Source organism: Aegilops tauschii, chromosome 2 (genome assembly GCF_002575655.3).
Source record: "Aegilops tauschii subsp. strangulata cultivar AL8/78 chromosome 2, Aet v6.0, whole genome shotgun sequence".
Lineage (NCBI taxonomy): Eukaryota > Viridiplantae > Streptophyta > Magnoliopsida > Poales > Poaceae > Aegilops > Aegilops tauschii.
In genome coordinates this window covers 68,320,530-68,392,228 of record NC_053036.3, presented here as the reverse complement: position 1 = coordinate 68,392,228, position 71,699 = coordinate 68,320,530, and the positions used below count along the sequence as shown (strand labels likewise).

The following is a 71,699-nucleotide window of genomic DNA, read 5'->3' as shown; positions in this document are numbered from 1 at the left end:
TCTACATGGTAGGGTTTATAGAGTATTCTTAATTTTTTGTCATTGTGCTTTCTTGTGTAATTATGTAAAAAAGTTGTAAATTTTTCTAAAACTTTTTTTTGTCAAAGATATCCACGAAGTCAGCCTGATGACTTATGACGAAACACTTTCTTACGTCAATGACCGCGTTCAAGCCAGGAAGAATGGACGCTAGAGTAACTTGTGTATCAACATGGTGCATGCAACATGTCGTTGCCAAATGTCGTTATATCTCTTTTTGGTTTAATGGTGCATTATAATCAATAAAATAGTATGATCAAGTGTCAGCATATTTGCTTGTCAAGTTATAGTGAAGCCCTTTTGGCATTATGCTTCAATGTATGATACACGTAGTCCTACTCAAATATTTGGTTTTGTACAATGGTGAATTGCTTCTTTTCGCTGGGAATGATAAAAAAAATCCAATCGGAAGATATTATTCACTTAAAAAAATCTGATAATGATCCGATGCGTCCCTAAGATCTGGTACATCCACATTTTTCCCTAATTAGAAACGTTTGGCATAAATTAAATGGATTTCGATTTTTGGAAGGCAATATTAAGTCTCCATAAATATGGCACATATATATATATATATATATATATGTATATATATACACGTCCTGGACCTCCTAATTCCCTACCCACCCCAGTTTGCATTTATTCCATCAGGAATAACCAAACACTCACGAGTTTTCGGTCACCGATGGAGGAAATCATTGGAAACACTGCGGCCCTAGAGGTTGTTGTGCCCACGTCCCTGGAGGGTGCGGTCCCCGAGACCCAAGAGGTTGTGCCTGAGCCTCATGATGTTGTGCCCGCTCCCATGCATCTTCTGCCCCCACAGATGCATGTCGTGGAAGATGCACTCGAATACATCTTTTGCTTTATGAATGGCGTTCATGAGGAGCATATGTTGGAGTAAGTCATCTTATTGTACGTTTATTTTCTGTATAGAAAACTTTTTAGAACCGTCTCATACACTACTTATAATAAGATTAGTATATTGCTATATCTCCTTTTGTTTGTAGAGACCATAAGACGTTGCAGCCATGACGAAGGATTTAATTATTTATAATGGATTATCAATATTTCCAGCGCACAGCAACTCTAATATTTGAATATTTTTTTCTCATAGTCTCTGCTCTAGAAATATAGTACTGTAAATTTATTCCCCCACTATGTTGTACATATGGCCATATTCGTGTACACAGCTAACAGATTATTAGAACGAAACAACTTATTATTTCAATCCTAATAGAAGCGAGTTACCACATGTTAAAGGTAGGTACCAACTTTTTGCTGCTCTTAATTTGCTGTAAATATTATTTTCTGGCAACAGCAATCAAACTATATGAAATAAGTCACCATTTTTAACATACTCTTGTTCCAATGCTGCACACTTTTTTGCTAAAGGTTGTTTTGCATTTTTTGTGTTGCAGCACAATCTGGATAAGAAGCGATACACCATACCGAATAAAAGTCAGCCTCCGGATGCTACATGACACCCTATTTTTAACTAACATAAGTCTTCATCCCGCATGCTTCAATCTTGTTGTTCGTAAGCTTGCGAACGCGGAAGTAGAGAGGCATGCAGGCACCAACATGGTTGGAAGCAAACATTATTTTGACTTGCAGTTTCATGCTCAGTCACAGGCTTTTAGGTATTCCTGGATGCCTCAAGGAGAGCGCACCACGATGCTAATTAACAATGCTGTTGTCCAGCCCTTCCCTAAATACGATGTTTTCAGCTCTATAGTTGTAAGAGACCAACTTACTTAATTTTTATTTTAATATCATAATAGCAATTAACATGTGTCGACCTGCTGCAGTATCTACTGCCGTTGACTATCCCGGATTCATCATACGGGCTACTTGTAGTAAACCGTATGAGAAGGAGGGTTATCGTACTGGATCCATCACGAGATGTCGGGCAAGTTGGAGAGAGCACTCATAACAAAGAGATGATGAAGGATATCACATTTTTAAAGCAAGAGTTCAACGATGTGTTGCAGGCTAGGATCCCGGGTTGGGATACCCCACTCATGGATTGGCGACAAGATAGCATGTCTTCTAATGCTCGCCGGTAATGTGCTAAACTGTTCTTATCCAGAAGATGCACACCGTTATAATGCTCGCCGATGATGTATTAAATTTAGCATGTCTTGTAATATTTAACACTTTTTTTGTGTCAAAGCAAAGACTCTGGTTTCTTTGTCCTACAGGAGATGGCACACCAGCTTGGTTGTTTGCGTAGCATGACATGGATGAACACTACCGTAAGTGCATATACGATGAGTTTCTGTGTGAAGTTTATTTAAAAAACACTTAATATAATGGTTGATGTGTTGCATATTTTCTAGGATCCAGTACTGCTTAGGAGCCAACTCACTGTCCAGATATTGATGGTGAAAGACAATAAAGCATATGGAAACATCCCAGAAGAAATCAGGGCGGCCTTGAGGGTTATAAGCAACTGAAGTTGGATCGGTGCATGCAGAAAGGGCAATAAAAAATTCCTACGCAACAGCTATTTAGGGTTGGAAACAATAATTGTCTATGATTTTATTCAAATAATTATATAATATTTTATCTTCTATGTATGTTCATTTGATAACTTTATTGTGTTTTTGATTTATTAAGGTTTCGTGCACTACCATATTGTTGTATTATGGATTGATTTTGGTTACGGCTCACGATGCAATATGATATAAATTTTCCACGGTACCGTCCTTATAATATTCAAAAAATGTGGAAAGCTTGATTTATTTAATGGAAAGCTTGGTTAATGGAAAGCTTGATTCCCCTAAAAAAACGTGGGGGAAGGATTTATTAGAGGAAAGGCACCGCCCCCACAGTTGAAATCAGGGGGTGGCAGATTTGGTAGGGAAATAAATCAGGGCCCCACCATTTAAATCAGGGGGGCGCAGATTTATTTAGAGGGGGACAGATGTATTAAGGTAAAACACTGGGCCCCACAACACACGCAACCAACAACGCTTTCCGGGTGGGCATTGAGCGTTGCACCCCCTCACGACAGAGTAAACCCGGTTTCTTTCTTTTTTTCGTTTGGGAAAGTTATGGGGAAAGGGAGACATATATTAGGAAACATTTAATCTTTCACTGATTTATTTGCATAGTGTAATCAAAACAAATCAAAACAAATATCGTGCCTTAATTGTTGATAGTATATTTATATGGAAACATGCAAATAAGGAACGATAGGGTGCACCTTCCTAACTGTTGTCGCACAATTCCCTACGGCCTCATCTCTACTCAATATAAAATCCTACGGGCTCCTTCCTCTCTCGCTTTACCAGTTGTACGACTGACTTTTTGCCCCGTTAATGGAAGCAATGGCGAATTTTGGGGGAGTGCGACACGCAGTCGACTACGTGTACGATTTCATAGCACTTTCCTCAGACGAAGAACTACTAGAGTAAGTTCTCACGGCCCGATAGATCTAATATTTTTTTGCACTTCATCGTCTAAGTCCACTGCCATGTACATGTATACTTAGCGTTTAGAAGATATACCCCCGTAAAAACTCTTTCTGCCCTGTACATATATACTTTACGTTTAGAAGATATACACTGGTCAGGATCGCGTCGTCTTTGTCTAAGTTCAGACGTCTGTTACAAAGGCTGATTGTGTAGTTATTTTTCTTAAACCAGTATATAAATACATATTCAATGGTTGTTACCAGATATTATATTGTACTGGTAAATTGTGTCTAAAACCAGTGTTTTGCGGCGTCTAACATAAATAGCTGATAAGGACTTGTTTTTCATAAAACATGGGTTACTTTCCTGTCTATTCAAACGAAATACGTAAGAAACTGTGGTCCAAAACTATGGGGTCTAACACCTTCTACAACAATGTTGAACAAGCTATAAACTACTATGCTGCCCCATCCATCCAAAATCTACAACATTTTTAATGCAGGTCCATGTACTACTACGAAAACACTGCAATCTGTTAATTTATTGCCCGTACATAATATATAAATACTTAACTTGGTAGATATTACAATCTCTTTTAGGTCATTTGATGTGAGATATACTATTGTTTAATTATTCATATCTTATAGACAGCAACACAGTTTTATCGTTTGAGTTTACGATTACTTGAAGTCATATAATTGTTATGAACCTTGATCTTCCTTTTTTACAGCACAATCTGGATTAGGAGCTCGCGCCCATTCCCTATCGAGATTAGCCTACGGATCATCCGAGACACCATCCTAGGAGATGGACTTGTCCATCCGTTATGCTTCAATCTAGCTGTGCGTAAGATTACTACCGACACAGCAGAGAGGAGCGCAGGCACCAGCTCTGTTGGAAAGACACATTTTTTCAATTTGGGATTCCATGTGCAAGCACGGGCGCTAAGGCAGACTTGGTTAAGCCAAGAACATCGCACCAGTGCACTGATTAACAATGTCGTGCTTGAGCCTTTTCCAAGATACGACGTGTTTCACACCCCTACAATTGTAAGTAATCTCATTATTATAAATTAGTTGGTTACTTTGTTTGCCATTTACCTTTGTCTACCAAATGCAGTATCTTCTACCACTGTCACTCGTGGATTCGTCCTACGGTCTTTTAGCAGTGAACATGGAAATGGAGAGGACTATCGTTATTGATTATTCGAACCAGACTATATTTCATTTTGAGGGGGACCCCCATGGCACTGAACTTCAGAGGGAAGCCCTTTTAGTGAAGTAAGAATTGAGCTTTGTCTTGCAACAGGAGGCCCCTGATAGGAACAGCCAACTTGTGGAATGGCCTGAACAACAGAACATTCATGTTTCACCTCGGCGGTACTATTCTAAATTTGGCTTGCATATTAGTGCGTGCTCCAATATAGCTATTACAATATGTTTGCTTTTGTGACAGCATGGACTCCGGATTCAAAGTTTTACAGGAGATGGCCCATTTGTATGAAACCATCGGGGATGACATGGTTCATAACATGCCTAGGACTGACGTAAGTGATTTTGTAATGAGGTTACAGCTTGCATATATTTGCTAAATATATCTTCTGACTTTGTTTATGCATAATTTGAAGGATCCACAAAGTCTCAGGAAGTGACTAATGGTCCAGATGCTGATGGTCAGGGAGAATGAAGCAAAGGATAACATTCCAGAGCAAGTTAGAGCAGCGTTGAGATTTATTGGTGGCTAAGGAGGACTGCTGCATCGATAAATACCTAAAAATAAAGTGATGTTTAGTTGCTTGCTAGGAATTAATCTGTTTGAATGCCCGTGCTGATCAGATGATCAGATGACATTTTCTCTTATATTTTTAAAGTTTAAAGAGTGATTGCTGTTGATATCCACTAGCTATGTTGGTTCTATATATTTTGGCTTCTATGTATATTTTGTACTATAATACCCGTGCGGTCAGGAGCAGGTTTGTTGCTCCAGGTGAACCGGAGGCATTTTGTAATGGACCATGGCAGGTTCAGCCGGCAAGTGAGGTTTTCAGTCATGCCTCACATCATATACTAACTCGTATCATGTAACTCCATCCATACACGCACTGCTATACGATACGAGGTTTACTTTGACGGCAATCGTCACATGCCAGCTATGGAATAGCCAAATTAAAAACATGTGGATATAAGGCACGTACCTTCAATTGCCTTTGATCTTCAAGTTCGCACATGATCCACATTTCTCTGTCATGCTCATGATGTTTCTGATAACCAGCTGATTATATTGTATGTGTTCCTGAAAAGAGTAACCAAAATAAGTCCCCGCCAAAGTGTTTTCTTATTGACTACATAAAGTACTAGAAGGTGCCAGCATTTTCCGACAAACAGTATACGTTACCAACATTTTCTAATTTGAGGGGGGGGTTAGGAAGAAAAATACTATAAAGCTACTCTAATGGAGTCACATCTTGTTAAAATATAATATAATTGAAAAAAATGTGTTGTATGTATGAACTTTCTCTAAACAGAATAGCCATATATACCTACCTATGACGTTAAATAACAATAAAATAAAGGAGGCACTAATGACTGATTCAGAGGACCAAAAAATAGGCATATGCATCTCAATAGGTATTACACATGAAAAGCAAGAAAGAGTTGTAAGCTGATCTCAATAGGTTTCTTTTTATTTTATTTCCCTAATTCATGTTTATTTTTTGAATTTCTCTTTCCTGTTTGAACAAGGAAATGTAAGAAAATATTACAGCTGGCACAAACTTACAGGAAGTGTTAATGCATTTGAAGAAAATACTATTCAACATAGTTTGTTTTGGATATATTAAACATTTGTTTTGCGACGCACCCTATAATTCCTCGTTTCGTATAACTGTATCCAAGATATGTTAACTAGAACTCGAAATATCACGTCAATGAGAACAAGTCATGAAGTACATATTTGGTAATACGAACTATATATAACTAACACGTCACTGCCTACTTATCAACATCAGCGCTAAAAGAAAAGCAGTTGTCGTAAATCATAGGCTGATGGAAAGTATGTACCTCATATTCAAAGCTTATTGAAAGCCAACAATCATTTCCTGCATGCTTTGCCTGCAAATTAAAGTGGAGCTTGACCCTATTGTCATGATGTAATGGACTCAAGTTATCAAAATTTTGTGGATATTACTCTTACATGAGAAGGCATCAAGGCTCCCCCTGATTGTACATTCACCAAGGTTTGGTTGATCAAAGAACACATTTACACTGAAAACAGACATATGCAATATGATACATTAGTAGCAAGGAAATCCCATGTTACCAGGAGCACGATGAGTTCGAGACAGAAGAAAATATGTCATACCAGTCGAACGGGGTGTATTCTAATAGCTTCATACCGAATGTCTTGTCAACTCATACAAATAACTACCAGATCAGATGTGTGTCTAGAAGCTTAGCTTCATAATAAAAACTGCCAAACCAACACATCAAAAGATAAATACAATGAGTTAATATACAGTGAACCAAACAAGTGACATAAAAGGCCAAAGCATTATTTTTCAGTGAGAAAATAAGTGAACAAAAAATTTATTATAATTTCACCGTTACCACTTTAATATTTTAATAGACAAACCGCATATTGTAACTATTGTATTTTTATATGCGAAAATTTTATACCTCATAAAAACTATCCAGTAACTTAAAGAAATAGTAAAGAAACAAAATTGTTTTAAGCAAGTTTGGATCTTTTACATCTTCTCTGATTTATTAGCAGACGTACTCCATTGCAATCCTTCGGTGTATACATTAATATGAGTTAGTAAATTAAATATTTCATTTGTCTGGGATAGAGAAATAAGATTGTATTAAATCTAGAGATACAATTTTCCTAATAAAGAGACAATGCTTGTACATACAGACGACCACGGGGAGTAGGAAAAGGAAGTTTCTTTTATTTCCTTTTCTGTTGTATTCACAAAATAAGTGGGCTGAAATAATGGAATTGGAATATATTATCTGATACTGGGATAAAGAACAGATACAATAATTTAATTCTTTAGTAAGTTCTAATTTTTTACCTCTTTTCTAATTTATTAACAGGTGTGCATTTGATGGGAAAAGGAAATATATCTGCACCATCAACAATGGTATATATGGTAGAAAACAATGGTATATATGGTACAACTATATTCAGCCATGATCTGCTACCCAGTTATTCTCCGCATGGCCTACCTATAGATGTTAACCTCCTCTGCCATCCCTCCTCCCCCTCCTTGCTCTTCCTTCGGCCATCACAACAGCATACCTGGAGGAAAATCACAACAGCATCAAGAAGGCGAGTTCCTCTAGGTACGAACAATTCTGGATCTTTATCTTCTCTAAAAGTGTAATAGTTGTTATATTAGGATCATGTTTGGTTGAGGTATACAATCAAAAGTATGTTTTATCTTGCATTTTCTGTATGTTCACCTACAAAATTATGCATGCAATTATGAACACATGATTTTCTAAAGCACATTTTATAGCAATAAAAGCATGCATGCAATTGTGAACATGTCAGAAAACAAACAAATAAACAAACACTTCTGAAAAACTTAATATCATGACAGTCATAATATTAAGTCCTTCTATGTAATAAAAACTGCATAAGGTGAAAATGCTTCGATGGAATACTCTAAAATTATTCAGAATGGGCCCCTCATCCAACTTCCACCACTAGATATAATTAATACATTAAATTTGTCCTTAATAGTAGTTTAAAAAAAAAGCATACCATCAAATTTCTGGATCTTTCTCTTTTGTAAAATAATTAGATTAGGATCATGTTTGGTCAGGCATACCATCAAATTCCAAATGAAGAACACCAGTGGAGATAGTGCCAGCTTATAAAAAGCTCAGAGCCAATACAATTGATTGTAGATCTAATCAAGCAGTCCTATTAGGTGGGCTGCAACTGAATACAAACAGTTCTTTCAAACAAACTAATAACTTTTTAAGTGTTTCAACATGCCAGAAAACAAACAAATATAATCATCTTCTGAAGAAATGTCTGTGAACGGATGATTTCTTTATATGAAATCAGAGAGGCAAGCTCTATTTTATCAAAAAAAATCTGAAGATATATATCGTCTAAGTCATAATATTATGTCATTTCATGTAATTAAAATTGCATGAGGAAAGAATGCTTCGATGGAATAGTCTAAAACTATTCACAATGGATATGTAATACTCCAATACCAACTATGAGCAAATATATGAACGTGCTTATTTTGTGCAAGATAGAGCAAGTAATACGATGCACGTGCTTATTTTGAGCTGGCACTATTTGCAGATGCTACAAGCACTCCTAGGAAAGTGAAAACCGTGCACTGAGCTCACCGTTTGTGCATGGCAATGGCTGTCAGTGGTGTAGGCCCCTTCTTTCCCTCAATCGGAGGAATTTTTTCTTGAAATGCTTTGCTTCTGCATCAGTCTGCACATTATGAATCCAGTGAATTAGCGATTACGGAAGACGGGATAAATAACAATTAATCACTTGCTCTCTGCATAAGTTGTAAAATTAGGAAATAATTTTAGTAAGATTTTGAACTTATTCCCAAATTACAAATATATATAAAAAATGTACAGTGTCCCTAGCTTATTTATCTGTTCCATACAACATGTCAGAAAGTACAAAAGTATGCATGCAACTCTGAACACATGATTTACAGCAGCACATTTTATGGCAATAAAAGCAAGCATGCAATTCTGAACATGCCAGAAAATAAACAAATAAACAAACACTTCTGAAAAAATATATCATGACAGTCATAATATTAAGTCCTTTCATGTAATAAAAACTGCATAATGAGAAAATGCTTCGATGGAATGGTCTCAAATTATTCACAATGGGCCCCTCATCCAACTTCCACCACAAGAAATAATTAACCCATTAAATTTGTCCTTAATAGTAGTTTACAAGTATGCTTGTTCTGCCTTATGTATGTGTGCAACACGTCAGATGCAAATAATTCCATCAAGTAATTATTTAGTCTAACCAGCATTGTGCTAAGCAATCGATCAATCAATTTATGCACTGGATCATATGCCAACATATATACAAATATCCCTGGTAAACACTGGATCAACCCAATTTACTCTGTGTGAACTAATTATCCATAACTACCTTAATTAAAGTAGTAGTCACTTAGGTCAGAAACTAAAAACATGATCCAGTTCCCACAATAGTTCCATCTACAGATAAACAACCAAACATCCAGTGCCAACCACTGTGCTAAGAATATCAAACTGAGCACACCTCATAGCAGTTCATAACTGCAACAGTTTAAACCGCATACAAAATTCAATAAACTTTACCATATCTACTGTAAACAATACAACAGTGCATCAACTCCATGTACTCCTAAAGTACCATTTCTTTGAAATTCAGTCCATGTACTAATTCAGAAAATTCCTAACTACTACTCCTGCTGCACGAATAATTGAGTGAGTAAAGAAAGCAGATAGACCTGCCACTGCTTGTTTCACATTTATATTTTTCAGTTGATCGATGGATTTAGAGTTCTGTTGCCAGCACTCCCTGTTTGTTGGCTTGCCGGAACAAATAAAACAAATTATGTATTTAAATATTAGGAGGGGAAATCAATCAAGCAAGCAGGGTAATAAAACAAATGATATATAGTGCTCGCTGCATGCCGTCACCTACTAACATGCACGGATGCATTAGAAACTGAACTTTGTGCACTGTCGGCAGGAATCACACTATCTATGCAATTGAGCAATCTGCCTCTTCAAGTTGAAACTGGTTGTGAGGAGGCCATTTGTATGTTGACAAGTGAAAAGCAAGATAGATCAAGTTTTGTTTTCTTGGTCCAAGAGATTAAACAGAAGCTTTTAGAGAGGAAGTCATCTTACTCATGTATGACCGCAAAAAAAACGTCGTTGGTGGGTTCATCTTACTCATGGTCCAAAATTGGTTTCAATCCAAACAAGTGCCAAAACTCATGGGCGTGACCAATATATTGGTAAGGCTGGCTTTGGTAGTCAACAAAACAGACCTTTATTCACGCAACAAAAAAAAGGTTTGGAGTGGCTTACCATCACCTGAAGAGGTAGCAGATGCTGAGACGGTCGATGTTGCTAGCTACTGCAGCGGGAGGCGGGCCACGACGGCGGTCAGATGTTATAAACTTTAGGGTAAAATAAATCACATAAAAATTAAGAGATGGCATTAAAAAGATAGCTTAAACTAAGAATAGAACGCATCAACTATAAAATTTTATAACATTTGCTATCTAAAGTTGCCAATTTGACAGAAATAATGTAACTTTGACATTAATACTTGCTGCTAGGAAACAGCTAAATTGCACACATAAAAGAATGGCAGCATTCACTTAACTAGAATTTATGCGAGACTGATTCATCGGGATAACAAAACATGACTAGCTAATTTACAAACATTCCAAACCTAGGCACGGGTATCATCAAACGATCATCGAGGTTTAGGTCTATCCTATTATCATCGAGGTTTACAAACTATCGGTTTTTAGATAGAACTACCCCTACTGCAAACAAAATTCAGAAATTAGCCATGCATCTACTGTAAAGAAGATCCAAAAGTTTGATATTCAGTGCAACATCTGGAAACAAAATTGCTCAAAGTTCTAGCAACTACTCCTACTGCAAAAACCCTAAAAAAGAGAGCTAAGGATGCAAAGATGCTGCCACAGCTTAAGGATTCAGTTGCTTACCATCAGATAAGCGGGATCCGTGCAAGCTAGCGGTTGCTGAGAGGGAGTTGATGCCGAGGTCACCGGCGCGGGGCGTTCCTGTATCTTGGCCTGGTGCAGCATCATGAGGCGGGCACGGAGCGATGTCCTGTGGCCGTCTGGCTGGAGCGGTGGGGATGTGGACGGGTGGTCAGACGCGTCGTTGGTTTAGGTGGTTGTGTCCCCGCGTCGCGTCGGTCGGCGCACGCAGTACCGAGTGCTTGTACATGTCATTCCTCCTTGCCGAGGGCGGCGGCGTCGGGAAGAAGTCGTCGTCCTCGTCGTGGATGTGAGGTTTGGTCACGGCGCCGCGGCACAGAAAGAACAGAGAAGGAGTTCAGTGACGCAAAGATTCGAAGAAGACGAGGAGGGGGCGGATCTGAGCAGCCCGCGTTGAATGGATTTGTGAGGCATGGGGAGTGACGTACCGGAGCTGTGGCGTTGCAGATCGGGGCGCGTCACTGCGGATCCACCTTCGACATTGCCGGAGAGGAGCGCCGCCACGGATCCGACCGGAACGGGACCGGATCGATCACCCGCATGTGCTCCAGGAAGCGCGCCCCGTCCGTCCCGCTCGGTCGCGCAGCACACAGCAGGCAGCCCCAAGGTCAGTGGATGCAGGAGACCGATGCGGTGGCAGGCGGGCATAAGAGTGAGGCTGCCTGCTCGTCGACGCGGGCGGCGATGCGGCGGGGGGAGGGGAAAGGGCGAGAGGGTTTGAGTGAGTGAGATGAGAGGAGAGGAGAGAGTGAGTGAGATGAGAGGATAAGGTAGGTAGAATGCGGCGGGGGGAGGGGAAAGGGCGACGCCGCGTCGCTTCAGTGCTCCTGCCGCCCGAGAGGCCTGCGTGCCAGGTGGGCCGTCGTGGCGGGCCGCGCAACAGCCCCGTTTGGGCCGGCCCAGACATGTTTCGCTGCTGCCTCGCTGTTTCTTTAGTTTTCTGTTTCTTTTCCTTTTTCTCTTTCTTTTCTTTTTTTTTGTTTTTGTTTACATTTCTTTTCCTATAATTTTTTATTCTTTATTTATATTATTTCGTTTTTATTATACTATTCAAAGTTCAATGCATGTTACAAAAGTGTTCAACGGTATATTAAGGAAATGTTCATGGCTTTTTACAAAAGTTCATCATCCATTACAAAACTGTGTTTTTTAAATTTGTTAAGTGTATATTACACAAATTTGAAATCTGTATTAAAAAATTGCTCAAGTTATATTACATAACTTATATCACTATGTATTTTTTGAGTTTTTTCAAAATAAGTTCGATTCTTAATAGGTCGCTCCGCAAGACTATCACTAGGTTTCTTTAAGACATGTTGTTAGTTTTTGGCCATTTTTCTACACTGCTGGAGTTCGTTACATCCAAATGGGCCGGCCCAGTCGCCCCCTGCCTTCAGCGAAGGCTCCTGTGTTTTGCTTAGCGCATGTTAACCTGGCCAGGCTGCGGTTATGCTTATTACATATACTAAGGGTATCACAAAAAATAAAAATAAAAACACATATACTTGGTTAATGTTGGTTAGTTAGCATGTTTATTTTTGTTTGTCAAATTTCAATAGCATATATAATTAATTTAAAATCATTTAAGCAATTTCAGATGACTACTTACTTATATATGAACATTATAGTTTGTTGTTTCCCCGAATTGTTGTATTAGTAAAATGATTTAAGCTGCATATTTTTCTAATATAATCGAAAGCATTTTTTATCACAGATAAAATAGTTGTGTTAGTTTCACATTATATGATGCACCAAAAAATACTATTTATATTTCAGCATATATATAAAGTGATGGGTTCCGACATACGCACTGATGTAACGATGACAGACCGCACTGAAACACCACGAGAAGAGGTGCATATAGCTAACCTTACTCTGTATGTATATTATATATGATAATATGAAAGGTCTATTTATATTTTTGTTTTTTCAGAATATACGAGACATGGATATGGACTTTGGAGATGCACAGAAAGAATCCATTGAGGGTTCAGATGCAATGTCGCTGGAAGGGGCCGGAAATTCACAACATAATAACGTCGAAGAGGTTATATCTCATAACAAACCAAAAAAGGATGATAATTTACATGTTATCCCACAAGGTAATTTTTAATATTATTATCAATATTATTTTTGTGATATTGCCTTTTGTATTCAACTTATTTTCCTGATTTTGTTTACTAAGTTGGCTCACTTTTTTATGAATTTGACAGACTATGTTTGTACCCCTAGAGATATTACAGTCATCGAATCAATCAAGTCTGCCCCCAAGAATACCCAGTTCGTGGACATTGGAGATGCCTTGTTAGCAACCGACGATTTGAGATGCCTTATAAAAAAGATATGTTCTTACATGACGGTGTAAGACCAATTGCACAAACTTTGTAATTAATAATATGAACAATATATAATATCATAAAATATAAATATAATCTAAATGTTGTTTACAGGTGATAAATGCTTACATATATTGCATGCTTGCTCACAAGCATCTACAAGACAGGGCGGGTGAAAGGGTACACATTATTAGCACGTTTGTATCTGGCCAGATAAAAGAAGACGGGGAAAGAGACATAGACCCATCAAAATATCACCGCATCGTGCATCATGTCAATACTTATCTACAGCAAGATATGGTTAGTTTTTTTGTCTCGTTATCCATGCATATAATTATGGATTGTTTTTATTTAATTCATAATTATAAAGATTTATTAATATTTATATCTAATTGCGATCGTGACTTGTATGATATTTACACCAGTTATTCATTCCGATTAACATGCCGGGCTACCATTGGTATCTAGCAGTCGCCAATGCCAAAAAACGTGAGATTCAAGTATTGGACTCACTTGGTTCTCGTGTCAAACGCAATGACCTTGCTACTACGGTAACTATATTTTTTTACTCATCTTAACATATGTTTTGTTTGCCTTGTCCCCTAATATTTCTCATATATAAAATAGTTACTAGGACTCGAGAAGCGTATAAAACTTGTAGAGCACAGTCCGGAGTTTATCAGAGGTCATAAGTGGCCCGATCTGAATGTTACAAAATGGACGGTTGTAGAGCAGTTTCATGAGGCAATGCAAACCGATGGGTAAGCACTTGTTACAATGGTTTGTTTATTTGATTTATCTGTGTGGTATTGTAAAGGATTATTTTATAATATTATAGCGTATCATGTGGACTGTTTATGCTAAATTATATGGAATACTGGACATCACATGGACTGTCAGACACGTTCACCCAGGTATTCCATTTTTATACATTATCTCGTTAATTTATCTCAAAATATTATATAAATTGATTTTATATATATTTTGTAGGAGGATATGAAACATTTTCGAAAAAAAATAGTTGTCATTTTGCTCGATTCAGAGCTGAATAAGCTAAAAGGAGATCCCATATACCATCAACCTGACGATGAAGAAACTTTAGCTAATTCTGATATCGAGATCCTGGAGAATCCATCTGACGTAGTCAAAGACAAACGTTCTGTCCCAATCACTACAATACCCACGGACCAACGTAAATTACTTGCCGGCCTCTGCAACTACATCATGTCTATCGATGATGCCGGGTGTTTGGAGTAAGTATCATGTATCAATATTTAATGTGCGGATTTATAATAGTATTCTTCTTATCATCCAATTTATAGGAAGGTATGGGTCCGGAGCTCGACACCCGATCCAATGGGCTTAAGTCTTAAGAAACTTCAGTGCATACTTAACATGGAGCAGACCATGGACAATGACTGCTTCAACACAGCCGTGCGTATGCTGGCATGTGACGAGGGAGTATTGTTCACAGACCCTCCTGTGCACTACATGGATCTACGATTTTGTGTAAATCATCTTAACTCTTAATTCTATGTGTCATTACTATCAACATGTTGAAAAAATATTTGTTTTTTTACTTAGTTCATGATGCTAGAGTCAACACGAGGTCAGAAGTTTTGCGAGAAGGAAACTATCCAGAGGTTGGCAACATTATTTGATAGCTGGCCTGAGATGGACAACGACATCTCATCGTGCAACAAGGTAAGTAAAGTATTTTGTCCATTGTTATCATGGTTTATTGTTGTTTCTAATACCTCCACTTGTAGATTTATCTTCCCTATGCATCCATCGGCTGATACATCTTGTACGTCATCGACAAAGAGGCACGTCGTCTATATATTATGGATCCTATTCAAACATCACAATCGTTAGAGGAGAAAAAATTGAGGCATGCACTGAAATTAAAAAGTTTTGCAAGGGATTTCAAAGAAGCACTCGAAATAAAGCTGCCTGGTTGGAATTATGATATATCTAAATGGCAACGTTTATTTCCGTCCGGTGCTCCAACGAGTATAGATGGGTAATGAATTCATAACAAAAACATTTACTTTTGTTATTACTATATTCTTTACATTGTTAATTTAAAGTTTTACAGGAATTTGTCTGGCTATTTTGTTTTTCATTTTATGCTCTGGTGGAACGGTGAAGATTTGGTCAAGCCGATTTGCGCGGTGAGTATTGTTCGTTACATGTTTTAAGACCTTCAGCGTGAAATTTTCATACTAACTACATGTATGCGTTTATGCAGGATGGGTATGAATTGAGGAATCAGTTTTTGTTATACTTGCTAAAACATCGTGGGAATGAAGCTAAAGGAAACTTACTGGATATTGTGAAAGAATTTTTTAAGCGCATCATCTAGATATTAATAGTTTTGTAATAGATGTTTAGTTGGAACATCGCTCAGTTTTTGTATGGACATGTCGTTAATTTTTCTTATATTATCAATTTACATTGCAAAAATGGACTTCAGTTATTAAATAATTATGTTTCTGTTATATTGTTTGTACGTGTGGAATTTAACATGTAACTCCTGCAAACTTTTTCAAGAGCCCGTGGCAACGCACGGGCACTCTACTAGTTCTAGTAATTCTCAAGTCTAATCTCTAGACATACTCCCTCTTGTAATCTTCCATTCCCTTTCCCTCGTACTGCCAGACACGCTGCAAGTAATTTGGAAGGGGGAAGTAGGTTCGGAAGTAAACAAACATCCAATTACTGGATACAGCCCGCAAGCATGAGTTTAAGCAGACGAACCAGAGTATACACAGCCATTAATCAGAACTCCATTGTCATGGATCTCCTCTACGTACAGAGTCTCCGAATAAAACACAGCAAGAGATTTATCGAGATACAAAGCGAGCCCTGAGAATCCAGCGAGATGATCAGGTCCTCTTGACGGGGTCGAAGTTGGAGACGGCGACGACGGCCCCGGCGATGCCGGCGAAGACGACCCCGCCGGACACGATGCTGAGCAGGAAGTTCTTGAGCGACGGGGACAGCCCCGGGGACGCGGCCTCCGCGACCTCGGGCAGCACCAGCGCCGCCGCCACGGCCGCCGCGGTCAGCCCGGCCGTCAGCTTCTCCTGCACGGACGCGGAGGACGCCCGGACGGCCGTCATCCTCGCCGCGGGCCTGCCGGCCCTGACCACCGGCAGGGGCCGGAACGACGTGGCCTTCTTGAGCCCGGCGACGGACAGGGGCGCCGCGACGGCAGACAGGGACGCGGTGGCGGCCATGGCGAGAGAAGGTCGGCGTGCGTCTTCTTCTTGGCTTGGCGCGCGGCGTGGGGTGTGTGGGGGACGGGATGGTTGGCGCGGAGAAGGTTAAAGTAGGGCGTGTGGAGGATCGCGGCGTGCCAGGTCGGCGCGGGAGTCCGACGTGGGGAGCTCTCGTCGCGCCGTGGAGGGATAACGTTATCCCCGGAGGTGGCATGTGGCTGTGGCGTTCCAGCTTGCGATTTCCGGTGCGGATCTGATTGGCCGGGGTCCCCCTTCTCCGTGTTATTTTTTCAGGGCCGGGTGATACGTGAAAACGTATGTATGTGCTGGTGATGTGACGCGGCATTTGGAGCAGAGCGAGAGGATAATACTTTTTCAGCTCGTTCATACACGTTTGATTTGTATTCAGTGCAACCCTGCTGTTGATTTTCTCCTGTGAAGATATATACGTGGGTGCACCCGGCACCGTGTGGGTTTAACTACACACAAGGTCCGGAAAATTCTCACAAAATTGGTGTGTTTACATTGTGTGATGGAGTGTGAGGCACATAACTTAGCAAGAACGTGTCTCTTTGTGTGTCGAGATAATAAGCTGTGCGTACAATTACCCTCCATCTTTCCTTGGTAGGACGGATGGTGGGATCACAGGAGAGCTGCCGAGGCTGCGGCAGTGGCAGGTTCAATTTTCTGACGAGACGGATCCCGACACTTGGATCGTGGGGCGTCTTCGTTTCTCACCATCGTCGCGATGGATGGTTCTGTTGGATATGGAAAACGATGTGTTGGCCGGCGATTATCTCCCGGACGGCAATCAGATCGAGGTAGGGCTTCGATTTTCCTTGGATAACTATGATGTTGTCGTTGGTCATTGTGTGCAGGTTGATCAGATCCCGGTGGCGGACATTGTTGATTTGACGAACACAACGAAGACGGGCAGTGCGGCCGCCGGGATCCCGGCGGGGTCGCGGCCTGCTCCCTCCGGCGAGTGGCGGCAGGTGGGGGGCCGGTTCTGGGCCCTTGCCGACGCAGACGAGGACGAGGGGGATGAGGACGCGGATGCGGCGCCATCATCTCCGCCTACTCCGACGCCCTCCGACCTGTTGTGTGAGTTCTTGGGTGCAGGTTATGAAGAAGATGAGGTCGCTTCCACCGTCGACAAGGTCTTGCCCCTCAAGGATCCGGCTACGGTCGGGCTTCATGCGGGAGAAACTAAGGAGATGTTGCGCCGGGTGGTTCACCGGAGAACGGCGGCGACGGCGATCCGGCCGTGGAAGGGCCCCTTGCCTAGGGTACGTCTACCGAATTTAACCGTTTTCGATCTGATTCGGCCGGAATCTTGGACTACTGTGAAGAGGAGAAAGAATGCTCGCCGGGCAGGGCCTCGATCGGCGCCGGAGGTGACCGCGGCTGCGCCGCCGGCAGTCATGGCGATCCGGATCGGGGCGGCTCGCCAGGAGCGTTTGAATTCGCTCCTGGGCCGAGACGTGTTGCGTTGTGGTGTTGGGCCGGTGGGTTTGAGTGGGCTGGGGTCTGCTGGGTATGAGGCCCAGCAGGAACCGGTTTCGCTCGTAACCCAGGGCATCGAGGCATGCACGTCCAGATTGTCGTCGATGTCTCCTGCGTCGGTGCCCTAGGGCTTTCGTTAGACGAATGCCGCGTCTTCGTTCTGCGGGGAGTGGCCGGGCTCGCCGTATCTTGCCGCTAGGGGCCATGGCGGGGCCTGGAGGTGCTCCGCCGCCGGGGAAGAGGCCGGCTGCGCCGAGTGGGGTAGGCCGCGCTGGAGGGGCGCCGCCGCCAGGCCCGGGCAACGGCAGGGGCCTTGCGCCACCGCCGGCAGTCGGCGCTGGGCATGGCGGCGTGACTACGGCTGGCCGAGGAGCTGGAGTCTCTGGTGGAGCGCCTAATGCCGCGGCGGGTCGCGGCGCTGGCGGCCTGCCCGCTGCCCGGCCGCCGGCGGCATCTCCGGTGGTCGTGCCCTCGGCCGGACATGGAGGGCCGGTCCTCGGTCCCCGCCCGGTGGCGCCCGACGTGGCCGGTGGGGCTGCTGCGGGCCGCGGTGTAGCGCCTCCTAGGCCTCCCGCGCCGAAGACGGGCTTGCAACCGCGGCCGGCTCCGCCTCCGCACTTCGTTGCTCGGCCGCTTCATCAGGCTGCGTCGGTGTTGTCGCAAGCGCCGCCGCCGCAGAGCAATGCCGTTGGTGGTGCTTCAGCTACACCAGGGGTCAATGGGGGGATGATCGTTATAATGCCTATGGAGCTGGGCAGCACCGGGGTTCTTCGTCCACGGGTGGAGTGTTAGGGAACGTAGCAGAAATTCAAAATTTTCTACGCATCACCAAGCTCAATCTATGGAGTAATCTAGCACCAAGGGGAAGGGGAGTGCATCTACATACCATTGTAGATCGCTAAGCGGAAGCGTTGCAAGAACGCGGATGAAGGAGTCATACTCGTAGCGATAGATCGCGGTTGATTCCGATCTAAGCGCCGAACCACGGTGTAACGCCCGGATAATCAAACTACAGTAATCCCACGCTACTGGTGCCACGTCACCACAGTTACTGTTGCTAATCTACCGTTAGGTCAAACCGTTTCAAAATTCAAATTTAATTTAATGTCGACAATAAAAGTTTTTCAAAATTTAAAACAAAAATGTTCGGGAGATGCCAAATAAGGCATAGTTAATTATGGTGAAGTAAACACATTTTTAGAAAATGCCTAAATATTTTAAAATGATGTAAAACAGAAAAGAAATAAATAAAAAGAAAAGAAATGCAAAAGGAGAAAGAAAAGGAACCCCCCGACCTCCTTGGGCCTTAGTCATCTGGGCGGCCCAAACCAGTAGCCCACCTCCCCCGGTCGCCTCCCTCCTTCCTGTTCACCCGACCCAGCGATCGCGCTCGCCGGCCGCCGCCGAACCCTCTCGCCGTCCCCGTCGGGGAAGGGATAAGGGCGACGCCCTGCATCCCCTGGCCCCCTGCCCCCACTCCCCCCTCGACGCCCCCCCCCTCCCAGATCCACTTCTCCTCCCTCTCCGATCCCCTTCCCCACCTCGCCCGAACGCCACCGCCGCCATGGCTCCGGCCTAGCCACGGCCACTGTACCCACCTCGCCACTCCACTGTGTCCCCGAGGTCCGCCGTCGTCCGCTGCTTCGGCTGGTGCCCTTCGTTGGAGCTCGGAGCCACCGCAACGCCCACGACGCCGCCGTCTTCCTCCTCTGCTCCGACGAGCTTCGCCGCCGATTCCGCCGCACCGAGCCCTCCTCGAGCACGCTTGAGCACACCTGCAGGAGCACTGTGAGCTCCGCCCCCTTCTCCCCTCTCCTCGCGCTTCTCTTCTTGCCACGTAGCTGCTCCCACCGTCGTGACCGAGCTCGTCGCTGCGGTGGTGCTCGCCGCCATGGCCACGGCCCGCAGAGCTCGCGGCCGACCACCCCGCCGTGCTCAGCACCTCCGCCCGCGCCCACTGCACGCGCCCGCTGCTCCTCCCGCTCCCCCTGGCGCCGTCCTCGATGGGCCAGTGCTTCGGCCGCCGCCGCGAGCTCGTCTCCGGTGAGTTCGTCGCCTCCCGCCTACTGCCGACTGCGGCAGTGGATGCGCGCGAGCCCCAGCCGCCCGTAGAGCTGCTCCGCGCGGCAAGCCGTGTCCCGAAGCCCCATCGCCGTCGAGCGCCCGAAGGCCACCGCCGCCCGTGCTCCACGGCGACGCCGTTTCCGGCCGCCCCGGGGCCGGCCACCACCGCGGTTAGCTGCGGCTCGCCGCTCCCGTTCGAACGGCATCGGCCGCGTCCATTTTGGCCGCCGAACGGCGAATCCCGACGCACGGCCGCACCCTCCGCCGCGTTTTGGCTCGCCGGAGCCAACTCCGGCGCCGGCCGCCGACGTGGCTGGCCTAGGGCCACCCCAGTGCCACTGCCAGTGGGCCCCATGGGTCCCGTTGACCCAGTCAGATGCTGACTGGGCAGCGCCCAGTCACTGCATATGGGCCCCGCGTGGGCCCTGTTGACCAGTCAACGGGTCTGTTGACCGCTGATGCAGGGCTGACGCTAGGATGATGTCACAATTCATTTTTTACGAATTTAGTAATTAAAACAAATTTTAGAATATTGCTGAACCTTTGAAAAATCATAGAAAATAAACCGTAGCTCGGATGAAAAAACTTTGTACATGAAAGTTGCTCAGAACGACGAGACGAATCCGGATACGCAGCCCGTTCGTCCACCACACATCCCTAACCTATCGAACTCGCAACTTTCCCCCTCCGGTCCGTCTGTCCGAAAACGCAAAACATCGGGAATACTTTCCCGGATGTTCCCCCCTTCGCCGGTACCACCTACTGCCGCGTTAGGACACACCTAGCACTGTTCATTGACATGTCACGCATCGTCATGCTTATGTTTGCATTGTATTTACTGTTTCTTCCCCCCTCTTCTCTCCGGTAGACTACGAGACCGACACTGCTGCAGCCCAGTTCGACTACGGAGTTAACGACCCCTCCTACTTGCCAGAGCAACCAGGCAAGCCCCCCCTTGATCACCAGATATCGCCTATTCTTCTCTATACTGCTTGCATTAGAGTAGTGTAGCATGTTACTGCTTTCCGATATCCTATCCTGATGCATAGCCTATCCTTGCTACTACTGTTGTTACCTTTACCTGCAATCCTACATGCTTAGTATAGGATGCTAGTTTTCCATCAGTGGCCCTACATTCTTGTCCGTCTGCTGTGCTATACTACCGGGCCGTGATCACTTGGGCGGTGATCACGGGTATATACTTATATACTATATACATGACACATGTGATGACTAAAGTCGGGTCAGCTCGTAGGAGTACCCGCAAGTGGATCTTTGTGGCGGAGCGACAGGGCAGGTTGAGACCGCCTAGGTGAGAGGTGGGCCTGGCCCTGGACGGCGTCCGCGGTTACTTCGACATAACACGCTTAACGAGTTCTTGGTATGAGTCTGGCCATTTGGTCTATACGCACTAACCATCTACGCGGGAGTAGTTATGGGTATCCCGGCGTCGTGGTATCAGCCGAAGCCTTCGTGACGTCAGCAACTGAGTGGCGCGCGCCGCATTGGACCGTAAGCTCGCGCTTGTATTAAGGGGGCTAGGTCTGCTTCCGGCCGCGTACGCAACGTGCAGGTGTGCATAGGGCGATGGGCCCAGACCCCTGCGCGCATAGGTTTAGACCGGCGTGCTGACCTCTCTGTTGTGCTTAGGTGGGGCTGCAACGTGTTGATCTTCCGAGACCGGGCATGACCCAGAAAAGTGTGTCCGGCCAAATGGGATCGAGCGTGTTGGGTTATGTGGTGCACCCCTGCAGGGAAGTTTATCTATTCGAATAGCCGTGTCCCTCGGTAAAAGGACGACCCGGAGTTGTACCTTGACCTTATGACAACTAGAACCGGATACTGAATAAAATACACCCTTCCAAGTGCCAGATACAACCCGGTGGTCGCTCTCTAACAGCGCGACGAGGAGGGGATCGCCGGGTAGGATTATGCTATGCGATGCTACTTGGAGGACTTGAATCTACTCTCTTCTACATGCTGCAAGATGGAGATGACCAGAAGTGTAGTCTTCGACAGGACTAGCTATCCCCCTCTTATTCTGGCATTCTGCAGTTCAGTCCACTGATATGCCCCTTTACACATATACCCATGCATATGTAGTGTAGCTCCTTGCTTGCGAGTACTTTGGATGAGTACTCACGGTTGCTTCTCTCCCTCTTTTCCCCTTTTCCTTTCTATCTGGTTGTCGCAACCAGATGCTGGAGTCCAGGAGCCAGACGCCTCCGTCGACGACGACACCTACGACACTGGAGGTGCCTACTACTACGTGCAGCCCGCTGACGACGACCAGGAGTAGTTAGGAGGATCCCAGGCAGGAGGCCTGCGCCTCTTTCGATTTGTATCCCAGTTTGTGCTAGCCTTCTTAAGGCAAAATTGTTTAACTTATGTCTGTACTCAGATATTGTTGCTTCCACTGACTCGTCTATGATCGAGCACTTGTATTCGAGCCCTCGAGGCCCCTGGCTTGTATTATGATGCTTGTATGACTTATTTATGTTTTAGAGTTGTGTTGTGATATCTTCCCGTGAGTCCCTGATCTTGATCATACACATTTGCGTGCATGATTAGTGTACGGTCAAATCGGGGGCGTCACAAGTTGGTATCAGAGCCGACTGACTGTAGGAATCCCCCTTTCCACACTCCTTGGCCGAAGTCGAGTCTAGACATTACAAAACTTTTACTAACATGGTTGTGTGTCTTACGGGCCCACGTCGCCATTGGGTGGTACTAGGATCTTTTACTCCTCGACCTTTACTCTGGGACTCTGAACTCTCTTCTACTCGGGTTAAACGAATTTACTAACTCTAACACTAGGATCCCGTGACCGCATTCACCCCAAAGTTGGATAAGCCATAGTTGTTTCTTAGAATAGTATTTTGAACAATTCACACACTGTCATTTGACTCCTTTGAAACGTCTTTGCTTTCAGATGGAACCCACGAGGCAGGTCGTGCGCCACACGACGGCCATTGGTGCCTCGGGATCACCGGCTGTGCTAGCTGAGATGATGACCTATCTGGGTTATCGCTGGCACCCTGAGTACACCGTCTACGAGGAGTACCAGGACTTTAACCAGGAGCAGTACCGTGCCATCGTCCACCTCTACTCGCGGGAGTATGACTCCACTACGGTGCTGCACACCGCTCATGGTGTTGGTGTGACCATCGATATGGCTGTCCACGATGCTGCCTATGCTGCTATGACACGTCTTCGTGGAGAGTATCGGGAGTTGGACACCTCCCCTTTCAGGCACATTGCTATCGCATCTGATGTTGGTGCGGAGGGATACTATACTGCTGCCTACTCCACTGTCACCCGAGAGCCCTTCTACCATCAGAACCTGGTTCTGCATGCTGATGGGCTGGATCGAGCTAACCGAGCTCTTCGCCACGAGATGTACACCACCCGTCAGCACCTTTACCGTGCTCTGACGCTGCTGCACCCCTTTGTCCGATCTGGACAGCTACCGCGTACTGCGATCTACCCAGCCAGGACCGTGATGGCCCACGGTGTCGGTTGGCCAGAGGTGGGAGGCTACTCTCCCGCACTTGGTCCTCTTCTGCCACCTGAGCGTCGGGCTCTACACCTGAGTATCCGCGGCCCCCAGTCTGCTGACGTGGAGGGCTATCCGTTGCCTCACTACCAGCTGTCGGGCTACGATTACCTCCACAGTACCTCTTGGGACTGATGTAGGCTTGCTTGTAGAGTTAGATGCATTCGCCGCGAGCCTGTGTGCCGCCTATGATGTTTTAGTCTATGTACTGAACTCTGTGTACTGAACTCTATGCATGACCCCTTTTGTAAGTTATGCCGACTACTATGTAGTAGCCATCGTGCTCCTTTCATTATGCATGTTTCATCATGAATGATCCTTGTCTTTGCAAATTTCTCAATGTTGAACCCCTGTTATATATTAGCAGGATGGTTAGACCAGGTGGTCGTGGTAGTGGTGGCAATGCCCCACCACCACCTGAGTACATGGCTGGTATGATCCAACAGTTCGAACTGAACCGCCAATTCATGGAAAACATGATGGCTCAGTTTCCTCGCCCCAATATGGACCAGCAACCAACCCCAGTAACTCTGCAGGAATTCATGCGCCTCAATCCAACTGTGTACCGCAGCTCAACTCAGCCTCTGGATGCTGATGACTGGCTCCGTGACATCACCTATGAGATGGAGTCTGCCAATGTAGCCCCTGCCAGCTACGTCAACTTTGCTTCCTTCTTTCTGAAGGGACCCGCAGCTCAATGGTGGGACAGCCACAGGCGTACTCTGCCAGCTGGAACAATCATCACCTGGCCAGACTTCCAAGCTGCTTTCCGTGCCCGCATCATTCCTCAAGGAGTCATGGACCGGAAGAAGCGTGAGTTCCGCAACCTCACCCAAGGCAACAAAACTGTTGAAGCTTATCAGCGGGAGTTTCTGGACTTGTCTCGCTATGCTGAAGAGGACATTGCAACTGATGCACGCAGACAGGAGAAGTTCCGTGATGGCCTTCAAGCTGACATCAAGCTCGCACTTCTAGTGCATGACTTTGTTGATTTCGCCACCTTGTTGAACAAGGCCATCAATGTCGAAACTGGCCTGCAGGAATACCAGAGCTCTCACAGGCGTAACCATGACACGGGCTCATCTTCGGGCCCGCCCTCACAGAAGCGTAAGATATGGATCCCGAACAGCATGTACCGTCCAAATGCATCTGCCCCAAGGCAGACCTATGCTGCACCTCGTCTGCCTCCACCACCATCTAGGCAGTCAAGACTTCCAGCTCCACCATCCCAAGCCCCTGTTCCCACTCCCAATAATGGTCTGTGCTACAAGTGTGGACAACCAGGTCACCGTGCCAGGGACTGCAATCAGAATCAGAATCAACTTGCCCTTCCAGCAACTGGCCATGGTAACAACCAGCCCCGCAACAACAATGCTAAGTCTTATGGTCGTGCTCATGCCAACCACGTTGATCTCAACGAAGCTCAAGACCAGCCTGCTACTGTGATGGGTACACTCCTCGTAAATTCAGTACCAGCATCCGTTTTATTTGATACAGGTGCATCGCATTCATTCATGTCAGAAGATTTTGCATACAAGCACGACGTTAAATGTGAGGAGATGAACACCTCGGTATTGGTCAAAAACCCCGTGGGACAGTGTCAAACCTCCCTGGTTGGCATCGATGTCCCCGTGGAAATCGAAGGGCTGGAATTCTATGCCTCCCCCATTATCCTGAAGTCGTCTAACATCGACCTCATTTTGGGGATGGATTGGTTGAAAGCGCATACTGCTTCAATCGTTTGCGCCACTAAGACCGTCCATCTGCTACACCCTTCAGATGAAATAGTTGCTTACCAAGCTCATCTGGTGCAAAATGCCGAGGCCAGGCTCTATGCATTGAATGCATTGAACGCTGCACCACTCGAGGGCATTGAAAACATTCCCGTCGTGCGTGAATTCCTCGACGTCTTCCCTGAAGAACTTCCAGGGATTCCCCCTGCTAGAGCTGTCGAATTCATCATCGACTTGAAACCAGGCACCACTCCTATAGCCAAGCGACCCTACAAGATGCCGCCGCATGAACTCCTTGAGCTTAAGGAGGAAATCGACAATTCTCTTCGCAAAGGGTTCATTCGCCCAAGTTGCTCTCCTTGGGGAGCACCTTCTCTCTTTGTCAAGAAGAAGGATGGGACTAACCGATTGGTTCAAGACTACCGTCCTATAAACCAAGCCACCATTCAGAATAAATACCCTCTTCCTCGGATCAATGATCTATATGATCAACTGGCGGGTTCGTCAGTGTTCTCTAAGCTCGACTTGAGGTTGGGTTACCACCAGATCCGTGTTCGCGAAGAGGATATCCCAAAGACCGCCTTCGTGACTCGATATGGTTCATACGAGTACACCGTCATGTCTTTCGGTTTAACCAATGCTCCAGCCACCTTCTCTCGTCTGATGAACTATATATTCATGGATTACCTCGACAAGTTCGTTGTGGTTTATCTGGATGATATCCTGGTATTTTCAAAGAACGAAGAAGAACATGCTGAACATCTTCGACTTGTGCTGGAAAAGCTACGAGAGCATCAACTATATGCCAAGTTCTCCAAATGTGAATTCTGGCTACCCGAAGTAACCTATCTTGGGCATGTCATCTCTAAGGATGGTATTGCCGTCAACCCTGAACGAGTCCAGGCTATCCTTGATTGGACTCCTCCCAAGAACGTTAAGCAAGTCAGAAGTTTTCTCGGTCTCGCCAGCTATTGCCGTCGATTCGTCGAGAACTTCTCCAAGATCGCCAGGCCTCTGACTAACCTGTTGCATAAGGGCGTCAAGTTCCAATGGACAGACAAATGTCAGGAAAGTTTCCAGGCACTCAAAGACAAGTTGACTTCTGCCCCAGTTCTAGCTCCACCTGATACTAAGAAGGACTTCGTCATTTACTGCGACGCTTCCCGTCAAGGATTAGGTTGTGTCCTAATGCAAGACCGCAAAGTGATTGCTTATGCCTCTCGGCAATTGCGCCCTCACGAAGAGAACTACCCAGTTCACGACCTCGAACTTGCTGCTGTCATTCATGCGCTGAAGCAGTGGCGACATTACCTTCTTGGTAATCGTTGTGAGATCTTCACTGACCACCAAAGTCTGAAGTATCTGTTTACTCAGCCAGACCTGAACCTCCGTCAGCAGAGATGGATGGAGCTTGTTGCAGACTTTGACTTGGGTATTTCCTATACGCCAGGCAAGGCTAATGTAATGGCTGATGCCTTGAGCCGCAAGTCCTACTGCAACCACCTCCAGGTTCACAAAGTTCAGCCCTCGCTTGTTGAAGAATTCAGGAAGCTGAACCTCCATATTGTTCCTCCGGGTGCACTCACTCCCCATCCTAAGGAGTTTGGCAACGTGAACCTCCACGTTGTTACCCAGGGTTCCCTCAATACCCTAGTTGCTAAACCAGATCTCGTGGACAGCATCAAAAGGCTACAGAAGTATGACTCTGAAGCCCACAAGATTAAGCGCTACCTCGCAGAAGGAAAGCCCTCATTCTTCACTATTGCTGAAGATGGCACCTTATACTTCAAGGGCCTCCTAGTGGTGCATTGTGCAGAGAAAAACCTAGATATGACACAGGAGGTTATGAAAGAAGCTCATGATACGCCTCTATGTATCCACCCTGGTAGTATAAAGATGTACCAAGACATCCGTCAGAGATTCTGGTGGTCTAATATGAAGCAAGACATTGCTCATTATGTCGCTGAGTGTGATGTTTGCCGTCGTATCAAAGCAGAACACCAAAGGCCTGCTGGAACTCTGCAACCTATCTCTATACCTGAATGGAAATGGGACCATGTTGAGATGGACTTCGTCACTGGATTTCCCAAATCACAGAAAGGTAATGATGCTATTCTTGTCGTCATTGACCGGCTTTCCAAAGTTGCACATTTTCTGGCGGTCAAAGAAACGATCACTGCTAGTCAGTTGGCAACACTCTATATGTCCAGGATTGTTTCACTCCACGGTATTCCATTGGTTATCAGCTCAGACCGTGGTAGCTTATTCACTTCAAGATTCTGGGCAAGTTTCCAAGAAGCTATGGGAACTCATCTGTCATTCAATACTGCATTTCATCCTCAGTCGCAAGGGCAGGTTGAACGCGTCAACCAAGTTCTCGAAGACATGCTTCGAGCTTGTGTTATTTCCTTTGGCACGAAATGGGAGGAATCTCTCCCGTATGCTGAGTTCTCTTATAATAATAGCTATCAAGCTAGTCTGAAGATGGCCCCCTTCGAAGTGTTATATGGACGAAAGTGCCGAACCCCTCTGAACTGGTCAGAAACTGGGGAACGTCCACTCTTTGGTCCGGATATTATCCAAGATGCCGAAGAACAAGTCCGCATTATCCGTGAGAATCTCAAGACTGCTCAGTCACGTTAGAAGAGTCAGTATGACCGTCATCATAAAGACATGGTCTATCAACCTGGCGAAAAGGCTTATCTTCGAGTCACACCAATGAAGGGTGCTCACCGCTTCGGAATCAAGGGCAAACTAGCTCCTCGCTATATTGGCCCATTCACTATTCTCGAAAGGCGTGGAAAAGTGGCATACCAACTGGAGCTTCCGCCGAACCTTTCTCAGGTTCACGATGTGTTCCATGTGTCACAGCTCCGCCGTTGCTTCAAGGACCCAATCCGAGCAGTGGATCATGAAGTGCTCGAATTGCAGCAGGACCTCTCCTATAAGGAGCATCCGGTCCGCATTCTCGACCAAGCTGAACGCCGCACACGTCAGAAGGCGATCAAGTTCCTCAAAGTCCAGTGGTCGCACCATTCTGAAGATGAAGCCACTTGGGAACGAGAGGATCGTCTGCGGGAAGAATACCCCGCTCTTTTTCCTTCTACCTCCTAAATCTCGGGACGAGATTTCTTGTAGTGGAGGAGTTTTGTAACGCCCGGATAATCAAGCTACAGTAATCCCACGTTACTGGTGCAATGTCACCACTGTTACTGTTGCTAATCTATCGTTAGGTCAAACCGTTTCAAAATTCAAATTTAATTTAATGTCGACAATAAAAGTTTTTCAAAATTTAAAACAAAAATGTTCGGGAGATGCCAAATAAGGCATAGTTAATTATGGTGAAGTAAAAACATTTTTAAAAAATGCCTAAATATTTTAAAATGATGTAAAACAGAAAAGAAAATAAATAAAAAGAAAAGAAATGCAAAAAGAGAAAGAAAAGGAACCCCACTGACCTCCCTGGGCCTTAGTCATCTGGGCGCCCAAACCAGTAGCCCACCTCCCCCGGTTGCCTCCCTCCTTCCTGTTCACCCGACCCAGCGACCGCGCTCGCCGGTCGCCGCCGAACCCTCTCGCCGTCCCCGTCGGGGAAGGGATAAGGGTGACGCCCTGCATCCCCTGGCCCCCTGCCCCCACTCCCCCCTCGACGCCCCCCTCCCAGATCCACTTCTCCTCCCTCTCCGATCCCCTTCCCCACCTCGCCCGAACGCCACCGCCGCCATGGCTCCGGCCTAGCCACGGCCACTGTGCCCACCTCGCCACTCCACTGTGTCCCCGAGGTCCGCCGTCGTCCGCTGCTTCGACTGGTGCACTCCGTTGGAGCTCGGAGCCACCGCAACACCCACGATGCCGCCGTCTTCCTCCTCTGCTCCGACGAGCTTCGCCGCCGATTCCGCCGCACCGAGCCCTCCTCGAGCACGCTTGAGCACACCTGCAGGAGCACTGTGAGCTCCGCCCCCTTCTCCCCTCTCCTCGCGCTTCTCTTCTTGCCCCGTAGCTGCTCCCACCGTCGTGCCCGAGCTGGTCGCTGCGGTGGTGCTCGCCGCCATGGCCACGGCCCGCAGAGCTCGCGGCCGACCACCACGCCGTGCTCAGCACCTCCGCCCGCGCCCACTGCACGCGCCCGCTGCTCCTCCCGCTCCCCATGGCACCGTCCTCGACGGGCCAGTGCTTCGGCCGCCGCCGCGAGCTCGACTCCGGTGAGTTCGTCGCCTCCCGCCTACTGCCGACTGCGGCAGTGGATGCGCGCGAGCCCCAGCCGCCCGTAGAGCCGCTCCGCGCGGCAAGCCGTGTCCCGAAGCCCCATCGCCGTCGAGCGCCCGAAGGCCACCGCCGCCCGTGCTCCACGGCGACGCCGTTTCCGGCCGCCTCGGGGCCGGCCACCACCGCGGTTAGCTGCGGCTCGCCGCTCCCGTTCGAACGGCGTCGGCCGCGTCCATTTTGGCCGCCGAACGGCGAATCCCGACGCACGGCCGCACCCTCCGCCGCGTTTTGGCTCGCCGGAGCCAACTCCGGCGCCGGCCGCCGACGTGGCTGGCCTGGGGCCACCCCAGTGCCATTGCCAGTGGGCCCCATGGGTCCTGTTGACCCAGTCAGATGCTGACTGGGCAGCGCCCAGTCACTGCATGTGGGCCCCGCGTGGGCCCTGTTGACCGCTGATGCAGGGCTGACGCCAGGATGACGTCACAATTCATTTATTTACGAATTTAGTAATTAAAACAAATTTTAGAATATTGCTGAACCTTTGAAAAATCATAGAAAATAAACCGTAGCTCGGATGAAAAAACTTTGTACATGAAAGTTGCTCAGAACAACGAGACGAATCCGGATACGCAGCCCGTTCGTCCACCACACATCCCTAACCTATCGAACTCGCAACTTTCCCCCTTCGGTCCGTCTGTCCGAAAACGCAAAACATCGGGAATACTTTCCCGAATGTTCCCCCCCTTCGCCGGTACCACCTACTGTCGCGTTAGGACACACCTAGCATTGTTCATTGACATGTCACGCATCGTCATGCTTATGTTTGCATTGTATTTACTGTTTCTTCCCCCCTCTTCTCTCCGGTAGACTACGAGACCGACACTGCTGCTGCCCAGTTCGACTACGGAGTTGACGACCCCTCCTACTTGCCAGAGCAACCAGGCAAGCCCCCCCTTGATCACCAGATATCGCCTATTCTTCTCTATACTGCTTGCATTAGAGTAGTGTAGCATGTTACTGCTTTCCGATATCCTATCCTGATGCATAGCCTATCCTTGCTACTACTGTTGTTACCTTTACCTGCAATCCTACATGCTTAGTATAGGATGCTAGTTTTCCATCAGTGGCCCTACATTCTTGTCCGTCTGCTGTGCTATACTATCGGGCCGTGATCACTTGGGCGGTGATCACGGGTATATACTTATATACTATATACATGACACATGTGATGACTAAAGTCGGGTCGGCTCGTAGGAGTACCCGCAAGTGGATCTTTGTGGCGGAGCGACAGGGCAGGTTGAGACCGCCTAGGTGAGAGGTAGGCCTGGCCCTGGACGGCGTCCGCGGTTACTTCGACATAACACGCTTAACGAGTTCTTGGTATTTGATCTGAGTCTGGCCATTTGGTCTATACGCACTAACCATCTACGCGGGAGTAGTTATGGGTATCCCGGCGTCGTGGTATCAGCCGAAGCCTTCGTGACGTCAGCAACTGAGTGGCGCGCGCCGCATTGGACCGTAAGCTCGCGCTTGTATTAAGGGGGCTAGGTCTGCTTCCGGCCGCGTACGCAACGTGCAGGTGTGCATAGGGCGATGGGCCCAGACCCCTGCGCGCATAGGTTTAGACCGGCGTGCTGACCTCTCTGTTGTGCTTAGGTGGGGCTGCGACGTGTTGATCTTCCGAGACCGGGCATGACCCAGAAAAGTGTGTCCGGCCAAATGGGATCGAGCGTGTTGGGTTATGTGGTGCACCCCTGCAGGGAAGTTTACCTATTCGAATAGCCGTGTCCCTCGGTAAAAGGACGACCCGGAGTTGTACCTTGACCTTATGACAACTAGAACCGGATACTGAATAAAATACACCCTTCCAAGTGCCAGATACAACCCGGTGGTCGCTCTCTAACAGGGCGACGAGGAGGGGATCGCCGGGTAGGATTATGCTATGCGATGCTACTTGGAGGACTTGAATCTACTCTCTTCTACATGCTGCAATATGGAGATGACCAGAAGCGTAGTCTTCGACAGGACTAGCTATCCCCCTCTTATTCTGGCATTCTGCAGTTCAGTCCACTGATATGCCCCTTTACAAATATACCCATGCATATGTAGTGTAGCTCCTTGCTTGCGAGTACTTTGGATGAGTACTCACGGTTGCTTCTCTCCCTCTTTTCCCCTTTTCCTTTCTATCTGGTTGTCGCAACCAGATGCTGGAGTCCAGGAGCCAGACGCCTCCGTCGACGACGACACCTACGACACTGGAGGTGCCTACTACTACGTGCAGCCCGCTGACGACGACCAGGAGTAGTTAGGAGGATCCCAGGCAGGAGGCATGCGCCTCTTTCGATTTGTATCCCAGTTTGTGCTAGCCTTCTTAAGGCAAAATTGTTTAACTTATGTCTGTACTCAGATATTGTTGCTTCCACTGACTCGTCTATGATCGAGCACTTGTATTCGAGCCCTCGAGGCCCCTGGCTTGTATTATGATGCTTGTATGACTTATTTATGTTTTAGAGTTGTGTTGTGATATCTTCCCGTGAGTCCCTGATCTTGATCGTACACATTTGCGTGCATGATTAGTGTACGGTCAAATCGGGGGCGTCACACACGGCGCCTCCGCGTTCAACACACGTGCAGCCCGGTGACGTCTCCCATGCTTTGATTCAGCAAGGAGAGAGGGAGAGGTTGGGGAAGACTCCGTCCAGCAGCAGCACAATGGCATGGTGGTGATGGAGGAGCGTGGCACTCCAGCAGGGCTTCGCCAAGCAGTGTGAGAGACGAGGAGGGAGAGGGGTAGGGCTGCGCCAAAGAGAGAGGAAGACTCATGTCTCTGGCAGCCCCAAAACCCCCACTATATATAGGGGAGGGGGAGGGGCTGCGCCCCCATCTAGGGTTCCCCCCCAAGGGGTGCGGCCAGCCCTAGATGCATCTAGGGGGGCGGCCAGAGGGGGAGAGAGGGGGGCGCACCCTAGGTGGGCCTTAGGCCCATCTGAGCCTAGGGTTTCCCCTTTCCCCCTTCCCTTGCGCCTTGGGACTCTTGTGGGAGGCGCACCAGCCCACCTAGGGGCTGGTCCCTTCCCACACTTGGCCCACGCAGGCCTCCGGGGTTGGTGGACCCCCGGAACCCTCCGGTGGTCCCGGTACATTACCGGTGACGCCCGAAACTCTTCCGGTGGCCAAAACGGGACTTCCCATATATAAATCTTTACCTTCGGACCATTCCGGAACTCCTCGTGACGTCCGGGATCTCATCCGGGACTCCGAACAACATTCAGTAACCACGTATATCTATTCCCTATAACCCTAGCGTCATCGAACCTTAAGTGTGTAGACCCTACGGGTTCGGGAACCATGCAGACATGACCGAGACGTTCTCCGGTCAATAACCAACAGCGGGATCTGGATACCCATGTTGGCTCCCACATGTTCCACGATGATCTCATCGGATGAACCACGATGTCAAGGATTCAATCAATCCTGTATACAATTCCCTTTGTCTACCGGTATAGTACTTGCCCGAGATTCGATCGTCGGTATCCCGATACCTTGTTCAATCTCGTTACCGGCAAGTCTCTTTACTCGTTCCATAACACATCATCCCGTGATCAACTCCTTGGTCACATTGTGCACATTATGATGATGTCCTACCAAGTGGGCCTAGAGATACCTCTCCGTTTACACGGAGTGACAAATCTCAGTCTCGATTCGTGCCAACCCAACAGACACTTTTGGAGATACCTGTAGTGCACCTTTATAGCCACCCAGTTACGTTGTGACGTTTGGTACACCCAAAGCATTCCTACGGTATCCGGGAGTTGCACAATCTCATGGTCTAAGGAAATGATACTTGACATTAGAAAAGCTCTTAGCAAACGAACTACACGATCTTGTGCTAGGCTTAGGATTGGGTCTTGTCCATCACATCATTCTCCTAATGATGTGATCCCGTTATCAACGACATCCAATGTCCATGGTCAGGAAACCGTAACCATCTATTGATCAACGAGCTAGTCAACTAGAGGCTTACTAGGGACATGGTGTTGTCTATGTATCCACACATGTATCTAAGTTTCCTATCAATACAATTTTAGCATGGATAATAAACGATTATCATGAACAAGGAAATATAATAATAACCAATTTATTATTGCCTCTAGGGCATATTTCTAACATGGAGGTCGTAGATATGCTTGGCAGAGCGACGGATCAGCGGAGAGGCCGTTTTTGGGTCCTACCGGTGGTTTTGTCGAGGGGCATCTGGCCCGGATCATCAGCAGCAGGGTGGTTTCCGCGGTCATCGTGGCAGTCATCGCGGTCGTGGTGGTCGGTACCGCCCACGACAACCTCCGCCCACCGTGGTTGTCGAGCAGACGACCGCTGGCGAGAGTACCGAGGAGCCAGTGTTGACCGGTCAGGCTATGGAGGTTGTGACGGCTCTCGCTAGTGTTCACGTTCCGGAGAATGAGACTATGGGTGATGTTTCCGTGGATATGCCGGACAGGGCTGATGCTGATAGGGCGTCCAAGTGGGCGCGCAAGAAAGAGAAAATTTTGTGTTATCGTTGTGGTGACAAGGGTCATTTTATTGCTGAGTGTATAGTTGTGTTATGTGACACTTGTGGTAAGCCAGAACATGATTCGGGGGATTTCCCACTTCTGCGAGATCAGGCACCATCTCTCATGATGTATGGAGTGTATTGTGCTGAACTCACGTTCTTTGAATCTCCTAATGAGAGGGAGGTTCCCGATGAGGCCCAGAGTATGACTACTGGGATTGTTAAGGTGACCAAAGGAGAGGTCTCCGAGACTCAGATTGTGCAGAGGCTCCGGGAGTTGGCCCCTGGGGACTTTCAGTGGGAGCTTGTCAGTCTCGCGGATAAGATGTTTCGGGTTGAGTTTCCTTCGGTGGAGGATCTGCAGAGGCTTCTGAGTTTTGGGATGTGCAAAGTGCCAGTCACAGATTGCATCCTTGAGTTCCATGAGTGGAAGCAGGTGGAGCCTCAGGGCAAGCCACTTACTCAGGCGTGGTTGCGTTTTTCCGGGGCCCCTTCCAAGCCGATGCAGGATGCTAGGGTCGTGGCTAGCTTGGGAATCATGGTGGGGAAGCCTGAGCGTGTGGATATGGCTTTCACCAGAGCTCACGGAATTGCTCGTATACTGGTTAGTATTTTGGATATTGAGTATGTGCCTGAGGTTGTCAAGTGGACTTATCATGGAAAGGTTTTTGACCTTCTGATTGAGTTTGAGGACGAGACCCTGTTGGCCGAGGGGGCTAACGGGACTGATGTGGATATGCACGAGGGTGATGACAGCGCGGGAGCTAAGGAGACTACGGTCGATGATACGGGACGGCAGTTGTCCAAGGGACCGGGGTTCGGGTCTACGACGACCGAGGATGGGGCGGCTCCACTATCATCGGTGCCTACGACGACTCTGAGATTTGGGGCTTTCGAGCCTGCGTCTGCACCACCGAGGTTGTGGAGTGATCGAGTGGATTCGGATGAGGCTGTTGAGCTCGCGTTACCTGCTTTGGTTTTTGAGGATGCTGTGAGTTCCGTTCCTCGGGCTTCGACGGTCTCGGTTAGGGGAGAGGAGGAGGTGCGTGGGCAGGTGGCCACTACCTCACATGCTCAGCACAATGTCTCTCATCAGGTACTGGATCCGGTGCTTGAGGCGCTGTCTTCAGGAGGAATCCCGGGGCAAGCGGCCTCGGTTCTCTCCTCTACTGTCGAGGTGCAGGTGTTGGAGGGGGCGGTTCAGCCTTCTGTTGGGGACTCGGGGCAGGTGGCCCCCGTGTCCTCCCTTCCGTCAGGGCTGGACGAGGCCTCGGCGGTGGCGGTCTCACCTTTGGGAGGGGGCCCGATGCAGGTGGGCTCGGATCCCCCTTCTCCCGCCGCTTGGTCTGCTCTGCAGGTTGCGGCATCGCCTTTGAGAGGGGGCTCGAGGCAGGAGGCCTCGGGACCTTACTCTCTTGGGGCGCCTATGGTGGCCGCCCCTCCGGTGCTGGGGGGAGTTCGGGCAGGTGGCCCATGCACTTCCTTCCCCCGGTGCGCTGTCGTCTCCGCCCTGTGGGGCGCGTCCGACTTCTCTGGCGTTGGCGAGGGCCTCACCGCGTCCTGGCATTGACGCTAGAGCGTCCGTGGAGGCTGACCAGCTCCGTGTTCGGGGTGAGGCAGGAGGCCGCACCTCGAGCAAGATTTCTCGAGAGGAGGTCATTGAGTTTGGAGGGATTCTGGATCCGATTTCTGAGGGACGACGATTGAGCTGCCGTCTCCAGAATCATTTGGAGGTGGACGACATTCAGCAGCGGTGCGCTATGAGGGCGGCCAAGCTTCGTGACGTTGAGGTCACTACTGGTATGTCGGTCAATACCTCTCATTCCATTTTGCATTTTTCTAATGATGAGATTGTCGATAATGCAAATCAGTTAGGAGTTTCACTAGGTAGTAATGTTACTGAAATTTCAAATTCTGTTAATGACCTCCTGGATTTAGAGGCTAAGCGGGCTTTAGAGATGATTCGCGGCTTAGCAGTGGTTAAGCCCATGAGTGATTCAGACTTTGATGCGTTGGGGGTCAGAGTGCTCGATAACTTTTGTGCGGATCTTATTCCTCCCATGCCTGAGTCGGAGGAGGAGGATGATACAGCGGTGATTGATGTCGCGAGACCTGCTGAGACTGGTTGTGAGGACCGGTTGCAGAGCCAGAATATCACCAAACGCAAGTGGAAGCGGAAGGTTTATCCGGTGTCCGCGGTGCGTAGGAGTGCAAGGATCCGTACGACAAAAAAATTCCATGATGAATTATGAAAGGAATCTTTTGGAATAGCAGAGGTCTGAAAGACTTGGCTAAAAGAAGGTTTCTGGCGGAGGCGTCTCTAGAGCATAGATTAGATTTTATCGCTTTATCGGAAACTGGTAGAGATAATTTTGCGCCACAATTTCTAAATACCTTGTCGGGAGGTATTGATTTTGACTGGCACTGTTTGCCACCGAGAGGGAGATCGTGTGGGATCTTACTCGGAGTTCGATGCGATTCGCTCGAGGTTCGAAGTGTGGTTATGGGAGATTTTGCAGTCAAGTTTCGGGTGCGGTCAAAGGCCGATGGGTTCAATTGGGCTTTGGTGGAAGTATATGGGGCCGCACAGTCTGAACTTAAGCCTGAGTTCTTGGCTGATCTGGTTAGGATTTGTGGCTCTAAGCAGCTCCCTATCCCGGTGGGGGTGATTTTAACATCATTAGAAGGCGTGAGGAGAAGAACAATGACAACTTTGACGGCAGATGGTCGTTCATGTTTAATACTATCATTGAAAGCTTGGATCTGAGAGAGATTGAGCTTTCAGGAAGAAAATTCACTTGGGCTAACGCGATGCCAAATCCGACGTTTGAAAAGTTGGATCGCGTGTTGGCTAGCGTTGAATGGGAACAGAAGTTTCCCTTTGTAACTGTTCAGGCCCTTTCCCGTGGAATTTCTGACCACACGCCGTTATTTGTTGACTCTGGTGAGGCCACCCATGTGGGAAATAAGAATACGTTCTCTTTTGAGCTTGCTTGGTTTGAGCGAGACGGCTTCTTTGATCTCGTAGCCAGAGAGTGGGCTAAGGATTCTGGAGGTAAGTCTGCGCTTGAGCGCTGGCAGAATAAGATCAGGCATTTGAGAAGTTTTCTGCGTGGGTGGGCTAAGCATCTTAGTGGGATCTATAAGGTCGAAAAGGAAAGGCTCCTTAACCTTATTCAGTCCTTAGATGTAAAAGCAGAAACCACTGTTCTGCCATCCTCGGAGCTTCATGCCAAGCTTGACGTGGAGATGAGGCTGAAAGAGCTTCTTCGAGAGGAGGAATTGAAGTGGGCGTTGCGGGCCAAGGTCCGGCGAGTAGTCCAGGGGGACGCGAACACTCAATTCTTTCACATGATCGCTAATGGTAAACACAGAAAGAAGAGGATCTTCCAGCTTGAACAAGATGAAGGAACGATTTTAGGACAGGAAAACCTAAAATTATACATTACCGAGTATTACAAGCGGCTGTTTGGACCCCCAGAGGATAACTGTGTGTCTCTGGATGAGTCCAGGGTTGAGGATGTTCCTCAACTAACAGCAGTGGAGAACGATATTTTGGCGGCCCCGTTCACTGAGAAAGAAGTTTTCGAGGCTATATCGCAAATGAAAAATAATAAGGCTCCCGGCCCTGATGGATTTTCGGCTGAGTTCTATAAGAAGTGCTGGCACATCATTAAGGGGGATTTGTTGCCCTTGTTCAATGATCTCTTCTCTGGGCAGCTTCAACTTTTCCAATTGAATTTTGGAACAATAACCCTTCTTCCTAAGAAAACAGAGGCTGTGAGAATTGAGCAATTCAGGCCAATCTGTCTTCTCAATGTTAGTTTCAAAATTTTCACCAAGGTCGGGACTAATAGGCTCACACAGATCGCTCATGCTGTGGTGCAGCCTACCCAAACTGCTTTCATGCCGGACAGGAACATCCTGGAAGGGGTTGTGGTCCTTCATGAAACGCTCCATGAGATTCACACAAAAAAGCTAGACGGAGTTGTTTTCAAGGTGGATTTCGAGAAAGCGTACGACAAAGTCAAATGGACTTTCCTTCGGCAGGCCTTACGCATGAAGGGTTTTGATGAAGCTTGGCGACGCCAGGTAGAATCCTTCACGCAAAAAGGGAGTGTTGGAATTAAAGTGAATGATGACATTGGTCATTATTTCCAGACACACAAGGGCCTGAGATAAGGTGATCCAATGTCTCCTATTCTGTTTTGTGGTTGACATGTTGGCAATTCTGATAGGAAGGGCCAAGGAGGCTGGTCAGGTGGGTGGATTGGTGCCTCATCTAGTTGATGGAGGTGTATCCATCCTGCAGTACGCTGATGATACAATCATCTTTATGGAGCACGACTTGGCGAAAGCGAGAAATATGAAGCTGGTGTTATGTTTATTTGAACAATTGACCGGACTGAAGATCAATTTTCATAAAAGCGAGTTGTTCTGCTTTGGTAGAGCCAATGAGGAACAAGAGGCTTATAGGCAATTGTTTGGATGCGAATTGGGGGCGTTACCTTTCACATACTTAGGTATACCCATTCACCATCGTAAGCTGACAAACAGAGAATGGAAGAACATCGAAGACCGGTTTGAGAAGAAACTAAGTTGCTGGAAGGGCAAACTCATGTCTTATGGAGGCCGACTAATACTTATTAATTCGGTGCTCACGAGTATGCCTATGTTTCTCTTATCTTTTTTCGAAGTCCCAGTTGGTGTTAGGAAAAGGCTGGACTTCTATCGATCCCGGTTCTTCTGGCAGAGTGATGAAACAAAGAGAAAATACCGACTAGCCAAATGGGATATCATCTGTCGACCAAAGGACCAGGGGGGCCTTGGTATTGAGAATCTTGAAGTCAAAAACAGATGTCTTCTCAGCAAGTGGCTGTATAAACTTTCAGTTGACACCGAGGCCACATGGGCGCAGATTCTTCGAAGTAAGTATCTGCAGTCCAAGACGTTGTCCTAGGTGACAGTCAGACCCACAGACTCGCCGTTTTGGAAGGGGCTTATGAGAGTCAAAGCTGCCTTCTTTAATAGAACTAAGTTTATAGTCGGTAATGGTAGTACCACTCGCTTCTGGGAGGATACTTGGCTTGGTGAAACGCCGTTGGCGCTTCAGTATCCGTCCCTGTATCGTATTACTCAACGACGTGATGCTCTTGTTGCCACGATTTTGCAGTCCATTCCCCTTAATATTCAGTTTAGGAGGGCGCTTGTGGGCGACCGGTGGGAAGCATGGCTTCACTTGGTGAGTAGGCTGATGGAGGTTCAGCTATCTCACCAACCCGATAAGTTGTGTTGGAAGCTTACTAGGTCTGGTGAGTTCTCTGTCAAGTCGATGTATATCGATGTCATAAACTCAAGTGTTATCCCTAGTTCCATAAAGGTTTGGAAAGTCAAAGTTCCTTTGAAAATTAAAGTGTTTATGTGGTTTGTGCATAAACAAGTCATTCTAACAAAGGATAATTTGGTTAAGCGCAACTAGACAGGATCTACTAGGTGTAGTTTTTGTGGTCGGGACGAAACCATCAAGCACCTCTTCTTTGACTGCCCTTTGGCAAAGGTCTTGTGGCACACGGTGCATATTGCCTTTAACATTACTCCTCCGAATTCGATCAGTACGTTATTTGGAACGTGGCTTATTGGGATAGAGTCCGAAATAGCCAGACACATTCATGTAGGAGTATGTGCTTTGTTGTGGGCAATTTGGAATTGCAGAAATGATTTGACCTTTAACAAAAAAACGAATATTCATTTTTTGCAGGTTTTATTCCGAGCTACTGCGCTGATCCGTATGTGGTCCTTACTCACTCCGATGGAGGCCAGGGAGCGTTTGGTTACTGGATCTGTCCGGTGGGAGATGGTAGCGCGGGATATCTTCAACCGGTTTGGATGGCGGTCATGTAATAGGATAGGCAATTAGTTTACCTATCTTTGTTTTGCCAGCCGTTGTGGCTTTTGGGCCTTGTGTTTCTGGCGATTGTGGCTCTTTGTGAGCTCGCCGTTATTTTGCTTTCAGACTTTACGACCTTGTTGAACAACTTTATTTATATATCTATGTGGCCGTATGCATCGTTCTGATGCAGAGGCCGGGGAGACCCCCCTTTGAAAAAAAAATCTTTCCTTTCATAAAGTGTAAATATTTGTTATACATGGTGTTTTGGATTCATACCGAGTCCACCAAGTTCAAAACTTTTAGTACTTTGTACGTGTGCATTTGATTCGTTTGTAAGCAAAGGATATGCCCTTAAAATAATTTTAAAAAAACATATAAGCTCACTAAAAAAAGACAAGCGATATGTCTACATGAAGAGACGCGTGAGACTTTGCGTGTAGAATTTGCAAGAGACCAATTCTACAGAAACTAGACTAACCTTGAGGGTTTGAAAGACTGGTTAAACAATCCAAATAAAGTAAAGAGACCGAGATTAGGAAATCTTTCCAGCCGCCGCCTCCTCTTCCAAGAAAAGCTAGGGTTCGTGCCTCTCGCCGGCTCCGCTGCAGGTCCGCCTCGTCTCCGGTGGCCCTAAGGCCATGCGGGCGCGGTGGATCCTGGCAAGGGCCGGCGGGAGGGCTCCGTTGTTAGTCGTTCCTTCAAGATTTTTTAGGGTTTATGTCCTACTCAGGAAGACGAGACGGCGGCGGCTCCCTGAAGATGGAATAAAGGTCTCCCCGCCTAGTCCCCGTTCCGGTGGTGCGTCTAGAATCGTTGGTGGGCGTGTGGAGGTGTGTCTCCGGCGGATCTATCCTCGGTGGATTTGCTCGGATCTGGTTGTGGCTCGTCTATGTTCGTGTGTCTTCAGGTTGGATCCTTTCGATCTACGTTATTCTTCATCAGCGATGGTTGCTGTTCTGGTGCGCTGGTCCTACGGGGCCTTAGCACGACGACTCCCTGACTGTCTACTACAACAAGTTGTGCCCGACTCCGGCGAGGGAGGGGTGATGACGGCGGCGTGCCTTCGGCTCGCTTCAGTGATTGTAGTCGTCGCTAGGTGGTCTATGGATCTGGATGTAATTTTTATTATTTCTAGTGTTTGTTGTACTGTCATGATAGAAGATGAATAGATTGAAAGTTTTCTCGAAAAAAACAATCCAAATAAAGTGAAAATCTAAGGTTGTTGAAAGCATTATAGTCAGGGGCTTGTCTATTGGCCTTTTCCTTCTTACCGAGAAAGAAAGCCTCGCGCCGGCCCCACCACCGATCAGCCTGGCCTTAGGGCCATGGAGGCGTAGCGGATCTCGGTCCTTCCTAGTGGGAGGGCTTATACTTCATTTTAGATGCTTTTTTAGTTTGTTCAAGGATTGTGTCATGCTCAAGAAGGCGAGACGTCGGCGGCTCTCTGAAGATGGAGTAAGGTTCTTCCCGCCTTGCCCTGCCCCGACGGTGCGCCTCGCGTCGTCAGAGGACGTGTGAAGGTGTGTCTTCGGCGGATCTAGCGAGATTCCGTCAATGTTTGTCTTTGGCAAATCTGCGTGGATCCGGTCTTTGTTCGTCCACGTTCATCTGTCTACTGGTTGAATAATTTCGGTCCATACTTCTCTTCATTGGTGGCGGTTGTTGTACCAGTGCGTTGGTCCTTTATGGCCTTAGCACGACGACTTCCTGACTGTTCACTAAAATAAGATTTGACCGGCTTCGGTGAGGGAGGGGCGATAACTACGGCGTGCCTTTGGCTCGCTCCAGTGATTGTACTCGTCGCTATGTGGTCTAAGGACATGAATGTAATTTTTGTTACTTCTTATGCTCTTTGTACCGCCATGACGTTTGATGAATAGATGGATAGTTCTTCGTCTCTTGAATGGCAAGTTGTCAACCAGTTCAATTGTCAAAAAATCATTTCACACAATATCGTCGCCAACACAACTACCGGAGCTCCGGATGACAATTTGCAGGGTTGGAAGCCAACGATCCATGGAACCAAAACATATGTGGGTGCGCCCGGCACCGTGTGGGTTTAACTACACAAGGTCCGCAAAATTCTTACAAAACTGGCGTGTTTAGAGCATCTCCAATAGACGGTTCAAATGTAAAAATACCTAACTTTTGAATCGTCTGGGCAAAAAACACTGCTTCAACAGACGGTCCATATGTAAAAAAAATTAGACCGCGGCCTCCTCATGATGTAAAATACAACACCTCGCGGTGCAAATTTACATCACGAGATGCATCTGGTCCAAATTCGGCGACTGCCCGCCAACACCCAACCGCCACTTCATTTCATTTCACAGCCGCGCTTGTCCGCCCGCCCGAACACCAGTCGACCGGAATCCGCCGCCGCCACCGCCCAAATCCCCGCCGCCGCCGCCGCCACCGCCCCAAATCGCCGCGTCGCCTCCCTCGCCGAAAGCCGTCTCGCAGCCGCCCGGGCGCCGCCGACTCGGGAGGCAGCCGCGGTGGGATTCGGCGCCTCCGGCGGTCTGGCGGCCCATGTAGGCCTCCGCCGCCCGCCGCTGCTCGCTGGCCCGCCCCGTTGCCACCGCCTCCCGGCCCCGCCGCCGCCCCGCACTGACCCTGTCCAGCCGAGTTGCCGTCGCTGCTGGCCCGTGCAGCGTGCCTGTGCCGTTGCTCGTGGTGTTCGCGTCGGCTGCTGCCCGCCTCCGTCGCTGCCGGCCAGCAAAGGAGCACGTACAAGGGAGCTCGGGCTCCGGCCATGGCGACCACGGACGAGCACGGGAGCGGTGGCAAACGACACCAATCGAAGGGGAAAAATAGGGGGATTGGGAGAGGAGCTCATCACGGGGAGGATGGCGCGCTCGGGGAGGTCGAGGAGAGCTTGATGGCGACGGATTTGACGAAGGCGGCCGACGTCCTGAGGTTGAAGAAGACGATCAAGGCGATTTTACATCTTTATTTTGGACCATCTGTTGGAGTTGCTCTTTTGGACCATCTGTTGGAGTTGAGCTTTTTTCGGAGCTCCAAAACACGCTTTTTGGCGGTTCAAATTTTACATCTTCGATTTTGGACCGCCAAATTTTGAACCATCTATTGAAGATGCTCTTACATTGTGTGATGGAGTGTGAAGCACATAATTTAGCAAGAAACGTGTCCCTTTGCCTGTCGAGATAATAAGCTGTGCATACAATTACACTTTCTCTTTTTTTTTTTGCGGCAATAATTCCAGTATTCAATTACACTTTCTCTTGAAGACCCACCCTCCATCTTTCCTTTATATAGCGTAAATATTTGTTGTACATAGTGTTCTGGGTTCATACAGAATCCAACAAATTCAAACTTTCAAGTATCAATACTTTGCAAGTGTGCATTTGATTTTTTTTAAAGAAGATTATATGCCCTTGTATTAATTAAAAAACACATAAGATCACTAAAAAAAGACAAGTGATCTGATGTCTGTGTATTTTCGTGTAGAATTTGCAAGAGACCAAATCACACTCGTTATAACCAGTAAGTTTTTTTTTTTGAGGCAACGTTATAACCTTTTTTTTTTTGAGAAATACGTTATAACCAGTAAGTGCACTCTTGGACTAGCCCACGTTTAAGTTCCCAAAACGTTAGCCCAGGTCAGCCCAAAACTTTGTATGCTTCCCTTGGGCCGGGGGCCCGGAAGAAGAGAGGGACGAGCCTCCGTCGTCAAACCAGCCGTGCTCGAGTCGTGCACAGACTCTTCTCAAAAAGAAAAATAAAAAGAAAAGGAAAAAGAAAAAGAAAAAGAAAAAGAAAAAAGAGTCGTGCACACAGACGCTGAGACGCATCATCCTTCTCCCCCACTCATCCCCAACGACGACGGCGAGCCATGTCCGCCTCACCCGCCTCGTCGCCCCAGCCGCCGGAGGCCATCCGCGGAACCCTCATTCCCGTTCTGCCCGACGACCTGGCGGTCCAGTGCATCGCGCTCCTCCCGCGCGCCGCGCACCCAACCCTCGCCCTCGTCTCCCGCGCTCTGCACGCCCTCCTCTGCCTCCACCCGGAGCCCCTCCTGGCCGCCCGGTGCCGCCTCCGCCGCTCCGACCCCCACATCGTCATCTCGGTCCGGCCGCCCTACTCCGCGTCCCCTCGCTTCTTCCTGCTGCTGCCGCATCCCGGGTGGCCCCCTCTGCCTCTCCCCTCCCCTCCGATCCCCGTCTCCTCCTCCTCGGCCGTCGCCGTCAACGGGCACCGGCTCTACCTCGTCGGCGGGTCCGTGGCCGGGATCCCCGCTTCGTCGGTGCAAATCCTGGACACCCGCACCAGATCCTGGTCCATCGGCCCGCGCCTCTCCTCCCCGCGGGAGTTCGCTGCCGCCGCGGTCCTCTCCGGCGTGCTCTTCGTCGCCGGGGGCTGTGTTCCGTCGTCCCCCTTCTGGGCCGAGGCTCTCGACCTTGCCTCCCCACACGCCAGGTGGTCCACGGTCCCCAGCCCGGACCACCTCCGGGAGAAGTGGATGCACGGCTGCGTGTCGCTCGCCGGGAAGGTCCTTGCGGTGGCCGACCGCGGAGGCTTGGTCTACAACCCGGCGGCGCCACCTGGCGAGGCGTGGGCGCCCGTCTCCCCGGTCCTTGACATGGGGTGGAAGGGCCGTGCTGCTGTGGTCGGTGGAATCCTCTACTCTTACGATTACATGGGGCAGGTCAAGGGCTATGATCCAGACACTGATTCCTGGAACACGGTGGAAGGATTGGAGAAGGAGCTGCCGAGGTTCCTTTGTGGTGCCACGCTTGCCAATGTCGGCGGACTGCTCTACCTGATCTGGGAGGGGAAGTGGAAAGGGAAAGCTAGCAAGGGAGAAGGCAAAGTGAAGGACATGTTGGTGATTGAATGGGCTACCATTGAGGTGACGAGGGCCGAAGAGGGGCGGTTAAGTGGGAAGGTAATATCCAGGGATACTGCTGTGTTCACAGACATGCCGAGGGGTTCTGCGATCACACATTGCATTTCGTTGGATCTATGACATGGTTGCTGCAGATGTGAAGCAAGGAGAGCATGCCTGTTTCATCAAAAGGTAAATATATGAGTTGTTGATTTGTTATACATGCCTTTTTGCGCCAACTGCAATCATGCAGTTTATGTTGTTTAACAGTTTGAATAACTACCAACTAACATTGTTTATATTTGGGTTCATTGTTGTTTCAGATTAATTGTTGGCTGAGACTCTCAAAAAACTCGGTATTGTGTGCAGTACAGCTTGACATTTGCGGGGAATGCTTTGCTGGAGGTAGGCATATGTTCTTAGAGGTATCACAATAGTCAAGAAATTACTTGGCAATAATTCATAGGTTACTATGTTGAATAAGGACACTGTATTGGTAATGGACACAGGGAATTCGTTGTTGGGTCGATGTGACTGTTTAGCTGTTTTGTGTGAGTCGGTAACGGTCATAATTCATAAATTTTGTACTCGCTCCGTTTTCATTTACTCTGCTTAATTAGGATTGACCTAACTCAAACTTTATAAAGTTGACCAAGTTTATCGAAAACAATCTAAACTTTCACAATAAAAAATATATATGGTATGAACATATATTGAATGATGATTCTAATCGTATTGACTTGGTATTGTGGATGTTATTTTTTTTTGTATAAACTTGGTCAAAGTTTAGAAAGTTTGACCCGAGACAAAGCTAATATGCGAAGTAAATAAAATGGAGGTAGTATGAAGTTGCTTTGTGTGAATACAAACCGCGTGTAGCTTGGGCTCTTCGCATAAGAGATAGGGCATTGCTGATAAGCTAGTGAATTGGTGATACATTTTGCATTCAGTTATGACTTATATATCAGATCAACATGGTCTAATGTGCAAGGGAGGTTGGTTTTGTCAGTTTTGTGGAAGTAAATTTGACAAATAAAAACAAGATTTGCAGTGATGTTGTTCATGCAATCTTATGTCCAGTTAAATGCCTTTTAATATCGAGCGTTGACATAGTTGAAAACATAGTGTTGGGTTTGAGTAATCAAGATACAAAGCTTTTGTGCAATTGCAAGGGATGCCAACTATAACACCCCTCCTTATAAGAAGGAATGTTACCACATAAACACAACCAAAGCCTAACATGCTTGTGGGAGAAGTCCGACAGCATCTCTCTTGTACCGTCGGACATCCACGATAGGCAATTGAACAAACAGAGTATATATAAATGATACCACATCTTCTTTAAAAAAAAATGATACCACAAGCAGAAGCATTCAACTAGCTCATATAACCCATATAGAGCAAAGTGGTGAAGCCACAAACGGTTATGCTACACTGGAACAAGAAACGATACGTTCCAAGCACACACGGGTACTAGGTGGGGACTAGCAAACTTCAACCCACCTTGTAAAGTAAACATAGTGGTGGGAACAAACCGAAGCAAGTTTATACACAACAAGTAGATCCTAGCTATCAAGAACAATGAACTAAAGTATGAGGGTTATCATGATCAAGCTAGGTGAATAAACGGGGTGTGAAATTTGGGAGTGAACACCCATGGGAGCTACGCCCTTCCAACTACTTGCTCACAGTGATATACCTGAAACAAAGCTCACGAGAGGTGAGTCCAAAGACTCAGCAAGTACACAACAAAGCATGTTATAGAATAGATAGTAAGATCATGAAGATGAACCATGCTTGAACGGGTGAATGTTATACTCAAACCTCCCATGCTTTGAATGGCGTGAGAATGCATGAAGAATATAATGCAACCAAATAAGACCGAGGACTTGGCTTTGAGCTACCGCGGGCAAGCTGAGGAGGGATGACGTCTCAGCCAAACTCCTTTTCAACCCTCACCAAGAGGACAATAACATGAGGATGGACCCGAAGGACCATACGCTTGCAAAGCGAGAATCAGTCCTTTAATTGGGAAGATCCACTCATGATGGAATTTTTTATCAAGAACAAATCCCTACCACATACTAGTGGTATGGTGTATTAAATTATACTCTAGGGAATTGTATGTTCACCATTGCATGAATGTAAAAAACAAATGTGAACATGAACATAGTATTAAGAGAGTAATCTAACCATTGTTGCCCGATGTACTCGCCTCAACCGTTGCAAGGCTACCAGAGGTTGATTGGTGCTTGCAACCTGTTGTAGAAACATAAATATCAGTTTTAAAGATTGCACCATAACATGATATGAAAAACATACCAAAAAGCGCGCCTATCGCATTTTCGGGGTAGCAACCCTTTGCTGCCCTTTCGCCCAAAAAATCACATCTTGAGCTAGGAAGCTCAAAAATAAGCAAACAAGATGGCTATGGATTCATAAGGAACTTATCTACAAATAACTCCAACTATTCAAATTCAGAATATGAACTTATGAAGGTCAAAACCAGCAAGTACTTCACTGTTGTTTTCAGATTTAGAAATAACGAGTAGCCGCCTTTGGAAATTTATAGCAAAAAGAATACCCATGAGAATTAATTGAAACCTTTCATACTAACAACTATGCATCACACACAACATAGCAGGGAACAAAACATGAATTTAATTGAATGCTAAAAGCTCCTAAAGCCCACGGGAAAACTCTATTTTTCGTTGCCTCTGAAATTTCTGCCAGTTACAAAAGAACAGGCATAACATGAGCTTCACAATTTCGATTGATAAATGATATGTTTAACCACTCAAAACGATCGTGGGAACAATACCTACAAAACATTCCACATACTGATTTTGCCATGCAGGGACTCGAAATTGATGATTTCCATGTGTTAATACTTAGAAACAACAATATAGACAAATTATTGCCCTATTTCCCAAATGACCTTGCTGCTCCCAGCCCTAGGAACCTAGGATTCACCATGTACAACACCTGGGAGGATCATCTAGGGTGGGGGAACTCACCCTTGAGGCTTGAGCAAGGGGAATCAGACAGGGTAGGTGAGGATCTTCTTTTTCTCCTCCCCTTATCTTCTCCTCCTCCTCTTCTTGTCTCCACTTCCTCAATATCAGGTCCAGGTTGCCCTAGGGGGTGGGAAGGGCGTGGTGTAGCAAGGAGGGACCTGGGGAGGAGTGGGGAGGGAAGGGATGATGGAGTAGCCGACTGGAGAAGAGATGGAAGGAACCGTGGAAGGGACCCTTCTTCTTGGGGAAGAGAAGAAATAGAGACGTGGAGGATGGAGTGGCCGGCTCATGTGGATAGGAGGAGATGAAGATAAGGTCAAACTTCATTGTTTTAATATAACCTAATTTCAAAGTACAATAAATAATCCTCGCCATCGAATCAAACAAACCGTGTAAGATGCATCTGAACTCCGGTTTGCCCAAACAAGCAATCCATTTCGACGAGTCTGACGCATCCCCGACATCGGATATTTGATTCGTTGAATCGATAAGGTGGATAAAGAGAGCCCAAAAGCATGAATGGACTGCTCGTTGAGACGGTCAAAATGGACTACTCGTTTGGGCAAACCGGAGTTCGTATGCATCTTACACAGTTTGTTTGATTCGATGCCGAGGATTATTTACTGATTTTGAAATTATGTTATATAAATAAAGAAGTTGGACCTTATCTTCATCTTCACCACATGAGCTCCTCCTATCCACATGAGTCGACCACTCCATCCTCCACATCACTCTTTCTTCTCTTCCCCAAGAAGAAGGCTCCCTTCCACGGTTCGTTCTATCTCTTCTCCACCGGCCACTCCATCCTCCCTTCCCTCCCCAGGTCCCTACTTGTTGCACCATGCCCTCCCCCACATCCTAGGGCAGCATAGACCTGACCTTGAGGAAGAAGTGGAGACAAGAAGAGGAGGAGAAGAAGATCCTCACCTCCCTCCCCTGTCCGGTTCCCCTTGCTCAAGCCTCGAAGGTGAGTTCCCCCACCCTACATGATCCTCTCAGGTGTTGTACATGGTAAATCCTAGGTTCCTAGGGTTGGGAAGCAGCAAATTCATTTGGGAATTAGGGGAAGAATCTGTCTATATTGCTGTTTCTGGGTATCCAGATCTGGAAATCACCAATTTTGAGTCCCTATATATGGAATGTTTCGTACGTATTGTTCCCATGATCGTTTTGAGTGGTTAAACATATCAATCGGAGTTGCGAAGCTCCTGTTATGCCTATTTCTCTGCAGTTGTGCAGAATTTCAGGGGCAGCGAAGAATAGAGTTTTGCCGTGGGCTTTAGGAGCTTTTACCATTCAAATAAATTCATGTTTTGTTCCCTGCTATGCTGTCTGTGATGCATAGTTGCTAGTACGAAAGGTTTCAGTTAATTCTCATGAGTATTCATGTTGCTATGAATTGTCAAAGTCGGCTACTCGCTATTTCTGAATCTGAAAACAGCAGTGAAGTGCTTGCTGGTTTTGACCTTCATAAGTTCATATTCTGAGTTCGAATTGTTAGTTATTTGTATATTTATGAATCCATAGCCATCTTGTTTGATTGTTTTCGAGCTTCCTAGCTCAAGATGTGAATTTTCCGTGAAAGAGCAGCAAAGGGTTGCTCCCTCGGGAATGCAATTAGGCGCGTTTTTGGGTATGTCTTTCATCATGTTTTGGCACAACCTTTAAAACTGGTATTTATGTTTCTACATCTATTTTTATTACATGCTTTGTTGTGTGCTGCTGAGTCTTTAGACTCACCTCTTGTGTGTTTCACGTACATCACTGTGAGGCTTTGCAAGTAGTCGGAAGGGCGTAGCTCCCATGGGTGTTCACTCGCAAATTTACACCCCTTTCATTTATCTAGCTTGATCATGATAACCCTCATACTTTAGTTCATGATTCTTGATAGATAGGATCTACTTGTTGTGTATTAACTTTGCTTTGGTTTCTTCTCATTACCATTATGTTTGCTCTCCAAGGTGGGTTGGAATTTACGGGTCCCACCATATATGTTTGTGTGCTCGGAACAGTTGGTTTCCTGTTTTGGTGTAGCATGTCGGTTTGGGGCTTCACCACCGAGCTCTGTATGTTAATTATGAGCTTTTTATATGCTCTCGCTTGTGTTTTGTATATCTATACTCTGTTTATTCAATTGCCTGCCGTGGATGTCCGACGGTACAAAGGAGGTGCTGCCGGATTTTTCCCATGAGCATGTTAGGCTTTGGTTGTGTTCTGGTGGTAATATGCTTATGGCATGAATGAGATCATAGAGTTTGTTTTGTGCCACCCGCCATATTACCCCATCTCGCGGATTACATCTTCGCACCGTTTAGTCAGGTCTAATGCATCGTTTCAGTAGCAGCAGTGGTTATTATACCATAAATGTTTCCTCACAATATTTGACCTTGGCACTGAAGGAAATTTGACATGTCACCAAATGAAGAAACAATATTTCCATCATCTTATCATATCGTGGTGACTGCTCTGGTCCTTTGGATAGGGAAAAATATTTATGAGAATGAGAAATGCATATACTGCTCCATGGTATCTTTTGTACACATCATAATCAGTCTGCGTGGTGTTAGTTTCTAGTTTAATTTTGTTTATACTTGTTTGCAGGGAAACAGAGCAATAATAAACCTGTCTGGATGGTACCACGATTCAAGATGAGCTTGATTCTGGCCATTGTGGGTCAGGTCCTTCTCCTTGAGAGGCAGGAAGCTAGAACTGCGCAACAGGAGGTCTGCGTTGTGATTCCATGGTTCTTTCCCTCTGGCTGGATGTGTTTCTCCCGCAAAATAGTGTATGCTAAAATGATGTGACACAAGGCAAGCAAGACAGCCATGTCGCAAGGCTGTATATGTTTGGCTTGGGCCATTTTACAAGCAACGAAGAACTGTCGCTGTGTTGTTTTCTTTGTGGCAGCGTGCAGAAGAATTCACTGAGAAAGTAAAGCAAGTAAGAAAAAGTTAAGTGAGGTATTTGGCCAGTTGGATGGTGCTATGCTGACGCATCGTTGTCATGAACTCTGCCAAGAAATATGATCAGCCGGAGCAGCACAGACAGTAGAAAAACATCCATTGGTGCTGCAAAGAAGCTTCGCTTTACAGAGAACAAAGTTATTTTCACATTTTTTAACAAAGAAGCTGCAGGCTGCCAAGCAGATGCACCGATGTACTTGTGCTCCATCTCCCCGCCATCTTTTCTCCGATGCCGGCGAGGCTAACTTCGGCCTTCAGCCATTGACATCGCTGATACTTACTCCACTTCGATCACTGGATGTGTTAATTGCCATCGATGTTTACTTCGAAATACATACTTAAGTTTTTTGTTTTTGAAAAAAATATGGAGACTTTATTCATTTGATATAAGAAGTACATCGTTCATAAGGATCATTACAATCTCATCTACAGGTTTCTCAAACCAGCCAGAAGTCAAAGAAAATCAAGCTAATCTAGCAAGCTCATGAGCTACTTTATTTGCTTCTCTGTTACAATGTTCAAATCTAGTAATACTAAAATCACAAGCGTAATGGAAACAATCATCGAAAATTGCTGCTGCCCCACCCGCTGATTGTGCTCCATCCTGCATTGTATAAATTACCTCTAGGTTATCTGAGTTAATAATAAGGCGATTACATCCAGCCCTTTGCCCCAATGTTAAGCCAAACTTGAGACCAAGGGCTTCCGTCATCAACACATCTGCGCAGTAACCGATCTTCCCATTCCCTCCAGCAATAAACCCGCCTCTGTCGTCTCTCAGCACCGCCCCCATCGTTCCCCTAAGCATGTTATGGTCAAAAGAAGCATCAACATTAAGTTTCACAAAACCTCTAGGCAGACAGGACCATCCTTCCTTCTTAATGGAAGCCTTGGGCGATGAAGCATTAACAAAGTTTGTGGTGAGTGCTAAAACCCCCCATTGAAATCTGTAGGGCATTTTGGGTTGTCTCCTTGTGCACCAATTTTCGTTTTTCCCACCATAAATACCATGTTGAGACAGCAATCATCTCACGCACATTGTGATGACCCATCATCCTCAAATCTTGGTCCGGGAGAAGTAGTAAGTACTCCAACTCCGCCTCTCCGGCATAGTCTACCTCACACGCTTTATTGATAATATCGTTTATTCCCAGCCTTTTCCAAACGTCCTTTGCTTTCCTACAACGGAAAAACATATGGGTTGTATCTTCTAAGCCCTCAGAGCAAGTGGGGCAAGTGGGCGAAACCTTGATATGTCTATTAGCAAGCGTAACCCGACATGGAAGAGTTCCATGGAGCGTACGCCATATAAAAATTTCACTTTTGCCGGGCAAGATAATTTTCATATTTTACTCCAAATAGGGTTAAATGTGGCTCGGCCCATTTCATTGAAGTATTTTAATTTATTACCATACTGGTTTTCCCACTCGATGGAATATGCTGACTGAACCGAGAACATGCCATTTTTTGTGTAGCTCCAAGCAATAAAATCTGGCATATCATGTTGCGGGAGTGGAACTGAAAGAATCCGTTGTATATCGATGGGCCACATAGTTTGTCTAATGAGTTCTTCATCCCAATTATTGGAGATAGGATCAATGAGATCACCTACCTTGGTTAACAGATGCCCCCCCCCCCTTCGGTGTTACAATTCTTCTATTAGCACAGTTTGGGATCCAAGCATCTTTCCAAATATTTATTTTTTGTCCATTCCTCACTCGCCGGATATAGCCTCGTTTCAGGGTAATGATGCCCGCCATAATACTCAGCCATGTAAAAAAAGATCCTTTCCTTTGCTTAGCATTCATCAAGTCACCATCAGGGTAGTACTTTGCCTTTAGAATAGAAGCACACAAAGAATCAGGGTTATCCAGAAGGCACCCCGCCTGTTTAGCGAGCAACGCCAAGTTGAAGCAGTGAATATCATGAAAACCCATCCCTCCATCAAATACATACGTAAGTTGAAATACAAGAGTTTGGCGGGCGCGTTCTATAAAGGGAAATGACTGAGATCACCCGGCCGATCATGCAATTCCCGTCCGCCGTCTCGTGCGCATGTGCATGTACCCTGTGGGCCTCCCACATTCCACCTTCCTGAAACAACGATCAAATCCGGTTCGTTCCCCTCCATAATATCATCTTTCTCTCGCATCTCATCTTCATCCAGACCAAGCGCTGGCAGCCGCGCCGCCGTCGAGCACCACCGCTGATGCCGGTGAGCACGCGCTCCACCGTCGCGGTCATCTGCCACCTCCCACCACCATCCACCCTCTTCTCTCCTTCATCCAGACAAAGCGCTGGCCGCCGCGAGCGCCCCCGCTGCGCCGTCGCTGACGCCGGCGAGCACGTGCTCTGCCGTCGCAGTCGTCGGCTGCCTTCACCACCACCCACCCTCTCTCCTCCTCCTTCTCAATCGACGACGCCTGCTCCTGCTGCTATCGGGTGATGAAGAAGACGACCTCCGTTCGATATCGGCGACGGCAAGGCGTCGTCCGCTTCTGCAACATCACTGTTGTTGCAAAAAAAAATCCACAACAAAACCTCTGTTACAAAAAAATTCCACAATCTCTGTTGCACAAAATTCCGTAACGCAACCTCTGTTATAAATGTTTCTCCAACAAGATCCCTGTTGCAAAGTAGAGAAAAGACGTTCACCCCGTTAGATCTGTGTCAGATCCGACGGATCTTTTAAAAAGATCCGCCGGCCGACCCGTAGCAGCCCCCTTTAATGATAAACTAGCAGAAAGAGGCTTGATCTTCCGTTTCCATCTGTTGGCAGCCTTAACAAACATTCAGTGTGAGAAAAATGGTCTTTGTTTGGATTCTGTCGAACAATGCTTTCATTCCATGGGTAAATTTTTTTAGAAATGGAGGAGGACCCCCGGCCTCTGCATCTAGACGATGCATGCAGCCACTTTATTAATTATTCACACAAGACCTTATAAAGTAATATAATAGTGAGACTAAAGTCATCGTCTAACATCTGTTGCTACTTCTATCCAGTTGATGATGGGATGTTGATAGCCTGGGCCTAATACCAAAACAGACCTCGCAGCCAAACCTACCATCTAAGACCTGAGGTTCCAACCAGGACGTCTGCCAGGTATGGGGCACCCACCAGTCCGGCGCACTTCTCAACCAGGACGCCTGCCGGGTATGAGGCCGCCGCAGCCACCTGCCACCAATCCATCTTCAGTGTTGTACTGCCGCATCAACCTTGCCCGGTCTAGCTGCCGTCGACGCCACCACGACGCGACAGTGCCACCTCCCTGCGCGAGTCCATCTCCGCGCACTAGATGTCGAGTCTTCACGGCCCCATGCCGCCGAGATCCGCCGCCATCAATGTGTAAGCTGAAACACCGCTCCACCAAAAAGCCTTCCACTGGTCCCTCGGTCCGTCTACACCTCCACGAATGACACCCCCAAGAGGGAAACGACACCATAGCGTCGTCGTCATCTGATCTACTGATTTAGGGTTTCCCCCGGAGGTAGCATAGAGTGGCCTTGAACTTCTCCACGGCGATGCCTTCAAGAAGGGAACGATGCAGACAGCGCCGCCACCGCCGGCCTTGGCAGCTAGCGAGCAGGTTTTCACCCAGATCGGTTCGAAAATCCTCCCTCAAGCATCTCGTGCACGGACTGCCGCCATCTCTGCCGAGGACTGGACGAAAGGGATCCAGGCCGCCGCCGCCTGACCGGCCATGGCACCACCACGGTGCCTACAGCCGGCGCCGTCAGGCCCACCGCGCTCGCCTATAGATGCACACCGGAACCGCCGGCCCGCCCAAACCCATCTGGGCAAGCCCAGATCGGCGATCCCGGCCGCCGCCACAGGGGCGACTCCGCCGCGGGGAGGTTGCGCCTCCGCTGACGCCGTCGTCACGCATGCCGTAGGGATCTCCCCGCTCCTTGCCGTCGGATCTGCGTCGAACGATGCGCCGCCACCGCCCGAAAAAAACGCCACCACCGCATGAGGGATAAGGCCCTGCCGCCGCCATCATAGGCCAGGCTTCGCCGGTGAGACCTCAGGCGGCGGCAGGACGGAGGAGGCGAGGGGAGGGGGCCTAGGGCCGGCGGCGTGGTCGCCCCCCGTGTCGCCTAGGGTTGGCGACGCGGGGGTGGGTCCTTATCCCTCGCACAGATACTACTCACTACCACCATTCCATGGGTAAATAAACCAAGAAATACATGTTTAGCTGGAACAGCACAGACTCACCATCAGAGCAGGTACCACAGACTTAATTAATGTTCAAAGCTTCCATCCCCAAACATAGAAATGAATGGCTGTTTGATTGCGTTGCAGGATCCCCAAACAGAAATGAATGGCTGTTTGATTGCGTGCAGGAAGGACGTAGAATTGTTTTTCAAGAGGTTAAGGTGCATGAAAATTTTGCTACTACTAAATCAGCGACAATTAATATGAAACGGATGGAGTATAAAACCTAGTACAAAACTACAAATAAATCTTAACAAAAATTTCGTGTGGTTTGCAATCCTATGAATCCAAGAACTCAGGTAGAAAACATGCATAGGATTAGAAACCTCTAAAAATTCTTCGAATCAAAGAGGCTCAATGTTATTTTTGCCGATTACAAATTTACAACTAAGCAGCAGGCTGCCAATCGCACATGCATCACACATGCAAACCCGCACCGCACGCCCCGCATCACCGGCCACGGCCGACGCCAGCTACTCGTCGTCGCCGCCGCCGAACGGCGACCACGACCTGTAGTACACCGCGAGCAGGAAGAGCAGCAGAGCGATCACGACCCCCACCGGCGATCCCCGCCCGGAGCGGTAGGCGGCGTCGAGCGACTCTCCCAGGGCGAAGCCGAAGACGTCGACGAGCCGATAGCCGGAGGAGAGGACGCGGATGAGGACGACGAGGCCGAGTGGCAGCAGCGGGAGCCCCACGGGCCCGAGCAGCTCCGACAGGGCCTCGCGCAGCGCCTCGCCGCCGTCCAAGACGAACAGCGGCCCCGCCACCACCGCCCCCATCACCACCGCCATCAGCAGCCCGTGCGGCGTCCGGTAGTCCTCCCACTCCCCTCTGCTCTCCGGCATCATCGCTCCCTCCGGCCTCCGGTCCGTCCCGAGCTCGCTAGCCGGCTGCAAATGGCGTTACGCTCGTTGGCTCGTTCGGCCCTGCCATTGACCCGGGGCACATCGCCGATTCTTATGGATCCCACTCCCACGTTCCCAACTGCGGTCGTTCGTTCGGTGAGCATTGTATATTTGGGAGTGACAGCGAGACGATACCGGCGAGGGCCGGCGACCTTGACCGGGCTCCCCTCGTAGCTACCACAGGGCACACTTTGCTGACGAGGTGTATGCATGGCTCCTCCTTGCCATTGGAGATATATTATCCATGTATATGTATGGTACACTACGTACGTCTTCACGCTTAACATTGTAGTACACGGGAGTGACGCACAGTGGAGCCAAACGCACACACATAGAATATGACGACGGAGCTTCGTCTACCGGAGACACGGCGTCCGTCCAATCCGGAGCCATGGATCGCAGGAAGAAGGTACGTAGTGGGTGGAGACACGTCGCGTTGCATGCCGCCCCGTGCGTACGCACGCACGTACGCGGTTGCTGGGGTTGCTTGCTGCGAGGCGAAGCGGATGCGTTGTTCCGAGAGCCCGACGGCCGCGCTGGCTGCCTCTTCACCGGTGGTCGTGGTGGAGGGGCTTGGAGGTGGGCGGCTTCAGCATGGTGGAGACGGCCGCCTGGAAGGCCTCGCGGGAGGCGTTCCGGAGCAGATCGATGGCCACCCTCCTCGCCGGCATTTCTCGGCGAAGAGGACGCCTCTCGGGGGCGCGCGGACGGAGGTCGGAACGCGGGAGGGACGACGTGCGGACGGACGACGGTCGCATGTGCAGGGGGGCGGTGCTTTATGAGGGAAGAGGGGTCGCGGAGCCTAAATTTGGGGGAGGGCGGTGGTTACGTACGAGGGGCTGGTGATTTTCCCAGGCCTGAAGCCTATTCTGGCTACTGTGCGGATTGGCAATGTCGTGCGCAAATTCGGAGCAGCAGGACGTGCAATTTTAGAACGACAATGTCCAGTGCAAATTCAGAGCTTTCTGTCTAGGTCATGGGGTTTCGTAATCTTAGGATGTTTAATCAAACGCTTCTTGCTAAACAGGCTCGGAGATTGTTAATAAATCCAGATTTCTTATGTGCTAGATTGATGAAAGCCAAGTATTATTTGAATGGGAACCTTCTGGACACTGTTTTTCCGCAGAATAGTCTGTTTCTTGGCAAGGAATCATGCATGGTCTAGAGCTGCTGAAAAAAGGTGCTATTTGGAGGGTGGTCGATGGGACAAGTATAAATATATGAAGAGATAACTGGCTTCCCAGGTTTCCTGGTCCTAAAATTTCAGCAAAAATGAATAGGACTAGGCTCAAATGGGTGTCCGATTTATTTCTCAGTGGGACGAGAAGCTGGGATGGAAATTTGATCAGGCACCTCTTCTATCAGGGGCGGAGCTAGACTAATTCAAGGGTATGCAACGCATACCCAATATTTTTTGCAAAAGGAAATCAGTGTATATGCCCATATATACATCTATATGTGTGATAGCAGTCTTTTCACGTCACTATTAGAAAAAGGGGCTTTAGTCCCGGTTGGTAAGGCCATTTAGTCCCGGTTTTTGAACCGGGACTAAAGGGTCGTTACTAATGCCTCTCCCCTTTAGTCCCGGTTCTTACACGAACCGGCACTAAAGACCGCGGCCACGTGGAGCTCCACCTTTAGTCCCGGTTGGTAACACCAACCGGGACTAAAGGAAATTTTATGATTTTTTTTGGAATTTTTTTTGATTTTTTTTTATTTTCAAATTTCTGAATTATTTTAACCTCTAATCTCTAATCATCACCCCTCATCACTGTTCAATTTATCCTCTAATCTCTAATCACCCCCGAACGGTCACCCATCCTTCCACTCCCCCAGCCTGAGCACGCTTAACTTCCGGGTTCTATTCTCCCTCGTTTCCAAGTCTGCCCTTGTTGTTTTCCTGACAATAGTAAGATGTCAATCCTATTAACCCTCAGGAATTTTGCTTGAGCATGAAGTGACACATTTCACTGTTTGAGTTTGAAACTATTGTTTTAAAAAAAATAATTATTTAGTAACACTAATATTTCTTGAATAATTAGTTTGACCATTGTTTGACCATAGTTTGACCACAGTTTGACCAGATTTGACCAAAATTCAAAATAACTAAAATAATTATTTAGTAACACTAATATTGTAGAATAATTAGTTTGACCATTGTTTGACCACAGTTTGACCACGGTTTGACCAGATTTGACCAAAATTCAAAATAACTGAAATAATTATTTAGTAACACTAATATTCTAGAATAATTAGTTTGACCATTGTTTGACCACAGTTTGAAGTTTTCAATTTTTTCCACTCTAGATCTTAAAAGCCCCGTAACTTTTTTTCTGTTAGGTTTTTGAGGATTTTGAAAATGTTTAACGGGTTCCCCCGTTAAATTCGGATGTAACTTTTCGAGTAGATGATTTTTCATATAAAAAACTTTTTCATCCGAGTTCGTATGCAAAAGTTATGCCCATTTTACAAATTCCAGAGAGATTTTGCAAATAAAGTCGAAATTCATATTTGTTAATTTTCCCAACAACTAGACCACATATCACATGGGAAACTTATTTTATTTTATTTTTTTGACATTTCCATCATTTTCTTTTGTTTTTTTAACTGAAAAGGCGGTCCGAGGGGGGGGGGTAGAGTTTGAAAATGGGACCTTTAGTACCGGTTTGTGCCATGAACCGGTACTAATGCCTCAAAGCCCATTAGTACCGATTGGTGGCACCAACCGGGACTAATGGGCATCGCACCCTTTAGTCCCGGTTCGTGACACCAACCGGGGCTAAAGTGCCCAGGTGAACCGGGACTAATGCCTTAGCCGCACGAACCGGGACGAATGCTCACATTAGTCCCGGTTCGTGACTGAACCGGGACTAATATGAATACTGCCCTGTGATCAAAGCCCTGTTTTCTAATAGTGCGTGTAGAACTCAGGAAAAACAAAATGCATGGCCATCCCGTGCCCTCCCGCTTCATTCCATACCCGCCTGGGTTTAAGTATTTGCTTGGGAATTGGGATGCTACCGTATCAATAGACCTTAATATTTGCAACATGCCTTTTATACTACCAGCCCTGCCTCCTTCCCTCCTAGGCTGCTGAGTGCACGACACGGACGAGTGACAGGACTTGCATTAGTTTAGTTATTATTATTATTAAGACTTGAGAGAAGATCTAAATTGGCTTGGCAGCAGACCTATTGGAGATTGTTGCTAGAAAGACAAATTGTAGTTTCATCGTGGTCATCCTGAACTTTTATGTCTTATACTATAATTATATGATAGAAAAAAATTATAGTTCCGCATACCCATGTAAAAAATCCTGGCTCCGCCACTGTCTTCTATCCCCATGACGCGGAGGAAATCTTAAATGTTCGTGTCCAGGCCTCGGAAGAGGGTGATTTCATTGCCTGACACTTTGAGAAAAACGGTATGTTTTCTGTTAAGAGTGCGTACATTTTTGCCACCAGCCTCAAAGACCAGAAGGATGAAGTGGGTCAGTCTAGTAGTGTTGATAATGGGGATAGAAGGTTGCGGGATTTAATTTGGAAAACCAAAGTTCCTAAGAAAATTCGGATTTTTGGGTGGCGTGCCGCTTCCAATAGTTTAGCGATACAAGTGAATAGAGTCAGGCATCATCAAACCACTTTGGGTATGTGCTCTATTTGGAGTGGAGGAGGAAACTTCTTACCATGCTCTAGTGTCCTGCACTAAGGCTAGAACGCTACGAGTGACTTTGAGGAACGTGTGGGATATCCCGGAGAAGAGGCTTTCAGATTCACAGGACCGGATTGGCTGCTAGTCTTGTTGGATCAACTCACATCCCCTCTACGTGAGCAAGTGCTATTTTTATTTTGGAGAGCTTGACATTTGAGGAACGATATTATTTTTGGGAATGGGAAGGAATCCGTCTCCGGATCTGCTAACTTTGTGGTTAACTTCTGGACTACTTTCTCCTCATGTCGTGTTATGGATGAAGTGGTCTTTGTTAAAGGAAAAGGGGTGGCTCAAGAATTATGGAAGGCGCTCAATGTCTCTAATGCAGATGTGGGATGGCGTTCCCCTCCAGATGAGTGTATTAAAATTAATGTTGACGCTAGTTATGTGGAGAGTTTGAAGGCTGCCAATGTGGGCATTGTGGCAAGGAATTCTACGGGGAATGCCATCTTATCATCGTGGGATTATATTGGGCGGTGTACGAGCGTCGATGAAGCGGAGCTAAATTAGGTGTGCCTCGCCGGTCTCTATATTGGTTTGACCCTTCACTCGCTATTATCCTAGAGACTGACTGCGCGTTTGTGGTGTCTTTCCTTGCGGAGTGGTAATCTTGACAAGTCCGCGCTCGTGGATCTAAAGAGGATAGCGCTCCGCATCTCTAATTTGTTGCAAAGTGTGAGGCTGGTTAAGGTGAATCGTCAGGCCAATGTGGTGGCCCATGAGATTGCTAAGTTTAGTTTTCATAGTAAAACGGGTGGTATTTTGCTTAATAGTGTTCCGCCTTGTGTGGCGCACGCATGATATAATGAATGATTGTAAGAACATTATTCTTTAATTAATATAATGGGGTGTTTTCGAAAAAAAAACATCATAATGCACTAACGCGTTAGAGAGCAAAGGTATACAAGACTCGTAGCCCTAGCTGCCACGCCACCCATGGTACCCTCCACACCACCGCCTTGGCCCCCCTCCTCTCTTTCGTCTGACGGTCAGAGGAATGGAACACGCCCTTTTGTTTTTCTTACTTCTTTTAGATCGTTGTCTCCATTAGATTTTTTGGGGCCATCGGTGAGGTGGCGGCGATGATGGTGCGTTGGAGTAAAGTCTCTTTGATGGCTTCTCTCCACCTTTGACGATGTTTGATCTAGGGTTGACAACAGGCCTGTGAGGGGGTTGCTAGATCTGTTGGTTCTCTTTGGATCTTGATAATTGGTGTATCAATTAATGGAAGGAGTTCATTGGCTCTTGGTGGTGCAACGGCTTCGAGCTCTTCTTTCGTTTTGTTGTGTGGTATATGATCCGGGTTTTTTTTCAACCCTCTGTACTGGTGATTGAAAGCTGCATAGAGCGAGGCCTCAACTGATGTTCCTTCAGCGGTTATTAGCTTTCGTTTCTAATGGTAAATGACTATTACGGTCTTCAAAAGCTTGGTCTGAGGGAGTTTGCAGGTGCCCCTTTCTCTTAATGCCGGTTCATTTTTTTCAAAATTCAAGGGCGGCGTACAATTGAAGAAAGATGATGACCAGTATGATCTTTTCATGCAACCTTTTTTTGCTAGTCGTTTTGTGTCTTGTTTCCTTTCTTTTGCACTCGCTATTGTTTTCTTTGATATTTATCAGATATAAGATGCCTTTTCCAAGAAAGTATAAAATGATCCGAATAATGTAAAATTGCAAAAGAACCCTTAGAAATCCCTACACACGACACCATGGGCGCACATCACCTCGTCGCCAACGTCGAAGCAACACCAGGAAGTACGAAGGCAAACACCTGCCACGCCTAGCTAGATCTACCACAACACCATCGCATGAACTACTTTATGAGTTGTAAGTGCATCTAGTGCCCTCTCATCGGGTTTGAATGGTTAATGGCAAAATGGTTAAGGGACAAATGAGTTTGTGAGTATACACAAGTGAAAGTCACTAGGAATTTGGCTATGACCCCTAGAAAGGTTGTGGTAACATTCAAGAATCCGGGTTTCCCTTTGAAGATAAGCTTGAAGAAGTGTAATTGTTTGTCACTATCCTTTATTCTTTTTGGATTCATATGCAAAATGTACTATTAAGGGGCCTCAAGGTGAAGCAGGAAAGAAAGTCTTCATGTGTGCTCAATCGAAGCTATCTACACTTGTCAGTGAAGGACTGGAAATCTTCTTTCAGGCAAGATTTCTAGCTCTCGGGTTGAAGGTGATTCTTAGAAATATTCGAGTTAGAATTCTTCACAGAGGAGTTAGAAAACCTGTCGTCAATGTTCTCCTAGCTAGGTTCCGAGGAACCCGGTGAATTGAGTTCAAATTTTCGATCGTTATGATAGCTGGCAACAACATGTTGTTGGGTGTGTCTCGTCGAAGTCACCACCGACTCCTCGTAGTCGACAAGAGCGCCTCCTTTCATTGAAGAACATCATCAGAAAGAATGAACAGAAAAATGCGAGTACCACTTCCAAGTCCTAGAGTTGAACCCTAGTGGGCCGGTTCCATCACAAGGAACCTAACCATCTTAGCTACGTTCAGTTCACGGTTATCTATCTATCTAGTTTGCTCATTTTGCTTAACTTAGTCGTTTTGCATCGCTTATCTCTGAGTTGGCTATTGTCTAGCTTCAGTTCCCTTCATTATTGTTATACTGTAGTTCTTGCACTATTTTCTTCAAAGAACTGATGTTTTCAAAGAAATTGTTAAAATCCCCCATTCACCCTCTGGTCGATTCATGCGGTCCTACATCAGCTGATTAAGCGACCCCTGCAAGCGGCGAGTACGAGACCATTGTGGCATGTTGACGAGGTTCTATCCCCATGCTTGCTGGAGCGTGAGACTCTGTTTGACAATATGAGGGACAAGATTGAATTCGCGTGCCTCCAGGTCTCCAACAACATACCTTGCTCTGAAGCACCCGTCGTCCGAGAAACACCATCATCGACACTTTTGGAGAAGACGAAAATGTTCATCCCAAACTCGCTGATGGTGTAGGAGCGCTTGCTATAGCAACAAAGCTAAAGATGGAGATCAAATAACGAAGCAATGTCGTCATTATCGCCTCACTGGCATCACCCCACAATCCTAAGCCTGCCGACATGAAGGGGGCAATGGGAGACACAACCCCTATCTCCCGCACGCCGCCATCAGTGTTGTTGAGATGGGACTAGAGCCGAGCATGCTTATTGAAAATACCATCGTCCTGGGCACCAAAGTCCTCCCCACCTACCGCCGGGGAGGCCGAATGGGAGAGCAACCCACATCCGGCGACGGTGGACGAGATATGTTTTAAATTTGATCACGAAAAACTTTTGGATCTCACAAAAAATACGGAAAATCTAGAAAGTGGGGGTACTCTTTCGTGTTTCGGTATAGTAAAATCTACTTAATTTTTCAAGGAGGCAGAGTGGTTCCTTCCGCTTCTGCTTCCCAAGCCAAAGAATGATGCCAACAAACTTCCCTTTTTTTGTGAAAGTTTCAACGATTTTTTTGGTAATTTCCATGTGTATCAAGATTTTTTGTACAGTTTTGCTAAAACACATCTAGATGTGCCCCTAAGTATTGCACATCTAAGTCTCATATCGTTGATTTTACATGAAGATTCGTGCGAGCATTTTCTTTTATCTTTTTTTTTGTTTGATTAAGTCACTTGGATGTGCAATAACTAGGTGTGCCCTACACACACCCATATTTATAGCCTTGTAATTTTGGACCAGGTCCAAGCTACTTCAAACAAATCCTAAATTAGGTGAATTAAAATTTGCAGTGACAAGGAAGGGCTGGTTGTTACCCGGGACAGCTCGGCGACCAGGCGGAACCAGCCGTAGCCGCCGGTAGGTGCCAGGTTCCATGTGCCGCTGGCCGCCGGGGTACTGGTGGGGGGTGGGTGCGTCCGTGCGCGTGAACATCCGTGAGCCGTGCATCGCGAAACCGGGAGGCTCACTGGCTGGCTAGCTCGCAGGAAGCGTTGCCGCGGTTTTGGCCAAGGATTCCAAAACCACTGTCTGCTTTTGCTTTATTTTAATCCCGGTTGTAACAAGTGAAGAAGCAGTGGGCCGTGGTCTCGCCTGCCCATGGGCAGCTGCTACTGCTGCTCGGGAATGTTGGGAGCCGCCGCCGTTCTTCGATCTGCTGTGCGCTTGCATATGTGGTAGTATATGTGTTTTTTTTAAGAAAAACTTTCAATCTATTCATTTTCAATCATGACAGTACAACGAACAACAAACAGATCCGAACAAATCCACCAAAATAGATCCGCCGGAGACACATCTTCACACACCCACCTACGGTGCTAGACGCACCACCGAAACTGGGCTGGGCGGGGAAAACCTTATTCCATCTTCAGGGAGTCGCCACCACCTCGCCTTCCTAAGCAGGACACAGACCTTAGGATCCATCCCACCGGCAAGGGTTGGGATCCCCCGCACCTCCATGCCCCTAAGGTCACCAGGGACAAGGTGGACCGGCGGGAGGCGGAGACAGCCTAAGCCTGGGAGTGGAGGCGGCGGCTACGTGAGGCACCTAGGTGGCATTAGCATATGTGTTCTCCTAGATTTGCTTTGTTCCGTTTTTCGAAAACGTAGGTGGAAGAAGATTGCCCTATTAGTTAACGGAAAACATGACAAAAATTGTTGCAGACTTATTTACGAGAGGGTAAGAAGGAAAAGCCCAACATGACATGCGGACCACTCCCAAATCAGCAACACAACAGTCTGACAAATCCCCCCCCCCCCCCCCCCCCCCCACTATTACTACGAACCCTCAACATGTGTGTCCCGACATCGCAGAAGCGCCCCCATTGACTGGTTACAAATAGAGAAAATCGCAACTACGACTCACACAACCAAAACAAACGCTAATAATCTTCCATCATGAAATCGTGGATGCTGATTGGGAGCAGTGGGTGATAAAGATGATGTTTGTGGGCGTCAGCCCAAATGGATCTCCTCAGCAGGGCGTGTCTCTAATACTTGTTGATGGCATGGGAATATTGCTCTATTGATGAGGGTGTCGTAATCTCTATATTCACTGGATCTCTATTTTTTTTTGCGGGGGTAAAAGGATTGTATTACTCAAGAGCACACGAATTCATCCCTACACAGACTAGGGACATTAGCAGGTCCAGAGCGGAGCCAGACCACAGTACGGTTCTCCGTTCGACCGAAGTTTGCTAACACATGACTAACATTATTTTGCTTTCTAGAGATGTGAGTAACACAACACTCCCTTGTACCCATAAGACTCTTTACTTCTGAGACCACCATCGCATGCTGGGAACGATCCGGTTCTTTTGCCTTGATCATCTGCACGGCCTGCATACTGTCACACTCCAGGATAATCGGCAACTCCGTCCACTGCAAAGCTAGGCCGAGTCCCTCCGTGCACCCGGCCAACTCAGCGTGCAATGGGTCCGGGCATGACCGAAGCGAACGGCATGCAGAGAAAATGATGGCCCCGTCGTGCCCGCGCAAGATCAGGCCGGCACCGGCGCTTCCATCCTCGTGTGAGAATGACCCATCCACGTTGAGCTTCACCCAACCTTCCGGAGGCGGGCTCCACTTGCGCTGAGACTTCCAGCTTACGTCCACATGCGATATTGGCTGCTCCGCTCCCTCTAGTTGAGTGACCATCTTTCCTTTGTCCCAGTCCCCGGCCGGGTATTGTTGGATCCCCAACAGTGAGGTGACGTAGCTTTGAAGGAACCGTCGGGACACCTCCATGGGTGGCGGTGCCTTGTCATGTTGGATCTCGTTACGCACGTGCCAGCATCTCCACATAAGCATGAGGACTCTGAGGCGGTCACCCTCGTCACACTCCGCGATGAGATTCAGGAACCACTCCGGTCCTGTATTGCGGATTGATTTAACATCAGGTATCCGCCAAACTTGCGCCATGGCTTGCCACAGATCAACAGCTCTTGGGCACCTGCAAAACACATGAAACGTGTCCTCGCGCTCGAGACCACAGAGAGGGCACGCGTCAGTAAGCTCCATCTGGCGTGCAAATTTATTTGCCCAAGTTGCGAGAGCATTCGTAGCCACACGCCAACCAAAGACACGCACCTTTGGAGGAGCAGGGCACCTCCATAAAAATGCCCAGACGGCACGTCACCCGTCCGGTGCCCTGCTCGCCGCGACTGAAGAGGGACGCAACTTGTCCTCGAGTGCCAGCCGGTACGCACTACGTACGGTGAAGATACCAGTACGTTCAGCCTCCCATGCAATAAAGTCATCGCCTAGCCGTGGAGAGGCCTTTATCTTCATGATATGATGGACGTCAACAGGCAAAAAGTACTGCTGCAGTAAGTCTGACCGCCATGCACCCGTTTCATCAAGTAATTCGCTGACCCTTCGCAGTCTACATCTACCTTGTTGCGATATTGGAGGGCGACCAGTGGGGTGAGGGATCCAAGGGTCCCTCCAAATACGAACCGATCTGCCATTACCAATACGCCAAATCAGGCCTTGTTTCAAAAGCTCCAACCCATGGACGATGGACTGCCAAGTTTGTGATGCATTTGTGGAGAAAACCGTGTCCTCTAGCCGTCCATTGGGATAGTAACGTGCTTTCAAGACTCTTGCACAGAGACTCTCAGGGTTGACCAGCAATCTCCAAGCTTGCCTTGCCAACAAGGCTTGATTGAACATCCTAAAATCCTTGAAACCCATCCCACCAGCAGCTTTTGGCCGCAGCAAGTGATCCCAAGCCTTCCAGTGCGTCTTCCTCTTCCCTCTGTATGCGCCCCACCAGTAGCTACGGATCATGCGTGCAAGGTCATCGCATGTGCTTCTTGGGAACTTGAAAATGCTCATAAGGAACGTCGGAAGGGCTTGTGCTACGGCCTTTATAAGGACCTCTCTTCCCGCCTGAGACATGAGCTCCCCCCATTGGATTATTCTCTTGGTAAGTTGCTATTGAACGCTCTTCAATTTCCCTTTAGATAACCGGCCATTTGGAGTAGGAAAACCAAGGTACTTCTCTTCAAAGCTCGCATTGACAACCTCCAAAGTGTGCATCACCTCCTGTTTGTTCACCTCCGAACAGCTTGGCTCAAACATAATGGAACACTTGTTCGGGTTTACAATCTGGCCGGTCGCTGCTGCATACCTCTCAAGAACGGCCCTCACATGAGCAGCCTCCACTGCATTAGCTCAGAAGAACAAAAGTGGGTCGTCCGCGAATAAGAGGTGGGAGATGCCCGGGGCTTGAGGGCAAACACGCAGCGGCGAGATACGGGTAGCTTCAATCTCCTGTTTCAGTAAAGCATCCAAACCATCAGCGACAAAAAGGAATAGGAAAGGCGAGATGGGGTCTCCCTGTCGTAACCCACAGGACGGCGCAAACGAATCCGAGAGGGCTCCATTGATTTTCACATTATATCTCACCGAGGTGACACACTCCATTATCCACGACACCCACCGATGAGAGAAACCCAACTGTTGCATCATTCGCTCCAGGAACACCCAGTCCACTCTGTCATATGCCTTCGATAAGTCCAACTTGTACGCACAAAAACTCCGCTCTGGATCCTTTTCCTGTTTTATTGCATGAAAACACTCAAAGGCAATTAAAGCGTTGTCGCTGATTAGCCTCCCTGGTACAAAGGCGCTCTGCACCGGGGATACAAGCTCATCCAGCATAGGTCGTAGCCTGTTCACTAGGCACTTGGCAATGACCTTATAAATCACATTACAGAGGCTAATCGGTCTGAAATCTGTGAGCCGAGTTGGGGTGTCAACCTTAGGGATTAGTACAATGGTGGTGGTGTTCACTCCTTCAGGCATCACCCCTGTATCAAAAAACAACTTAACAGCAGTTGTAATCTCAATCTTGAACACCGCCCAATGTCGCTGAAAAAATCTAGCTGGAAAACCATCGGGTCCGGGCGCTTTCAACGGCCCTATTTGGAACATAGCATTGGAAATCTCCTCGTCCGTGAACTCTCTGCATAATTTGTCATTCATTGCACTGGATACCTTGGGTTGAATGAGCTGTAGCACATCTCCAGGATCAAGCAGAGGGTTAGCTGAAAATAAATTCTGGAAATAAGTATTACCGAGCTGTAGCATCATATGTTGTTCGGTGTGTACCACACCCTGCTCATCTGTTAGACTTTTTATTCTATTTTTCCTAGCTCTCCACACTGCCTTACGATGAAACATTTGAGTATTCCGGTCGCCCTCCTTTAGCCACTGAATTCTCGATCTCTGAAGCCACAACATCTCCTCTCTATATAGCAATTCATTCATTTTATCCATTTCTGCTCTTATCTCCCGCCGGTCGGCGTTCATATGAGTGAGCTCCTCCAGTCGTGACCGTGATTTCTCCAGTTCTCTCGTAACATTGCCGAATGTTTTATTACTCCAAACATGCAAGTCATTCATTACTGATGCGAGGGCCTCCCGAACATCACCTAGGTTCCGTTTCATACCTTTGCTTGTCCAGGAGTTGGCAATTATGACTTCCAACGCCGGAGATCTTTCCCACATTAGCTCATATCTCTGACTGCTTTTTGGTCTCTGCTCCTCATCCAGATCGCACCTGAGAAGGAGAGGACAGTGGTCCGACGCTGGCGAGACAAGGTGTGTCACAGATGCGCGGCCGAACATGTCCCTCCACTCATTCGAGGCAACAACTCTATCAAGTCGGACCTATTTAACTAACCTTAATTTTTTTGAACTTAACTAATAAATTGACACAACTATCCTTTGCTAACAAAAAAAACTACCACGTCCTTCCTTCTCGGCTAGCTTGTCAAAAGAACAATAATCCATGCAAGCAACAACCATTACACAAGACAATGGAAGGTATGATTTGTGTACACATCTTGTTTTTTTCACAAATACAGCTTCTCAAAATATGACAATGCCATCCACACAAAAAATGCGACAATACCTAAGACATGTGTTTTTTGTGTGTTACCAAAGACAATTTACTTCCTGCAAATGACACATGAAAGATATTATATATTCTCTCACAAAAAGCAATACAAAAACACATGCCAGTGCAAAATCTATGGAAAACATCCAATGCAACAATTGAATACTTCACGAAATGCCATTATGACAAACGATGACATATATGTAATCACCCTATTTTTGCATTGGTATTTTTGTCTGCAAGTCTTTCTTTGCAAATACAACAATCATGAAGTCGGGAGTGGCATAAACTAAATAAACATTTTCTTCCCTTCCCCTCGGCGGTTAGGACAAACTCGTTCCCTCCAAGCTTCGCAGGCGAGCCCGTGGATTACCTCCCTTCTGCCTGCCGCTCCGGCGGCTGGTTTCAGGGAGTGGAATCCCGATACCTCCTCTCCAGCTAGTAGTTTAGGTTAGGGTTTTTTAGTCCTCGCAGGATGCGGTGTCCGTGTGGATGGCACCAAATCTTCTTAGAGTTTGTCTTCTGGGTTCCGATTCTCCTTTAGTTTGTCCATCTAGACGTAGTCGACGGAGCTCCATCGTAGATTTCGCCGTCTCCTTCAGGCGGCGATGTTAGGGTTTCTCGTCGTGCATGTGCAACAACGAGATTTGGTGTCAGGTGCTTCATATCTATTCAAACAACAATGACGACCACAACTTGAAGGCGCTGGTCCTTAGGGGGACGTGCATGGAGACTTTCCGATTGTCATCGACAAGGTCAAGCTGGCTCCGGTAGGAGAGCATCGACATCGTCGTGTCGTCAGCTCATTCTAGTGGCGGTAGTGGTCATTCGGCAGACTAGCGTTCTAAGTGCAATTTTTATTATGTTTGAGGTGCCTTTAGCTCTTATAATAGATTCTCAGTTTGAAAAAAAAATAATAGCACAGAATTACTTAAATCTAAAATCTGAATTTGGATGAAGGATGTGTCGTCAGCAAAGGGACACACACCATTCCCCCGCACGGCATCCGGCCCCGCGCCCGGTTCCGCCACGAAGACGCCGAAAACCACGAGCCACGTTGCTGGCGGCGCAGCCTCCACCTCCATCGCGGACCGCGGTATCGTGCCGGCAACAGACTCATTTCCCCCGCCCCGCCCCCCACCCACAGAGCCCCAAACCCTTTTCCCCTCTTCTTCTTCTACTACTACTCCCCCCACCCCACCCAGCCCACCGTCGCAGGAGCACACGCGCAGACAGATTGGAACCGGAGAGCTCGATCTGATAGCAGAAGCTTTCGAATCCCTTTTGGCGGAAGGAATGGCGGAGGAGAAGGGGACGCTGCAGGCGATGAGGGGCTGGGTCGTGGACCACAAGCTGCGGGCCGTAGGTGCGCCGCGGGGAGTTCCCCTCCCGCCGCCGGGGCTTCTCGTCTCTTTTTTTCTCGTCGTTCCTTGCCGTGTGGTTGAATTGAATTGAATCTGATCCCCTTTTTGGTCGGCTGGGTTTTGCAGGGACGCTGTGGCTCACGGGGATCGCGGGATCCATCGCCTACAACTGGTCCAGGCCCGGCATGAAGACCAGCGTCAAGCTCATCCACGCCAGGTCCGTTTCCTCTGTCTGGGACTCTGGGGGAACTGCTTGTAAATTGTGCATTTCAATCTGCCTTGATTGTCTTCTGAGTTGAATTTCTATGTTGAAGTTGATTTAGTTCCAGCAATGATGCATGAACTGTGTGTTAATTTTATCGGTCAAGTTGAAATCGGTTTAGTTCCCATCAGCAATGCCTGTGGAATTGTGGTTGTGGTGGGTACTGGACTAATGGGTAGCTGTGGTGTGCGCTCGACTGTTGGTAAACAACGATCCGAGTATTCAATTCTGGAGTAGTGTAGCACAAGGATGGCATGAATCGTAGGACAAGATGTGGTTATGTATAGGTTGAGCAGAATGCAGAAACAAAGAAACATAATTTTCTTTCCCTGTAATCAGTGGCCCAACCAAATGAGGGGAGGATGGAGCTGGCTTTATCGGTGATCCTCTGACGAGAGTTTTTGCTTTCAAGGTGTATTATGCCTAGACAGAGCATGGCTTCTCGATCAAGTTTCTTGCTACCCACACTACATTCTAAATAGATAAATAGATCTATTAACTTGATCTTGAATTATTGATGCAATACTATCTCCAAACTGATAATGATGTGAGTTTGTTAAGGGAGGTAGCTGCTTTTATGTGATCAGAGGCATAAACAGTGCAGTTCTAATCTTCCGGTATATCTTTGGGTAATAATGTCATGGAAGTCCTTAGTATACTCATATGGGTGTTTAGTATACTCACATCAAGGTCTACACGGTGTCAGTTATACTCATGAGAAGGGCTCTAGCTAGTCAACCTCATCACTGTGTTCAATGTAGAAGGTCAGAAATAGTTTCCTGTGGCGCACTTATAAACTGTAATGAACACATTTCTCGTGATAGCACCGTTCTCTTCAGTTTAAAAAAACTACTGTATATCACTAGGTCGTTATATGTAGGGAAAAGATTAGCTTATTGTATATATCTTTCTAGATGTCAGAGTGGCAATTCTGCGTACCAATTAGGTGTCTGGACACATAATCTCTACTATCCCTCATAGAAATGCAAGACTGCCTATATGTTAGAAGAGGAACTCATCGAGAATTTACCCTACCTCTAGGAGATGATTTTCTTTTTAAGGAGGGGTACGCTCAGTGATCAATGTTATTACAGTCTTATGTTATCTGATCTGATAGGCAGGTCGAAGTCGACCCATGCAAAAAACCACAGCCCAACTGCCTCCTGCCTAATTGTTCTGGTGATGAACCTTCATGATTCTTGAATCCGCAAGAGCAGCCATGATCGCACAAATATCCTTGATGATATCATGAACATAAGATC

General features: G+C 47.4%; 4 protein-coding genes and 1 long non-coding RNA gene across 6 annotated transcripts in view; 2 read left to right on the top strand and 3 right to left on the bottom strand.

Annotated features, from left to right (window-relative positions):
- Positions 1 to 16,261: 16,261 nt before the first annotated feature.
- Positions 16,262 to 16,883, bottom strand: LOC109783267 (uncharacterized). The gene has a single exon (XM_020341869.4). It carries the CDS (start codon positions 16,802 to 16,804, stop codon positions 16,451 to 16,453), a length of 354 nt encoding a protein of 117 aa, XP_020197458.1. The 5' UTR covers positions 16,805 to 16,883; the 3' UTR covers positions 16,262 to 16,450.
- Positions 16,884 to 44,073: 27,190 nt separating this feature from the next.
- Positions 44,074 to 51,536, top strand: LOC109783269 (F-box/kelch-repeat protein SKIP6). Of its 2 annotated transcripts, none has more exons than XM_020341870.4 (3): positions 44,074 to 45,334; positions 45,466 to 45,547; positions 50,761 to 51,536. In XM_020341870.4, exon 1 carries the CDS (start codon positions 44,150 to 44,152, stop codon positions 45,281 to 45,283), a length of 1,134 nt encoding a protein of 377 aa, XP_020197459.1. In that variant the 5' UTR covers positions 44,074 to 44,149; the 3' UTR covers positions 45,284 to 45,334; positions 45,466 to 45,547; positions 50,761 to 51,536. The 2 variants fall into 2 exon arrangements, with proteins under 2 accessions (XP_020197459.1, XP_040253937.1); XM_040398003.2 differs by having other exon boundaries at positions 44,076 to 45,334; positions 45,466 to 45,567.
- Positions 46,281 to 50,754, bottom strand: LOC120972557 (uncharacterized). Its single transcript, XR_005766883.3, has 3 exons — positions 48,160 to 50,754; positions 47,336 to 47,401; positions 46,281 to 46,841 (listed from the first exon to the last, which is right to left on the bottom strand). It is a non-coding gene; the product is annotated as an uncharacterized lncRNA (long non-coding RNA).
- A 4,011-nt stretch (positions 51,537 to 55,547) lies between the features above and the next one.
- Positions 55,548 to 56,295, bottom strand: LOC109783254 (uncharacterized). Its single transcript, XM_020341853.3, has one exon. It carries the CDS (start codon positions 56,187 to 56,189, stop codon positions 55,812 to 55,814), a length of 378 nt encoding a protein of 125 aa, XP_020197442.1. The 5' UTR covers positions 56,190 to 56,295; the 3' UTR covers positions 55,548 to 55,811.
- Positions 56,296 to 69,818: 13,523 nt separating this feature from the next.
- Positions 69,819 to 71,699, top strand: part of LOC109783270 (uncharacterized) — a 3,061-nt gene continuing 1,180 nt past the window's right edge. Inside the window, exons 1-2 of the mRNA XM_020341871.4 lie at positions 69,819 to 70,177; positions 70,302 to 70,392. Of these exons, the coding sequence (XP_020197460.1) occupies positions 70,108 to 70,177; positions 70,302 to 70,392 (161 nt within the window). The 5' untranslated portion in view covers positions 69,819 to 70,107. The remainder of the gene's footprint in view (positions 70,178 to 70,301; positions 70,393 to 71,699) is intronic.

What these genes read in the sequence shown, in the direction of transcription:
- LOC109783267 (XM_020341869.4), bottom strand. Translation starts at nt 16,804, where the DNA reads ATGGCCGCCACCGCGTCCCTGTCTGCCGTCGCGGCGCCCCTGTCCGTC.
- LOC109783269 (XM_020341870.4), top strand. Translation starts at nt 44,150, where the DNA reads ATGTCCGCCTCACCCGCCTCGTCGCCCCAGCCGCCGGAGGCCATCCGC.
- LOC109783254 (XM_020341853.3), bottom strand. Translation starts at nt 56,189, where the DNA reads ATGATGCCGGAGAGCAGAGGGGAGTGGGAGGACTACCGGACGCCGCAC.